Genomic DNA, 72,089 nt, shown 5'->3' on the forward strand with positions numbered 1-72,089 from the left:
GTTCTGAGTCCTTCAATGAATGCCTTCAAATCGGCGACAGGCTTTGCTAAGGTTTTATTTATTTATTTATTTATTTATTTGTCTCGACGTCGATCATTTTGTTTAATCGTCCAAAGATACGCTTGATTGCATTGCACGCCGATTGTCGAGTCTCTCCATAATGGCGGCACATCTGAGTTACTCCCCACAATGTGGCGTCAGTGAAAACCTTTTATTGGCAAAACGATAAAAAAAAAATATTCCTTAATGTCGATACACATATGTTCGAGCTATAATCAAATGAAACTAACGGCATTCTTGCCTGAAAATTCACCGAGGATGGGGTCAGATAGTAGCCTATTCTATTCGATTAGTGCGGCCGTCTGCAAACCCGAAAAGGGAAATGCGTTATCGGCAAAACCAGAAGTACTTCTTTACGACAAAAATGTACCTTAATATCAATACTCATATGTTTTAATATGATAAAATGAAACTTACGGTAGCGCGGCCGTCTGCAAATCCGAAAAACGGAAATGCATCATCGGAAAAGCCGAAAGTAGTTTTATCGGCCAAACGAGGAAATATACCTCAATATCGATACTCATATGTTTGAAAAAATAATGAAATTAAATTTACGGCATTCCTGCCTGATAATTCACCAAGAATGGCGTCAGATAAGAGTTCCGTTCGTCTGCGGACCCGTAAACGGAAATAAGTCATGGGCAAAACCAGAAGTACAGTACTTCATTAAAGCTTTCCATCTACAAACAAAACAATAATCATCAATCGAAACGCAAAAATCATTTAACAAAATCGAAACTATTTTCTTTGCATTATTTGAAACAAAAAACATCCAGTTGAATCAGCCTTAAAAGCAACACATTTACATGTATTTCTTAATATCCACCGGTCTGACTATTGAAAAAAAAAAGACGAATATGTACAGACGTATGTCAAATTTCCAAATATTGGCCCCAATAGTCGGCCCGGCCGATAACTGGTCGATCTATAGTCTCTATGAAAGAAAATATCTTGTGAGTGAATGTGAAATATGCATGCCGTGTACCATTATGATTATTTTTGAGGTGCAATAACAAATGGACAACTACTTGATTTGTCAAATCATTCAATAAATACTTTTGATAAGCGATTAATGGGTTTAAAAACATAAAATTGTCCGTATCTTCAGAATTTCAGCTTCACAACAGTAAATATTCAGATTTGTTTGTGTTCTATGAAAGCAGATTGACTATCACTGGGTTGAATTAGAAAAAGAAAAAGGCATTCAAAAATGTCTGCTTTTCCTTTGGAAAACTATGGTGAATATTTTAGCCAATGTTGTATCAAATAAGTATAACATTTTCAACACGGTCAATAAAAAATAAATGGTGTTTACGGAATGAAGCGATTGAAATTAAAACATTTTAAAAATTGGATTCATCTATTGTCAAAATAATTGACCGATTGATTCTCTTTATACGTATAGTTGAAAAACACGCATATTTTGCTAAGGTTCGTAAATGCCAGCAACAATAAACAGCATGTCTTGATAGTTTTCTAGCAAGGCATCTTACAAGGCCAGCTTTTAATTATAAATGTTTGAATCTCACTTGTGAATGGCTCTCAAACATGAAAGTCTTTGGAAAAAAAAAAAAAAAAGAGTGGTACACAACATTTCTGCACACGTTATTTTGAGTGTGTTATTGTGTGCACGGACATCTCACGCTCGTCTTAATGTTTTGATCTGGTGTGTGTGTGTGTTTGTGTGTGTGTGTGTTCACATTGGACATTAGGGCATCTCTCAAAGCAGTAATGGGCTTTGATTCCCCAGGGCTGCAGTGTGATGGCCACTTCTTACATTAGCCAGTCAGGTATGACAGTGCCACGGCTTGCCTTCCCCTTGGCCGGCCCAGATTAATAATAAATGAAAGTGGTATTTCAGTCCTCCAAATCATCCACAGGGTCAAGACTCTCTTCTCGCAATGAACTTTGTAAGATGCGCCGAAGCGCAGCGAGACGCTAAAGGTTAGCGTCTCGGACAAGACAATGGTGCATTCGGCCTGCAAGCACAAGTAGTTGATAAACATCCACTACAGCTTCTCCACCCCTCCCTGTTGCTGGTGAGCACCTTCTCTTTACTGCTTCTAGTTTGTGTGCGTGTGTGGGTGAGTGAGGGTGCGCTTGGGAGGGTCAGGCATGGCAAACGCACCAAAAGGGAAAAGTTAGCATTCCCACAGAGTACATATCGGCCGCTAAACTGGCATTTTTGATTGATGTTTCTCAAAGACTGTAATTTGGAGCGCTTGTAACAGGAGATGATAGGAAATATCATTTCATTTGCTCAAATGGCTTCGAATTAGATTGTACCCAGATGAAAATTGTGACAAAAGTAGCAATTTTGCTTGTATATATTGGAGCTCCTCCAAAACTTTAAAAACAAAAAGACTGATGTGAGTTATGCCTCAATACCTTTGAACAGTAATTCACTGCACAGTACTGCAACTGAACATACAGTATGTATTATTTGCTGCAGGCACTTTTTTATTTCAATGCTGAGCGTCAGGGAAGCAAATTGGATCCTTGTCAATACACCTCAGAACATCAAATCAGTTTGTGTCTTAAAGGAGTAAATAAAGTTATAAAGCACTTCACAAATCCATTGCATAAAATGTGTTCGTAATACCCCAAAATGTCTATTGATTTGTGTGGCTCTTTGTGTCTGTAAAAGTCACTTCAAAGCAGCAACCTCTTATAAATCTCCACGTGTGCGATCAAGTTGAGTTAATAACGACTGTTTATAGCCCCGTCCCAGACAGCCATTCCGCTTCATTCTTCTATTTACCCTGCAAGGTGAAGTTAACCTTCTTCAGCTCATTGTAGCCGGAGGAGAAAATCAGAGATTAGTGTATTGGTCATGGTGATGTGACTGTGCATAAAGTACACAAGCTCATGAAAAAAAAATTGCTCTTCCGCACAAGACAACCAAAGTTAAATCTGTATTAAATCTCTGAGCCTAGTGATATCACAAACAATTGATTTAGCTGCTGACTGACTATCTTGTGATCAAATGTATGTTTGCGGTTGATTTTATTTTGTTCTTTATTGACAATTAAAAATATCAACAATTTAAAGGTAGAATCTTTTCAAAATCGATAATAAAATTGATTATTTCAAGGAATTATCGAGTAATAGCCCTGCTGCACCCCCTATTTGTATTTTTTTCATGAATCTACCAAGGTTGAACGTAAGTTGAAGTGAATGGAGATAGCAACTCTTTATATAGTATGTTCTATTTTATTGCAACGTGTATTCTGAAATTTTATACACTAACACAATTTGCCTATCCTAACCAATGTGTAACTGTGTTTAGCATTAATCGCTAGTGATACGATTCAAGGTCAATAACCACTAACTACCATTTGGTCCACACATTTAGAATATTATATGTACTGTACTGCAGATACATCTAATAGTGTCCTTAAAGTTACTTGCAGACAATTTCAACAATATTTCATGTGTAAGCCTGAGAGTGGAACTGCTTGTTCAGGACTGAGGTCAATAACTTCCTGTTCTTCTTTTTGTCTTTTTGATGAGCAGATCTCCTGACTGCCCTCTACTAGTTAAATTTTCATAACCTAAAACCTTGCTACTATATTTTGTTTGTCATAACATATCAAATCGTCGAATAATACAGGCTGAATGCATTTAGCAATTTTTTTGTTTTGGGCCTTTTTCTTTTATTGCCTTTACTGAAAGCCCGCTTAAACAATTAAATATGTAAGGGTTTTTAGGCACACAGTTAGAATTGGCCAGATGGCCACTAGAGTAGATAGACAAGCAATGGAACTATGTCAAGACAGTCTTTGCGTACATGTTTTGTTTTATTTATTTTGTTTTGCTTTATAAAGTATCACTGTGGTCTACCTTAGTTAATTTGGCAGATATTTTTTCTCGACCAATTTTTAGACAGCTTACCCAAGGTGGTCGACTTTTTCCCCAGCCCCATTATTACATTGTATTATGGACGAAATCAATAAATGCTTCATGATAGTGACTGTTTGGAGTGGGATATGTGTGAGCAGTGTCACGGAATAGAATAGACTTGGCCCACTGTATATTTGATGACTAATATAGTGATAAGAGCTTTTGTGTGACACTCCACAATCTGCCTTCATCTATCCATCTTTTTGCTCATCTGTCCATCAATCAAGTGTGCTACTTAAGGCAGTATCTCATCAGAACAAAGCAATCAGCCTTGTGTGTCGACCCTCTTTTCATTAGAGGCCACAAACTGTAGAACATGCATGTGTGCACGTGTGTGTGTGCACGTGTGTGTGTGTGTGTGCGCGCACGCATGTATGTGTTTATGTGTGCAATGGGGAGTGCTTATTAGCCAAGGTCAACTAATTATTTGGCCGGCTTAACGAAGGTCAGTGCTTGTGTGTAGCCCCATGCTGATGACCTGGACCTGATTGAGATAAATACTCCTCTTCAATACTCCTGTCATCTGTCATCTTGATTAAAAGACCACGAGACATATTTTCTTTATGTTTCATTTTTTTTCCCCCTTTAACAATATCACTACAATCTGAACTCCTATTCGGGTATGAAAGATAAGTTCAAAATCATATGAGCACATTGTTGTTTTGCTAAAGAACAAAAAGCCAATACTGTGTAATAGTCTATAATGGAAAATGAACTCATTAACTCTATATATAGGCTTGTCATACTTGAATACAATACCTGCACAGAAAATGTCACCATTATCATAATGGATGAGCCAAGCTAAATGATTTGATTATAAGAGTTAAATTACATATCCACTTACCTGGATAGTTAATGAAGTGAAAGCGACAGCGTCTATTATTCTTATCAGATACATGATTAGCATGCTGTAGCAATACAGCATGTCAAAGGCCCGCTGAGCTACTCCCTACTGGAAAGAAAATGGATCCAGTATTGTATCCAGTGTGCACCAACACTTTAATCAAGCATTTAGAAAGAAGCCAATTAAGTTTGACTCTGTAATTAAATTTGTCTTTCTTGTGATGTTAAAACAACATCATCTGTCTTTATAAAGTATAATAATATAATTGTTATACTGTGCACACACCTGTTAATATGACTTACACTGAACACAAAACAAAGTGTGGCGTTCAATTGAAAACTAAGATTTAAATACTTTCTTTTACGCAAGGGAAAAAAAAACAAGTGCAATGGAACCTCTAACAATAAACAATTGCAAATAAACTCTCAACAGAACTGACATCCATCCATCAATCCATCCATCTATTTTCTAGAGCCACTTTTCCTCACGAGGATCGCAGGCTTGCTAGTGCCTATCCCAGCTGGCTATGGGCAGCATGTAGAGCTGTTACTTAAAACAAAAGGTCTTTTACCTTTTGAAACCAACCTGTCAAATGTAATTCCTAATTTAAAGAGTCCGTCCCCAAATTCTCCTCTCTGCTAATAAAGAAGGGGTCCAAAAATTCCTCCTCTCCATCGGCCTTAAAGTCCCTCTCTGGCTAGCTCTGCAAGCCTCAGCGTCTCTAACAAGCAGCGGATACAGCGCTGGATTACTGTAGGCGTTAAATCAATAGCTGCTGGTCTCCGAGGCACGACTATAGATTATGAATCAGTGTTGGTGAGCCGAGTGCCATAGTGGCGAAAGGGAAGAAGATGACTTGGGGAAAAGAAGGGAAGAGGAGAAAATAGGGATTGGCTCCATTAATGTGTCATATTATCAAGTTCACAATTGTAATGCTCATTTAGAACAATGTGAAGTGGAAAATGTGCATGTATTTCTCACGATCCCTTTTAGGATTCGGAAATGTCATCAAATATGTATGGTGTATGTACAGTAGATTTATTAATGCATTAACATATTTATCAGTTGTCAAAGCTAAGCTTTTTGTTTTGTTTTGTTTTTTTTTTAAATCAAATGTGCTCCAAGTCTGGCAAGTGCCATGGACATGAATTTTAGTTTTTTGTTTGAATGTTTATTTAAGAGCTCAGACATCCAATCCCATTATTAATAATTGACTTTACTACTTAATACATTTGTGACTTTATTAATGAACCAGCGAAAAAAACACTTTGGGGAAACTGGTGTCTTCTACTCGCTTATCTATTAGGGTCATCTAACCCTAACTGTACAACGTATATAAACTATATGAATTATATACTGTATTAGTTTTCTGTTTTCTGCTCAAAAGTTAATTGCGAACTCAATTTAAATTTTGGAGCTACCAGAAAGAACAGTATTTTTGCATTACTGATCACATGTTTCTTAAAAAAAAAAAGAAAAAAGATGCATGAGAAATATTTGTGCAGTTAGGGTAAAATAACCCTGACAGATTGGCGAGTTTAAGACACCGGTTGTGTGTTTGGTTTGCTGGTTCATTAAAAATAACGTCACAAATGTATTAAGTAGTATTAAGTTATTTATTAATTCAGGTATTTAGCTACTCAAGTTCCGTATTTTCCGCACTGTAAGGGGCACCTAAAAGCCTTATTGTTTTTAAAAAAGCTGATGGTGCGCCTTATAATCAGGTGTGCCTTATATATGGATCAATATTGAGATTGGGATACGTAGATGGGGAATGAACTGATAAAGTAAGCTTTACCTGTTTCTTTTGTGTGTTTACAGTTAAACAAGGTTGGTCTTATTGACATTGAGTTATTATGCTATTGAGAGTTTAGTGTTATTATTTGAGTTATTATTGTTATCAATTTGAGTATTACTATATTGTGATTGAAACAGTTTTAAAATATGTCATTAATTGAGGGTGCACCTTATACTCTGGTGCAGCTTATATATGGAAAAAGTTCTAAAATACGTCATTAATTGAGGGTGCTTCTTACAATCCAGTGCGTCTTTTAATGCGGAAAATACGGTACTCGATTACTTTAGGTGTATAAAGTACTAAACTGATTGATTACTTGAAAAATCAATTTTTAATGAGTTAAAGGTTGAGTATGTGCCTCGTGTAACAACAACAAAAGTTCATTGATATGGATATAAGTAGACTACTTTAAAAAAAATGAAACCAATAAATAATGTAATGTTATTCTGTATTCTGAATCCTTTTCATGTTTTGACAGATAACAGTACTGTCTTTTATGAATGTAAACTAAATTCCGGTGAGATACCACCAGCAATTAGCCATCCCTAATGAATTATACAGTAAAAACGTGTGATTTCCAACAGATCCCTGCCAATATACAAGTGATTCATTGCAGCGTGAAAAATAAAAGCCCATTAACCCGTATTGAACCTGTGTAATCTCTGCAGTGAGCCAGGCTCTTTGCAGCCCTCCGTTTAATTCAAAGCCCTCTGAGTCCTGTTTACAGATGCTATCTAAGTAGCTTGATTCAACTGCCAATGAATATTGGCATGTGTCTACACCCCATAGACCCTGCTATTAGGGGCGGAGACCACAGGGTTAGCCAAACACAAAGTGAACATGACATTTCCCCCGCCAATACAAGTGCGACGTAGAAACAGACACACACAGGATATGCACATGTATAGCAACATTTCCAAGTGTCTTCATCTGCAACAAAAATAACGTCTTAAATTGCATAGCTCTGTAGCACACAGATGATATAGTATCAGGACTATTCAAGTACACATTTAGCTTTTCAAAAAGTATGGACATGGAAGTAATCGTATGAAAACCTTTGCACACGGACACAAACCTACCTTGCTAAGGGCCGGGTAGCTAGACCCATACTGCCCCCTGGCTCGCTTCTACGCTCCTCTCCTCTGTTTGCTGAGCAGCACAAGACGCCTGAGGAACAACTCGCTCCCACCACAGATACAGGGTCAGATTACCATGGACCAACTCCCTAACCTTAACCATTAGAAGGATAAGAAAATATCTGTTTTAGGATCAGGGGTTGGGGGGAGGGTGTTCCAGATGATATTGAGGAGCTGTCAGAGGTGACCAAGTTCAGGGTCAGACCCCCAGGAGCACTGGTGAGAATACAGAGTATAGCTTCCATGCAGCAATGTAATGTTATTGTAAATACTGTCAAGAAAAAAATACATAAACAAGATGCTTCCTGGAAGGGGCTTGTAGTTTAGCTTTTAACCGACATTGCATTTCAGTTATTAAAAAAAAAAACAACAACTAAATATATATATTTGTAAATCCTTAACTAAAAATGACAACTTGTAGATGTAAATGATTTATGTAAAGTTTCAAAATAGAATATTGAATGTTCTCACTGTAGATAATTGCATAGCAGACAGTGTTAAGTGTTGGTAAGTTCGAGTTGCCACAACCTGCCAGCTGTGTCTCAGAAGTGGCTTTCACCCTACAATGGAGCTGTCAAGGTCACTGGGGACACACATACGCACACACACTCCATCAGCGAAATCCACCAAACACACACATGCACACATAGCACCAGCATGATTAATCTGTCAATCAATGCCCCCCATTTACTGCGTTGGCCCCTCCCCATGCACATTCACTGTGAATTGAAACAAGAGCTTGAAAGATCGGTGCGCTACTTTTTTTTTTATTGGATTTGGCCAATCAGTCTATTTACAACATTTTACACACCGCACATGCAGAGCATTATCCATGCTGGCACCTGATCCTATTTGACACCGCCAGTGTACAGCGGGTAGCTTTCATTTTACTGCATGTTGGGCCAGTGATGACAGCTGGCAAGGTGCAAGCTGTTGCAGCCTTGACATCCACCAAAAGACGGAAGGAAATCCCGGTCATATATGGTGGGTTTGATAAATAAGATCTTCAGTATTCAGTATTCACCATCATATTTTTTACTTCCAAGTGTTGTGCATTTAGTATCTCTTTACTTTTAAAGTTAGGCTTGATTGGTTATTGTAAGTCAAATAATTAGAAACGTCTGTTTCATTTAAATCTCAATTATTGCATTTGTACAAACAAAGGTCTTCCCAACAATGAACCCCATGTCTCAAGTAAAATGTGTAGCTGTATCTTAATTTTTCCATTATGTAACAAGAGCCCTCAGCTTGTTTCTCTCTTCAAACAGACGGGACGTCGGGGGCCTGAATATACATTTGAGGCTACCGCCATTTGTGTGCTCATCTGGTTCAGTAACTAAAAGTTAGAGAATCAATTTCTTGTCAGTTTGTAGATCATTTTTGGAAGAAGTAGCACTCAGAGTCATTATTTCTTTTGGTGTTGCCTGTTAAAAGCTTTCTTTTTCTTCGAAGTTGTAGGCTGGTCACCTGTCTCTTGGCAGGGCTTTTCCCCACTCTCGACGTCTGTTTCTAACTCATTTTATGTAGAGTGACATTTTGGCACTCAAGTGATCACAATTAATCCAAAATAATCCAACAGTTTTCAAAATAAAAGGCTTCTAAAAATAAAATAGCTTACAGACTCAGATAATGCATTAAATTGAAATACATTGAACCGTAAGTTCAACATTTCGGGTGCGGCCCATGCGGCCCAGTACCGATCCGTGGATCAACTTGTACTGGCCGCATGGGTAAAAAATATTATTCTTAATACTCTGTAAAATACAAGTACAGTGGGCCCCCGGGTTACAAACTTAATCCGTTCAGCGGCTACGCTCGTATCTCGAATTGCTCGTATAGCGGGCAATCCAAACACATGTTAATTCGTGAATGCGTGCAACGCGCGCAGAAGCCTTGGGTAATACATCACGCTGTATACATATAAAGTTTATTGAGTGACATTATCTAATGTACAGTTGCAATATATAACAACAGCAGAGGATAAATGACTTTTACCTTTGGAAAGACATGACTTAAGCTGAGATAAGCACAAGTCAACACTGTGTAGCAGATATGCTATTGGTCTTACAGTGTCACAGTAACTTTTTCAGTCAGGGTTTTCTCTACTTCCTTCCATCCCAACCAGCTGTGCCATCAAGCTAGATAAAGGCGTTCGGCCAATAGCATATCGGCACTTCTGTGATTGACGTGTGACGCCGGCCAATAGCATCTCCGTGAGTGAGACCGGGTGACCTTAATCGACCAATAGCATATTGGTGTCTCCTTGACTGACTGATACTTATTGGCACGTTTTTTTTAAACGGTTGGAATGTATTGACAATTAATTAAAAAAAAACACACACATTTAAACCAATGACAATTCTTTGCCCTGCAATCGGCACACTTAATTTCATGTCAGCTGTTTTTCCCAATGTCAAATGAGCTCGGTGGTGGCGGAGGGGAGGATTTCTGTGTGTTGTTTTAACAAGGCACCACACTTACAGCTTGTTCGAGCATTAATTTACTGGTAGGTTCAGCTCACAGTATTGCAACAGTGTCGCTGACTCAAAGCATGTTGGGAGGTTCTTCGACTAACACGACTTGCAGTTATGTCAGTCATCTAATATATGGTACCGTAATACCACCCGTAAAAGAGAGCGGACCATCGCTTGGACTCAACGCGGCGACGCAAATATGCTATTGCTCTTACAGTGTTACAGTAACTCTTATAGTCAGGGTGCAAATCACGGAGATACTAAAACATCATCCTCTTATTTCTTCCTTTACCGCTGCTAGTAATTTTAGAAGCTATGTCTAACAGATAAAGTTTGCAAAGTCTTCAAAACATTCCGTTTTTCACTCATTTTCTCTCGTTCCTTCCATCCTGTCCCATCAAGCTAGATAAAGGCGTTCGGCCAATAGCATATGGGCATTTCTGTGATTGACGTGTGACGCCGGCCAATAGCATCTCCGTGAGTGAGACCGGGTGACCTTAATCGACCAATAGCATATTGGCGTCTCCTTGACTGACTGATAATTATTCGCACTTTTTTTTAAACGGTTGGAATGTAGTGACAATTAATTTTAAAAAAACACACACATTTAAACCAATGACAATTCTTTGTCCTGCAATCGGCACATTTAATTTCATGTCAGCTGTTTTTCCCTTTAGCTGTACAAACACTACACTTAAATGGTAATTATATTTAGACACCGTGAGTGAGACAGTCAGTGTGACGTTGTAAGACCAATAGCGTTCACGTAACCGCCACAAGTATCTACTGATGATTTTAGATGACGCACCTGTTGAAATTGATGACGCAGTTTAGCGAGAACATTTCTACATACTCGATGGCTGGATTGTCGGAATGCTCGTAAGGCGAGAGGTTTGTTCGTAAGCGGAGGACTAAAATCCCCCTGATCCACGCTCGTAAGGCGAATTGTTCGTAAATCAGGGTGCTCGTAAGGCGGGGGCCGACTGTATATGGAATAAATGAGTGATTTAAATAGACATAGTGCTTCATCTTGTGATCAGTTATTAGTCTTTTGTAAACTTGCTGATCGGCGATCGTAAACGGCCCCAAAAAGCTACATTATGTAAAGACTAGTTCACAATGCTATCAGTGAGCTTCTTGATATGTACACAATGAAAAAAAAAACTTTGAATGATACCTGTAATTATTTTTAACATTCACAGAAAATTGCCTAATGTAAAAAATAAAATAAAATGAAGTCCATCAAGGATTTATGTTATGTTGCCCTTTGTGGTTGAAAATAAATGTAACCTTGGTAATTTGGTTCAGGAATCAAAGTATAATTGTACTTTTGTTGATTTGATCAGCTCTAACAGCAAATGCTCATAATTATTAAGCTATTTCTTGTATGTAGACACATGAACTCCACATTCTTACAATTGAAACATCACAAATATCTGTTGTGGTATCTTTATTGTTCTCCTCATTGCAATGCAAATGTACTCATGAGTTTTATACACAAGACAGCTTGTGATGTTGTTTACTGTACAAGAAATGTCTAATTATTACTTTCCATAAAATTTGAATGTGCACTTACTTCTCTTTATGGGGTTCATAATGAACTACCAGGGTTCTCATTTTCCAATTTAGATTCTGTCATTAAACCATCATAATAATATGCTAAATCAACATCATTATAAATGTGGCGCTCAGATTTAATGACAACTACGGAAGCGTATATATTAAATTTAGTGACGCGTTTGACTGTGTTTTCAATTTGATCATTTTCTATTCCTCGCAAATGGATGTTTAGACTTAATGAATGTTGCATGTGATGACGACCATTTCACAGTATTAACAGATCTATTTATGTTCAGGGGAATTAGTTACATTACAGTAGAAGCTTAGAGCTGATATGCTATATAGCAGAGACGTTCATCTCGAGCAGAGTTGCGGGTACAAAATATCAGGGACTTGGTTAATCAGTCACGTAAAATCTATTCTCGCATTATTTCAACATAGGTTCAATTGTGCCCATCCTATTCAATTTATCTCTTTAAAAAGGCGTTATAGGAACATGTCGTGACCAAGTGGTCTTATTTTTCTGACAACTGTAACTTGCTGCCTCATGCTCCCTCATTTACTCCTCCGCGCTCACATGTTCTCCCCATCACTTGAACTCCTTGATCGCCCACTGCCTTGCCAGCACTAATTACGTACAAGCAGTTCAGATAGAGAGCCAAAAGTTGGAAAATCAGGGACAAGGCCATTAACGCTTTATACGGAGGGGCTAAAAGAGCTGGTCGTATTCTACCAGATCCAATCCGCATCAATCACATTGGGAAAATTGGATTCCTGAATAAGGAAACCCCAGGAGAGAGGTTAGGCTGTCCGTCTGGATCAGCAGACCTTCTTCTTCTTCTCTTTTCCCATTGAGCCACTGTGTGCTGCTTGGTTCTGTTCTCACTTTAGTGAACCAATAGAGCCATAATAAGTATTGATTAAGCTATTAGCCAGCATTACCCAGGCACTGGTAGATACCTCGATTGGAATCAGCACCTCAGGACTCTGTCACAGTGTATCTCTCACACACACAAATAGACAAGCATGTGCCAGCACACACACAGACACTGTTTTAAAGAAGCTTATTGAAACCGGTTAGTTAGTGAAGTCGGTAAAGTACTGCTCTCTCATCCATTTCCCTCCTTCTCCTTTCGCCCGTCTTTTTGCACTCTATCTAGCTCTGTAACTGAACTCCAATCAAGTGAGGACACAGCGCGGAATACATGGTGTTCCAATAATATGGCTGGCAAACACAGGCACACACACACACGCACACACACACAAAGCGAGGGATCAGATAAAAGAGGCTTGATTGCAAAGGACAAGTTCATAGTGAAGAGCGACACCGGTTAGAGCTAAGCAATCAGAGTTAGGCATCACACACAGCTAGTGCAAACGCCAAACACAAATGCACATATTCAATGACAGTGTGTACAAAGAAGGCAGTCAGGGAACTTCTTAATGTTAACATTTGGGTCAAGTCACAAAGCGAACATGAGACAAACGTCCATCGCATGCATGTTTCTCAATCTTCATTGATTCAAAAAAATCTCACATCAAACCACCCACAAAAAAGAAAAGATGTAAAGTAGAAGATTTATTTATAAATTGACAAAGAGTAAAATCCGGGCCTTTTGAATTGAACACAATGCTGATTCAGTGCAGGAAACCATGATTACCATATGTTTTAGACTTTAAGGCACGCCGGATTAAGGCACGTTATATATATTAAGGGAACAGAACAGTATAGGAAAGAAATAAACTTTATTCAACTTTAATTTGACATTCATACAATTTACCCACTTGATTATAAGGCACACACATTCTTGAGATCATTTTAGAATTTTAAGCGTATCTCTGAAAACAGAATTTCCTTATGTTGGGAACAATTGTACATGACCTGCGCGAACATGCAAGTACGCTAACAAAATACAGTACATGTGTAATAACACAAATAACGCAATGCAAAAATATCTTGTCCAAAATGTATTTATTAAACGCACATGCACCTCAAAGTTCAAAGGTCCCAGTTCAAATCCATCTGGCTCCGGCCTACCTGTGTGGAGTTTGCATGGTCTCCCCGAGCCCGCATGGGTTCTCTACGGGCACGCCGGCTTCCTCCCACTCTCCATAAACATTCTTGGCAGGTGAATTAGACATACTAAATTGTCCTGAGGTGTGATTGGGTGCGTGATTGGTTGTTCGTCTCTGTGTGCCCTGAGATTGGCTGGCAACAAGTTCAGGGTGTCTCCCTTCTACTGTCCGAAACCAGCTGAGATAGGTGCCAGCAAGCATGCGACCCTTGTGAGGACAAGCTGTTCATGAAAAGGGATGGATGGGTGTTTATTAAACACAAACTGAAGTATTCAGAACATGTATGGTATATGAACACAATCCTGGAAAAAGCAAAAATATGAGCCAAATACTGTACTTTTTATAAAGTAATGCCAGTACTGTATTGTACTGTACTTAACTAGAATATTGTGTACTGTACTGTATTTCTATGGTTGAGTTTTGCCCGTCTTGGGAAAAAAAAATAGTCTATTTTGAGTTGTTGTGTTTGCTTCATTTTTTTGCTTTATGAAAATGTTCGCCTGCCTACCATACAGATGCATTGCTGACTGCAAGTAACTGTCCCACTGATCATTGCTGATGTCTGTTGATTCTTGTGCATACAGAGGGAATTTTCATGCCACCTCCATCGCTTCCTTGCTGGACGGTGGCTTTTGATCAGGAGTTAAACTGAGCGCATCATCTTCTTCATTCGTTCTTTTTCTTATGGATGCCATGATCTACAGGAGGTACATGAGTAACGGTAAAATCTTTCGTAATGACAGCCAAACTCATAACAATGAAGAGCCACTTACGTGTCGCCATTTTGGATCCGATGACAGAAGATTGAAAAAGGAAAAGGAGACACATTCCGTAGTATGGAGCAGGAACTTCCTGCGTTTGCGCTACTGCCGGTTTCCAGATGGCTTCCGGGTTCTGAAAGTTCCATTGCAAGGGATCGCTCATTAATGTAATATAGTTGGGGATAATTTAATGCATACATATTTTTTTACAGGTTCGGGGATTCCCATTTGACGGATTTCCGTAAGTGGGAATACTTAGTGTATAGAAATGACAACAGAGAGATCCACAGTTTGATTGGATATTCTGCCATCTAATGGAAGAGCTTTTAGTTGTGCTGCCTGTTACTATCCAATCACGGCACAGATTGTTCAATTACATTGAAGAATGGTGACCTTAGAAGACTGTCAGGAAAGGAAGCATATTCATCCAGCAGTTAGTCTTTTTGGATCATCTGTCACTAACATCCATTTGACCCGCATCTATCAATAATGGTTGCCAAGTCCAATTGCCTTGTGTTACTTGTTAGTTGTTTACTCTAAACAGCATAATCAAGATAATGCTTGTAATGACTGGCTATTTAATGAGGCGAAGACAAATCTCAATATCCACTCATGGCAGATTTGTCTTCACCGTTATAAGATACCATAGCAATGTGAACTGAACTGAAATACCATCTTTATCCAACACCTACTGCTTTGGATATCTTTAGCAAGAATTCATCTGATTTAGTGGTCGCCAATACATTGTCAGGACAAATTACCTCCACTTAATAAGATCCTCGGTGGATACAGAGGACAGCAGAGAGGAGAGAGAGGATATGACAAGTATTAATTTGGGATTTTTCACAAACTGACACTCGAGTCTCCATCCTCAGGCCCCGAGGCTGTGTCACTTCTTACTGATATGCACTCACACACAAACAAGTACACACACGTGCTAGGTCTTTCCATATCGCTCCCCACCTCCTGCAGATCATGGAGGAAATTCTGCAGCAATTACCAAAGTCTTTTATCAGTCATTTCAAAAGGAGGAAAATTAGAGCAATTGTGTCAGGATGGTCATATGGGCAGAAATTGCACACTTATTGGGTGCACTTATGCCTGTGACTCCACTGCCTGGCCTGATGGCGCCCATTGTTAGCGGGCGTTGCCACAGAGGCTGCTGATTGGGGCACGGAGCAGATGCATCACCCCTCTCAAAATTTCCACAACCCTCTCCATTTTCCAGAGTTGCAGTCCAACTTAACAACCCAAACCCATCAAGCCCTTCCCTCGATCATGGACCCTTTGACAAAATCTTATGATTTTGCAATCTTTTATTAGAATCCTTGCTTTCACTATGTTTTTGTGAGCAGTGAGTTTCTGCACTGTAGAGAGCTTCATGATTGGAAAATTAAATTTCAAGTGATGGAATTGGAAGCAATAGTAAAAGACAACCATATTACCTGACTTACAAAAATACATGTCTCCAAGATTTGTGAGAGTCATTGAAGCTTCTCCTGCATTCTTCTATTTGAAAAAATGGATCATAATAAGAGTCATTCGAAAGGCCAAAGTTTCCTCTATTGAGCACTCTAGGCCTTCGTTGGGTAGCTTGAATTAATCAAAAGATATGAACCAAAAACAGATGTCCACTATCGTGGACACAAATAAATAAAGCTGGGTCTCAGGAGGATTTTCTCTTTGACAACCATCCAAATATGTTTTTGTCACGTCTGATGAAAAGGTCGTGTGTGTCTGTGTGTGTACGTGTGTGTGTGTGATTGTGAGAAATATGTTTTTTCCAGGTGATAGCCTCATCCCAACTATATATTAGAGAGCTCATAAGTCAACATTTCAAGATGAAATGTCAACATTTGCCATATCAAAGCCATATTGGGAGATTCGGCATTTGCCTTTTACACATAATCCAGTTAGATTGATTTTCTGCACTAGTCACACAACCAACCTTTTTTTTTGGGGGGGGGGGTCTTCGAAATGGCACTGGCTGGGTGTTGTGGCACTGGCCGGGAATTAAAGCCATGCTAATCTGCATGAAAGGAAGGGTTAGGTAGTCCCACTAGCCTAGCAGTGCAAAATTGCAGATTCCACTGTAATATACAAACATAGTCTACTGTTTCAGCAACTGGAATGTGACTTGAATGATTCATCAACCTTGAGTCCACCGCTCATTAGATGGTGTTGAAATGTACCTTTAAATCTAAACATGACCCCCTACTTGGGCTCAGAGGATGATGGGCCACACCGCTGTCGAGTGAAGCCTCCATCTACGGGAAACACTGACTGCTCACAGGGATCTTTCCTTAAACGCTAACAAGATTCAGGCTGGGAATTCTAGCAGTAAATGCTAAGTCTATGGCTTAATCTTCGGCTCGAGCCCCTTCACACCGCAGGGAGCTGCCAGGCCTCTCTATTCCCACTCCACTGGCCACACATCTCCACCCAATCTGTCTTAGCATATTGATTTCCCAGCTGTCTCATTGGTTCCTAACATAATTATGGCTGGCTGGGCTCGAGGCACAGGCACAGGGGCTAATACATTTACACCAGGCCCCATCAGCGCAGGCTTATATTCATGTCATTGAAACAGGCAGATCTACGAAGAGTATTCGGGGGTCTTTGCTGTAATGAAAAAGGGAATTAGCTGGCTCGACCTCCACCGCATCGAGAGATCAATAGCAACGTCCATGAAAATATTCAGTGGGACATAAAATGAAGAGCGGTAAAAGGACACATCTGTTAATCAAGCCTTTGATTTTTTTTCCCATTAAAACTTGTAAATCATTTCTTTTTAATTCACACGTTAAGAAGCCAGAGACCAAAACGAAATAAAAAAAATCAGGTTGAGGGAGAAAATAAGGTCACAGTCCATCTATTTCACTTCGCCTAATAGTTGTCAGAAGCTGACCCTAAAACACCAAGACGGTATTTTTCTAAGTCAAGGATGAGGTAGAGGAAGGGTGGGCAATTCATCACGCTATCTCATCCCATCCCTTCACCCACACACCAACAGTATTTCAGCAACCGGCTACTTATTTAACTTAAAAACTACACCCCTATAGGTTAGACATGCATTCGATTAGCATACACACAGTTCTTGAAAGGTGCATGAAATGTTGTCCAGATATTATAATGTGTGAGGTTCACCTGTTAAGGCTTTGCAAGAAACTATTCACAAAAAAGGAGAAAAGGCATGCTTTTCGACTAGTACAATTCTACTCCGCTTTAAAGCAGCTTCTCCAAACCCTCTCTTTTTATTTGATGCAGAATTCTCTAATTTATATGAAGGTTGCAGCCCTAGAAAAAAAAGTAGTACATGTGTGTGGCAAAACATTCTGCAAGATATTTTGTAGATAACAAGTGACGCGATATCTCAAGCTTGAGCAGGCTGGTCAGAGCTGTCCTTCCTACGGCATAGTTTACGATATAAATACATTGTAAATGTATATAAATGTATATAACTACTGATTACTAGTTTTACATTTATTCTGACAAAATGCAATAATAATAATAATAATAATAATAATAATAATAATAATAATAATGTATCAGATGTTTATGGCAATGTTCTGTAACAAACTGAACTCATAGATCAAAGCGTTAACATGAATCTAACCATTGTATTAAATTGTGGCAAGGCCACATGAACAACAATACCATTTTCCAAACCTTGAAATTCGTTACTTTACATTGCTTTACATTACCTAATTTATATATTGTCATTACATTTAATTGTGATGTATGTGCAACTGTTTTTAACCTTTCAGCATTATTTATCTTAATCATTTAGAGTACTTAATTTACACTGCTTTGAATTATATATTTTTTGCATGCTGTAAATCAATTGAATTTTGATGTATGTGCAACTTTTTTTTAGCTTTGATAAAGAAAAATTGATAACAATTTATTGATGGGATCTATGTTATGTTGGCGTAGCATTGACCCTTAAAGATGCAAATTTAAGGGGATGCTTTACCAGTATTTTGCCATTTTAGGCAATAAAAAGTTAATATTTCATCTATATAGTGTTCTCTCACTCACTCCCTGCTTCATCTTTATCTTCATCTTTCGCCCTCAGTGCTTTGTGTTTTCTTTTTCACTAAAGAAAAAGCTCAGTTGTGGAATGACACGCTGTGAAGATTTCCTGCATGCTAAACTGCCAAGTTGACTATAAACCTACATGCCACAGGCACTCCTACAAGACACATGACTGGCTCCCTGTGCAACATCAACCAATGAGGGCAGGAGTGGATTACAATTCCTGCCCTCATTAGGCGATGTCACTCATGTGTCTTGTAGCAATGCCCGTGAGCTGATTGTCTCGCCAGTCTTGTCCAGGTTAATGTTGTACCTCCAGCAGCGGTATCCGGGTGAAGCTCACACGCGATTGAGAACATGCGGCTGAAGGGGTACGATGAGAATGAAAGAGAACATTAGGAAGATGTTACAAGGAGGTCTGGAATTGGAATTTCAAGTGTAAACTCTGCTTTCCTGTTATCATGTTTGGTCAGCTACGGGTTCCACACCTGCTTTTGGATTTCAGTTTTCGGGGGGGTTTGGATTCTGCCCCACTAATCTTAAAAAAAACAAGTGAAAACTGTAGTTTTTTACACCCAGGCAATACCTTTAAAAATACATTTTCAACGTCCTGTTGACTGAAAATTACATCAAAGGCTTGGGGCCTATGTTACAACCAATGACAACTCAGCTTGCAAATGTCACATGACCACACTCATAAAACAACTGAGCCGTGATTGGTCACTGGTCACCTGACACTTGAGCACAGGTAATGTCATTTTCAGTTGACAGCAAGAGGAAAAATTGTTTTTAAAGGTTGTAACATGCATAAAAAATGTGATTATACGGAAAGTTGAATTGAAAAATAATAAATACTTAAAGTGTTCCCTGATAACAAGAAAGGCAGATTCAAAGTAGACAACTGAGCTTTTCACTGGCGTGTTTTTCTTTGTTGTTTTTCCCAATTCCAAAAATTCCACTTATTTATTAATTTAATTGTCAATCTTTCATTTCTCTGTGGCATTTTGGACAGTCCCCGGCAGTTGCTGACACTTATTTTGGCTCCTGGCAGCGCAGACATAGACTGTCAACGGGACGTCTCCTTTCTTTTATTCATTCGCTCTTTGCTGAGAGATGCTGAATGCGAGTCAGCCTTTTCTCCCTGGAGGATGGGAGAGTAGAGCAGGGTGAGAGAAGAGAGGACAGTGGGTGACGGTGGGAGGGGAGGGGTTATTGTGGAAAAGGTCCGTGAGGAAGGGTAGGGTGCTGTGTGCTGGACTGTCTCTCAATCTATTTGCTGTGCATGCGTGCGTGTGTGTGTGTGGGTGTGTGTCAAGGGTTATTTAAGAGGACAATCTCCTGACCATCAGTCTGACATTCCAGCACATTTGTGGCATGAAAATATGATCAGGAGGTTAAAGAATGCCTGCACCTGCTCGCCTCTGTGCATTAAGTACAATTAAAAAGGAAAATAAGGCCAGGCAACATGTGTACATGTTCAGCTAAGGTCAAAGGTTTACTTGTAGTTGGAGACAAAAATGTTATATTTTTAGGGGCTTTTAATGATTTCTTTGAACTATTATTTTTCTTAATAAGGTGTAGAGCCGTATTGCTGAAAAATAAACAGAAATTATTGTCCTTATATAAGAGGGATGGAAAACTCTCCTCTTAAAACATGTCAAGATACTTTTCGGGATTATTATTCCAACCAACCAAAAAATGTCAAAATTTAGTTCCCCCATTCCATCAATTTACTAGCATCTTACATCTTCGTTAGAGTCATCCTATTACCGTATTTTCCGCACTCACTCTAAGGCACACCTTTTAAAAAAGCTGATGGTGCGTTTTATAATCAGGTGTGCCTTATATATGGATCAATATTGAGATTGGACTGATAAAGTAAGCTTTACCAGTTTCTTTTGTATGTTTACAGTTGAACAAGGTCATATTGACATTGAGTTATTATGCTATTGAGAGTTTAGAGTTATAATTGGAGTTATTATTGTTAGTACTTTGAGTATTACTATATTGTGATTGAAAAAAGTTTTAAAATATGTCATTAAGTGAGGGTGCGCCTTATGATCCGGTGTGCCTTATATACGGAAAAAGTTTTAAAATATGTCATTCATGGAGGGTGCGTCTTATAATCCGGTGCGCCTTATAGTGCAGAAAATACGGTATATACTTTTGAAGCTAAAGTACTTCATTTGTGGAGGACATGCATTGAGATATTTTTTTCATAACAATGGTCATCATGTGGAAGATATTGATTGATATGAATTAATATGGGCTCTTTTTAGACAATGAGAACTTATATGGGACTACTTGTGCATCATTGAACCGACATGTACAGTATACAGTAATTTTGGGACTGTAAAAAAATAAGGCACCTTCTGAGCGAGCAGGTGTATTTTTCAAACTTTCCATATAAAATGCACACTCTGTTGTATGGCACATTAATGCAGATTAAGGGAAACAAATCAGTACAGTAAAAGAGTGAAAGTTACATCAAATTATGTTTAACGATCATAGAAGACACACCTGACTATGAAATTCAGGTTCATTTGAAAAAAAAAAGGAATTTTAATAGATTTTAATTATTTTAATTGTATCTTATGGTTCGTAGTAAATTAATTTTAATCCTGTTGGATATGAGACATTAACATAAAATACAACTATGCACCCATTTTGTTTTGAAACTCACTGAACATATATTTTATGAAACTTGTCCAACAAATTACAATTACATTTTTGCTCATAATAGCTATACATTATTGGTTAGCTCTGACACTGACAAAGGGCAAGTTAGCCTTGAGTCAGTAGTGTGATGAAAATGTTTTCTTGATGAGGGCCTCAAAGAGGAGGTCCAGTGTGTGTTTTGATAGAGAGGAAGTCGGTGAGCGAACACTGCATTGATGCTGGGATATAACCCAGAATCAATAAAATAAACAGAACATCACCTCTATTAGTGACACGGCAAAAGAATGGAAACAAACCACTGTTGCTCTCAACAGCGGTTACACAATTAAGACAGAATGAGAAGCCAAAGCACAGCATGATGACTAAATACAATATATTAGAAGCTGACTGAAGAACAAATGTGATATATTTGTGTAACTAATTTTGCTTTACATTTACAGCACACTATTTTGACAGGGCACATGAATGGACAGGAGATAGAGATGTGTACATTTACCAAAACAGAAATAACAAAATCAAGTAATTGAAATTTTGTATGTCCAGTCGCTATGTGTATGTTTTAAATACAGTTTATTGATTTGATTTTTTGACAGCACAAGCAAACGGTATTTTTAGCTTAAAGGGATACTTTACTTATTTCACCATTTCACCAGTAGGAAAAAAAAAAAAAAAAAAAAAAATATATATATATATATATATATATATATATATATATATATATATATATATATATATATATATATATATATATATATATATATGCTTTGACTCACCTAATGAGTTTCAGTTTGTGGAAAGAATAAATAATGGCATGATAGAACTTGCTAATGTCATGTTTCATTCATTTGTTCAACCGTCAAAACAAAACGGAAAGTAAAAAACAAACAAACAAAAAAAAATCTTTTCTTAAAACATTTGTTTAGAAAAGGTCCTCCAGTGGTTGAGAGCTATAATCCAGCCTGTTTTTTGTGTTTCTTTTCGACTGGGGAAGGCTGGATTATGGCTCTAGCACATCCTTCCTTCGTGGAGTTTGCATATTCTCCTTGTGCTCGTGTGGGTTCTATCCAGGAATTCTGGCTTCCTCCCATATTCCAAAAACATGCATTGCAGGTGCATTGGACACACTTAATTCTCCTTCGGTGTGATTGGGTGCCTGAATGGTCATTTGTCTCTGTGTGCCATGCAATTGGCTGGCAACTAATTCAGGGTGACCTCCACTTAAGACGGCTCGGATAGGCACCAGTAGGCCAGCGACTGTTGTGAGGATAAGTGGCTCTAGAAAATGGATGGATGGATTGATGGATGTTATCAAGTGTGCTCATATAAGTCCCATGAATCAAATGAAATTTCCTCCCAGGCTGCACTTTGTTTTTTTTCAGGCACGAAACTTCTAAATCGCTCCTTATCTGGCTTTTCCATGTTCTATTTCCGCACGAAATCGGAAATCAAGGCGTCAACGGTTTTTTTCCATTTTGGGCTTTGAAACGAATATTGAGTTTTTTGTTTGTTTTCACTTTCCGTTCTGTTTTGAAAATGACTGAGTGATACATTGCTTGTGCTGTTTTTTTTAAAAAAATGCAATTATTATACCCTTTAAATATGTATGTGGAAGTCGTTCAAGATGCAATTGTGTAAAAAAAAAAAATGGACAAAAAATAAAATAAAATTCAAACCTTGATTATCAAGGAAAAACGAATAGTTCTCGTCGACTTGTAAAAGTGTCATTTGCCCAGCAATGTGTATGAACTGACAGAGATTAGTGATTCTGACTGTGGGGGTCCGTGAAATAATTTGAGTCATTAATTTAAAAAAATATATATCGGTATTAATTTCATTTTACATTAAATTGTGAATGTATTCTTGACGCTTCAATAAAACAACCAATTGAACCAGTTTAACACATTTTTTTTAAAAGGTAATAATTTTGAAAAGTGTCAAATAGACCCACGTAAGGTACGTAATCATGAAAGCTTGATTATATAGTCACTAAATACTTTATATGACCTAGTTTGCTATGAGGAAGCTTGCAATTTGCAATATATATTTTAGTATATCTGATAAGTAATATACTTTATGTCAAATAGAATATGTTGGTGAAAAAAAAAGGGCACTTATTATTGGCTTTTTTCTTTTTTTCCACGAATATTTGCAATGGGGTTTCTTGGAAAATTTGCTTGTCAAAAAGGAGTCCCTGACTCCAAAACGTTTGAGATCCGCTGACATAGGGAATTAGATATTATGCAAATCTATCCTGTCTGATTCATACGTACAATATGGCCTAAGTGTTAAGTAAGTCAATGGAAAGTAAGCTGCATAAATACATGCAATATTCAGTACAGTTTGTACAGTATGTATGTATGTATGTATATATAATATGTTTGTAACAAAGCTTTTTTTCTTTTAATTACAAAACTTGTCAGCCTTGATGGACAGCGCAAAAACATCGAAATAGCAAATGTCATAAATGTCTGTAAGACAGAGTGTGGAAAAGACAGTTGCGCATGCTTGATGCACAGGTCCCAATGACTAATGAGCCAAGCAAAGACGAGTGAGAAAGTAGAGCACACGTTTGCACTCTGTTTGCAAAGGCTAAACTTATTAGTGTCTTCTTAATGCCTCTAAGTGCAGATAACATTAAGAAATACAGGGTAATGATGATTTGTGTTCTCTTCATCCAGGCGGAGGGAGAGGAGTCCACTTATTCCACATAAGTGTTATAATTGGCACCTTATTGCATTAGGGGGAGAATGCATTGTGTGATTTCCTGGGTGTCATTTTTGACTAATGGATTCTTAAGAATAGTAATCTAATTGCTGTCATTACTTCATCCCCGCTGTTTTCAAGAAAAGCAAAACGTAGAAGCACTGAAGCACTTTATGCCACCGATGGAAATTAATCTGCACACCTAGTTTCAAGGGAGATTTTAATCAATTGTCAAGTGGATTCTTTTTTACTTTTATATTTTTGTAAAGCTCAATATGTAAGCACACTGGGTCATAATGCGCACGAAGCAAGAAGGTCACAAGGAAGGCAAACTTTATTCAACTTCATTTTGACATCCATACATAAGGCACACCTGAATATAAAGCGCACTGTCGATTTTTTTTTCAAGTTATAGCATTTTAAGTGTGCCTTATTGTCCAAAAATACATGTTATTCGTGGAAGTTAAGTGAACAGGTTTAAATTTATTAAGCCTCATTTTGAAGACAGTCAGGTGCCTTATTCTTATTTCATTCAAGAAATGTATTTGTGAAAGTTAAGTAAACAGGCTTAAATTTATTAAGCTTGATTTTGAAGACAGTCAGATGCTGTATTCTTATTTAATTGAAGAAATGCTTTACCAGTTTAGCATTTTTCAGCAGTAAAAGTACTTAATATTTGGTTCATAATTTTTTGGGCAACTAAATAATTTTTTTCATGAATAATTAATACTTTTAAAATCACACATCCACTAACCTTTAACCGTATAAATGATGAAATAGAATTAACCAATAAAATTGTAACTCATGTTGAATGGGAGTCACATTCATTTGCCACCATTTAAACTGTCGTTTTTTTGTGTCTGGATTTTATACTGTTCAAATAATACCAAAGTTGATTTTTGTTTTGTTTTTATTGTTATTTATTGTGTGCGTGTGTGTGTGTGTGTGTGTGTGTGTGTGTGTGTGTGTGTGTGTGTGTGTGGAGGGGGGGGGGGGTCAAAATGTGTGTTTTGGCGCAGTTATAACTAGATCAAAACACCTGTTGGTGTCAGCAAACCCTCCAGACTTTAGAATGAAAATAAGGTAACCAAAATATTTTAAAGGTATGAAGAAACATTGTACATTAACTATTATGGTATTTATGTGACATATTGTGCCTCAAAACAATGAAATTCTAAATGTTATGGTATGATGTGAATTCAACTTAAGAGAGGTTCAATTGTATTTTTTTTTAACATAGATTGATAACTAACTGAGCCACAAAACTACTTCTAGCTCCCCCCCAAAATAAACAAACCTAAAAATAAAGCTAAAACTGCTAGCCATGGCCCAAAAGTAGCTTGCCAGCTTAAAGGATTAACTGCCACAAAAATAATAAATAAATAAATGAGAAAGATTCCATGGGGCTACAGCAACTTTTCTATAACTTCCTCTCATTGGATAAAAAGACAAAGAGAAGGAAAGAGAATTTGATGGCAGTAAGGCAAAGCCATGGGGAACGGCAGACAATGATGAAAGCAAACTTGGGAAGAGCCACAAAACACCACACACACCCTCTGTGACATCAAGGGGAAGGAAAAGGGAATTATAATACCGCTGCCTTTTCTTTTTTAATTAATGACGGCAGCTATTTGGTAGAAGGCAGGGCAAGCTGTGAGGGATCTCGGATGATTGGCAAACTTCAAACAAAAGTGTTGAGGGATGAGAGTATCTACACATGCTTGTGCACGTATGCCACGTGTGCTTGTTGTTGCCCCGAGTAAATAAGACTTGCCCATCAGTGGCCTCAAGTGGACTTTAGTCTTTTTTTGTGAGTGGCATTTGGGTTTTCTGCATTACCAATTGCGCAGAAGGGAAATGAGGAGGAAAAACATTATTCATACAACACATTATACAAGTTATTGAGACTTTGAGAACTTCCCTCATTTCCACTGAAGTTGCTTTTAATAAGGTTCCATGGGAGTTGATGCTTCAGGGTGTTGACGAACGGTGTACGTGTGTGTGTCTGGTGTGTACGTCTCATGTGTGAATGAGCGTGTTCTGCGCTAGGGTGGCACGTGGTGTGTATTACACATGAAAGAAAGGTCATGCTCAAACACAGAGTGGGGCTAAAGGTTAGCGGCGAGCTGTAGATAGAACAAAGAGAGAGATGGGGCTTATCAAAGCTATCACTTGGAGGTAGACTGCTAGAGGTCACCAAACCCTTGACATGACGTACACATCTAATGTCTCAGCCAAGGATCAATACAACTACACTCAGACAAACCAGATAGGCTTAAAACCTGTGTAGCCCCACCAGCACACAAACCAAGCACTCACTCAAATCAGATGGGCTGGGGGAAAAAAAAAAAAAAAAAAACGGTGCGAAAAGAAGAAAGGAATGTGAATTGAAAAGAGAATCAGCCAAATGATCAATTAAACAAGAGTTGTACTATGAATAAAACAGCCGTTTCTTTGGATGCAAATAAGCGCAGGGCAAGAATGTTGCCAATGTGATTATGATTTTCTTGGTATAGTCGTAGCATCAGATGGAATAATTTGATGAATCATGCAAAGGAGAGGTCTTGAAACATGTTTAATATGTATCAACTTCTGCCCTTAAACTCCAGAACCAGACCAAGTTTATTCAATTCACTTTCGTCATATTATGTCTAGAAGATCTATACTTTGTGAAGGCTCGTAAGTAGAAGGCGCTAGGGTGAATCACATTCACAGGGGCAAAAATGTAATCAAGAAAACAAAATATTACAATAACATACTTTAAACATATGGCATCCTTTTTATTGATGGGCAGAATCAATATAGACCTATTTATTCCGAAAAAAAAATGCTTGGTTGCATCTTCATCAGTGAGAAAGAGAGCTTGGACCCATAATCTGAAAAGGCATAACCACCACTTGGAAGACCAGGCTCAGAAACTAGACTTGGAAGAGTCTCTGGCTCTGGATCCCAAATTATGTCATTGAGAACAGATAATGTATATAATAGGGGTGCCCGTTACATTGGCCGCGGTTGAGGGCACAGCTATTTTTGGTCAATCAAATTAAATCAAGAAAAAAAGAATATCCATTGAAAAACAATATGTCAGTTGTTGCCTGATTTTGTTTGCACTCTGAATTGACAGTTTGAACTTCAATTCGGCTATAGAAAATGGATGGATGAACTACAAATGGTAGATTTCACTAGACTAACTACACAATGAGATCACAAATTTGTACCACGATTGTCATGGTTGACTAGAAATTCCTTATTTTTTCAATAATAATAATATTGGGCAACCTAATACCACTGTCGTGACAAGTGTTCATTTTACAATAAAAACAACCCCCCCCCCCCCCCCCCCCCCCCAAATGGTTCAATTTGACCAAACGCAGTGGCAGTATCTGTCCTAACCCTAACCCTTTTTTAAAACAACAAATCATGAAGTCGTGTTTTAACCAAGTTGTATTGGTGATAAGGCTAAACAATCTAAATTGGTAAATGATAAATTGCATACATTGTTCAGGCTGTTGTTTTTGACATGGGGTACAAAGGATAATAATGCATTTGCCTGTTAATGCGCCGCATATGACTAAAATACCGGCACACATGATGAGAACTTCATAATAAATAAATCTTTATTAATCTAAATAATAAATCTTACAATACCAAATAATATCATGATACGAGCACCTTGGTATGTTGTAATTTTCAAGTTGTTCCCGAAAGCGCGCAGCAGTAAAGATTAACAACTCACAGAATCTTGAACTTGGTTTATGCTTGACCAAACTGACTCAAAGGTGTTCTGTTGTCACCACTTTGTTTTACTATGTTTTTACATGTTTTGCTTTCGGTTTGCCAACGACGTTATTAACAATTCACACGCCAGAGTTCAAGGAAGTGGATCCCGCAGCCTTGGGTGGCCTGGATACATTGTAGCCTTTTGTTAAAGTCTCAAGCAGTACAATGACCAAAATCTGTTTTCTTTCTTTAGTTTGTTTTATGCCATTATCTATGGTGAAAGCATTGTCTAAAATCTCTTATATTTATGTAAAATACAGAAATGTTGACTGTCCAAAAAAAAAAAAAAGTACAGTCTTCTGTATTTATTTTTTTCACTAAACCAATAAAAAAATTATTTTTCTTTTAATTTTATTTAAATAACAAAATACTCAATAGGTACAGCTCTACAGGAGGAATACAGGTCTGTAATCAAAATTACCCCAACAACTTGAATTATTATTGTTTTTAATCAATCCATTTTTAGGGTGTATACACTGTTATAGGCAACAGACAATAATTAAAATACTTACAGAAAAGTAGAAAAGTTAAAGTAGTGACAGTCCTTTTTTTTACTTGGATATATAATATAACCATAACTATATGGTAGTGGATTATGGTGCTATCTATACATTATGATGTTCCGGATTTGAAAGACATTTTCTTCAATTGAACCTCTTAACTTTTTATTGAGAGCCTCTGTGCCAGAAGGTCTAAAGGCTAACCATTAGTCATGGAGGTTGTGACGGACAGGCATTGACAATATGGAAGTAGAAAGATTAGAATTCATAAAAAGTATCCTTTGGTATGTGCCAGATTTGCATTAAGAGAGGTGTTTATGAATGTTTAAGCATGTGTGTGTGTCACTTAAAGCAGACAAATTTATCAGGGACAAAAGGGTCCCAAAGTGTCAGCGACTAATGGAAATGTCACAGGCCTCACCCTCCACCCCCACGGTGATCACCCAGAGAAATTCATTAGAAATATTGTATAAAAAGTCGTCTCTCATTTACAGCAGTGGTAATTGCTCTTCCCTTATTGTAGGTTAAGTCTTTTAAACACTGTCTTACATCAGGACGAGCTCATCCATGCCATCTATAATTCATGATATACTCTGCACCAAGCAAAGCTGTTAAATATTTAGTGAGTCATTGCCTTAAACTTAATCACTCTCTGATAAACGGATGTGTTTTCCCTCCGCCTCTTTTGCTTTGAGCTCTTCAGTCAAGAGGATACACACTTGAACAACTTGTATAATCTATTTTTAATTTCTCATTTTGCAAATTAACATAATACCACTTAGCGCCATGTATTAATTGCAGAACATTGTTAAGTGCACCATTATGTCTATGTGAAACAAGCTATTATCATTGTACTTCATAAAGTATTAAATGTAATCCATTTTTAAAGAATGCTTAAACATTAATTTGCTACACTTGCTGCTAATGTCTTTGCTCATCAAACTAATTCCCTCCATAGCCGCAAAGTAGAGCAAATGGAGCACTGCTTTAAACTGACTTGCAGTTTGGCCTCAGAGAATTTTACATGACGTCTGCATCAATTGTTGGAAAATAAAACAATTCTAAGCCATCGCCGCATAAAGTATGACAAAAAAAAGTCTAAGCAATTATTTATTAACAACTCTTCTATTTGTCTGTTGTGCAACTGGCACTGATTAATGTCACATACATAAATTCATTTTAAAAAGTCCAACATTTTATGCTATTCAAAATGAAAAACAAAAATAAGAATCTGAATGATCCTCATTACCTCTACGTTTTGATCACCAAACCGCAGATCAGAGTCCAGATGCAGTGGACACTGGAATGAAGTTGGAATTACTGGAGAATGTGCGCAGACTGATAGCTAGTTGCAGCAAGTTCATTGAATTTGTAAGTACAAAAAAAAAAAAAAAAAAAGTCACACAATCCTCATCCTTTTAACGGAATCTGCCAGTTGGTAATGATGTCTGTCATTTGTGTATTGTAGGTGTTTTGTGAGTGTGTGTGTGTTTTCCCATCCAGTTCATCCATCCATTTTCTAGAACCGCTTACCCTCACATGGGTCGCAGGCTTGCTGGTGCCTATCCCAGCAGACTTCGGGCAGTAGGCGCAGGACACCCTGAACTGGTTGCAAGCCAATTGCAGGGCACAGAGAGACGAACAACCATTCACACATCCAATCACACCTAAGGACAATTTAGCATGTCCAATTTGCCTGCAATTTGCCTACATGTTTTTCGGAGTGTGGGAAGAAGCTGCAGTGCTGGAAGAGAACTCGCCATGCTCGTCGAGAATATGCAAACTCCACATAGGAAGGCTGGACCGAGGTGGATTTGAACGCGGGTCCCTTTAACTGTGAGGCGAACGTGTTATTCACTGTGCCACCGCGCACCGTGGCTCCCATATCTTATTGTAAGGATAGACTTATACATTTTTTGGGCATGTTTTATTTTAAAACTCCAACTTGTGGACATGCTACTTGTTTATTTAAATTGAATGTTTAAGGTCTGCTCATAGATGTGTGGCTTCTGAAAAAGGATAAATAGAACTTGTCTATTCCAATAATTTCCTTCTGTTTTTTGCAGGCGTTAATATATACGCCATAGATTTTTTGGCATATCTATCGCAATACCCCTTTGGTGTATCAAAATACACTATCAAGACACAATACCCAGCACTAAGACTGTAATTTTACAGAGACACTTGTTTGAATCCCAACTTGTACAGCTTTTGGGGTATTTGACTTGAATGTTTCACTATCTGCAGTTTTGTCATGCATGTCATGTATTTTTCGACACTCAGATTCTTGACTTTCTACCAGTGCCGGCGAAGATAATAGCACGGGCACTCGTAACAGTCATTCATGTTATCATAAACTGGCTCATGTAAATACACGCACATTCTTTCAACGTAAACCACCTTTCCCTCAGTAGACAAAAAGTATCTTTAGAGATTCTAAACAAGCCATTTGAATGCACATGCCTCTCATCGTTTTTCTCTCCTACTGCATCTCCCCTGCTCGCGCCAAGGCACTCCGTCTCCCTGATGTTTAATTCATTGCGTCTTTCCATCATCCTTCCACCTATCTCCACGTCTGTGTCAGGTAACAAACAATGAGTTTTTGATGTGAATAATTTAACGCGTGTACGGCAAATGGCGGCGCTCCGCATCGCTCGCGCCGCACGTCTGCCTGTCATTAAGACACCTGATTTCCCCCAAGATTCCTTGCAGCCTGCCTGCTAGATGAAAAGGCAGCGCATGTGTCGACATTTCTCCCCTCTAATATCTTGGGAGGACGACTATATTTTTAGACAAGCTAAATGAGACAAAGACAGTGGTAAGCAGTGAAAAAACAAGGGGAGAGCAAAACACAGGGAGGGTCGAAAGAAACAGAGCGAATGTTGGTCGTACATATTTTCGTTTTCTCTCAATCTCATCTGATGTCACAACATCAAACGCTAACCCTGCTTTCAAAAGCCGGCGGAAGCACTGATTCAATATTTTCTCCCACCCCGCGCCGCTGTGATTCTAAAACTGCTCTGTGGCTAGATGTTGACGCACGGAGAGAAAATGATGGTGGCGACATCAAACATAAACGTGCCGTGGATAATAAGAGGCGCATACTCGTGCTCCCCCAGTTTTCCCCTCTTCTTTTACTCCAAGATGACGCACATCGCACTGTTCGGCATGCCTAAATTGAATGGGTAAACAACGTCAGGGCTTTTTTGGTAATGATGCTTTATTCACATATGTAGAACAGGGGTGTCAAATGTATGGCGCACAGGCCGGATCCGGTTCCAGGAGAGGTTTGATCCGGCCCGCAAGATGATTTCCTGAAGCATTAAAAACAAAAATAGATAGGACCGAACACATTCTTTTGCTGTCTGTCATTCTGTAATGCCCTTATATGTGTTAAAGGTCTCAACCGTCGTGGTTCTGTCTGATCACTATTTTTCTTAGAAAAATAGTAGACCGTTAGCAAGAACGTCGTTCTGAGCTGCTGACTGCCGCAACTCACATTCGTGCTTGAGGACTTCTGACTCAGTCTTCCAGCACAGGCTTCCTTGCGCATGGCAACAGCCAATGTTAACATACACAAACATTATTACCTTTATAAGCAATGCACAGATAAGCCTTGCCATTGCAAAAAGTGACATACCAAATACAAGGTAAAGAATTTTAAAAATTAGGCAAATTTTCTTGTTAAAAAAAAACTGCCAATGGGGTAAGATGTATTTTCTAGCAAAGAAAACCTAATTTAAGACTTTTCTTCTTCATGTTTTTAAAAAAACAATTTGAGTAAAAAAATAAAACAATAAATTCTTCATTTAAGCAAGTTGCAAAGTAAAATTAATATAAGGTCAAACTTAAAGACATTTTTTTCTTTTTTTTTTTTTTTGCCATACAAGATAAAAAAAAGAATATATTTTTTTTATTACAAGTCTTTTACTTTCTTAGATTTGACTTTTTCCATGGCAATTTACAACCAAAAATGATCAGTTGCCATGCTTGTGCAAAATACCTTGCTGATCACTTCAGTGACACAAAGTGGAACATTCACGTTAGCATGTTTGCACAAGTGATGCGCACGAAGGAGCGGACGTCCAGGAATTAAATGGGAGGAGCTATTTGGTATGTCAGAGAGGTATGATAACTTTGAGGTCTTTTAGATTAATTTACATTCAACCGTGTCAAAAATAAAAACATTCAAATTTCAAATCATTTTATTATTGAAACGTTAGTTTCAGCATTTGCGTCTACATGCGTGCATACATTGACTTGCTCATCTAGTTTCCGCCCCACCCCTACCCATAACCGTAACAGTATGTTATTTCATGTACGATGAAGAAATGTGTCGAAAACTACAGTAATTTTGTCATTTTAATCACACACCATGTCATAATTGGACACACTTATACTTGCGTTTTTGTAAAATTCACTCAGATTTGAGTAAAAAAAAAAAATATGAGTTGACTTTTGCTCGAGATATACGTATACGGAGAAATACGGTAGTCACCGATACTTACAAATACATATAAACTGTATATTTATAATTTATTGTTGCTAAATTGTCTTATAGAGACTATTGCACAATGTTGTTTGCCTTTATTTTGTGAAAATTCATATAGACGTATATTATTGTTAGTGACACAATATTCCAGCAAATAAAGCCAGAAATAAAATTTATTATATTACACAACCTATCTTCTCGAGTTGCTGATAAATATTTGCCACTTTATACCACAAATTCCAAGGTTTAATAAATCACACATCCAAAAATGTACCTTACCTGAAAAAATGTTTCACAGGTGGTACATCATTGAAAAAAGGCTGAGAACCAATAATCTAGAAGATCGTGTCCATGTTTGAATATATTTGTATTTGGAATAGAAGTAAGGGTGATACAATAAGGATAATTTCCATCGGAAGCAGGTTCCAAAAATTCAGTGCAAGCAACGGCGGCATGGTACAGTAACAGAAGATGAGGCTGCATGAGGTGGTTGACAGTGAGGGATTTGGACAGATAGAGAAAGGACAGTAGGTTTTAAAAGATACAATACATGAAGGACAAGGATGGAACACAAAGACAGATTCTAGTCCAATATAAAACTATACTGCCATGTGAAGCGAGAAAAGGAAACGAAAAGAAAAAAGGGTGCAATGTACTGAAGGTGGGTATGGTTTTAATAAGCCATTGTGGGGATAATTGAGGCATGGGGGTGGCTCTGAAAGCCTTTTTAAGACTCCCTTCAATCTTTGATTCACTTTCATCACCTCCAGTATGGCCATGTTGATTGTGCAAAATCGGCAGGAGGCCCTTCAATTATTGCATCTCATCTGTGCACACACACACGCGCTAATAACATGCTTGAAACATACATACTCTTGGACAATAGAAGAATATGTTCTTTTGGTCTTACACACACAGTAACACACATAAAGTATACACAGAGCCAAATTATGACATTCTCTTGATTTCATCCAAATGATCGGGCAGAAGAGGAGCGTATACACAATAGGCACATGGAAGAAAGCAGCGGAGATGGAGCAGGGTGTTGATTATTCTCTTTGTCTATTTTGTTATTAGCAGATGGCAGCTCGATAATGAAGTGGGTACTTAATGGCTGTCGCACAATAACAAAATGAGAGGGAATCCTATAGATAATGACTTTGTGACTGGATTGGATACGTTGCAACTGTGTGAACGTGCGAGTGCATGTGTATGTCTATATATTTGCATGTGCAAACTGTTGGTAAAATACACATACATGCATCCAGGAAGCAACAGAATCAGTATAGGACGATGAAACTAGAGCTTGCTCAAAAACAAAACAAAAATAAAAAAAAAACTCAATTTTCTTCAATTATCAGGACAATTACACCTTGAATCAATTTTAATGAAAGAAATCAACCCAACACTTTAAATCCTGTGGAAATTATTTATAACAAAAAAATGAAAAGAAATGTAAAATCAGTATCAATCTAAACTTAAACCATGTGCAGGATTTTGACCATTTTTAGGTAATTTTCTTCCTCATCATTCTTGCAGTAATTTAGCAAAGAATTGGCACACTCCTGGTAGTGTGATAACTAAGTGGTTGTGTCATATTGAACTTTAACATGTCAAGATCTGAGTGAAATTTCAGCCCACTAGTGTCTTCTTTATGTTCTTTCCCTATGATATGAAAATTCTTAGGTGTAAAGATCAAAGAATTGGACACAATTCCGCCAAGGTTAATGTTCATAGCTGGTGAATAACATACCTGGTGAATAACTTGCTTAAAGTCATAGACTGTTTATTTAGCACCTATAGTATTAAAATGTCAATATTTTGTCTATAATTAATTTGATATCTAAATTATTTTTCAAGTACAGGTAATATCTCTAATTGACAATAGCTCCTTTGACTAAAAATGACATCACCAGTCTAGGTTAATCTGTTGGTCATGTGATTTTCATGGGCTGAAACGTGATTGGTCGTTACCTGAGCACTAAACAATTGTTTTGTCACTTTTAGTTGAAGGCAAGAGATTTTTTTTTTTTAAGTACCGTATTTTCCGCATTATAAGGCGCACCGGATTATAAGGTGCACCCTCAATTAATGACATATTTTAAAACTTTTTCAATCACAATGTAGTAATACTCAAAGTAATAACAACAACAACTCTAAACTCTCAATAGCATAATAACTCAATGTCAATATGACCAACCTTGTTCAACTGTAAACACACAAAAAAAACAGGTAAACCTTACTTTATCAGTTCATTCCCCATCTATGAATCCCAATCTCAATATTGATCCATATATAAGGCGCACCTGATTATAAGGCGCACCATCAGCTTTTAAAAAAAAAAAAAATAAGGCTTTTAGGTGTGCCTTATAGTGTGGAAAATACGGTATTTGTACCTGAAAAAGAATATTGTTAAATTGGCTTTTTCTATCCCAAAAACATGATCCAGGCATTTTTTCCTAGTGAGTTATTTATATAATATTTTAAATTATTTTAAATTGTTAAAAACTATCCAACATAAACTATACTGTCCTAATGAAAATGGCTGGTCCTAAAAAGTTCATAGACAAATCTAAACTTTTTTACATCTAAAAATTCCTAAATAAGTGGTCTACTTCATTAAACGGCACAAATAAATAGTTTGTACCAACTGTAAACATGTCTTTTAAACCACCCATCCAGCATTACACCTTTTTTCACAAAAGCTTGCTTTTACAATCAAGCTCATTTTCAAATCAATTTTTTAAATGGTTAATTTAAATCATTTTGGCCCAGCCCTAACTGAACGTCTCAAAACACCGTCAAATGCCACCCACCCTAAAAGAAAAGCTCCAAAACCCAATTAATATCCCCATTTTAAAAATAAACGCATCCCCTCAAATGCACATTTTCAAGAAGAAAACACAAAATCTGACTCAGATGTAGCTGGAGCTGCCATCTTTTGATGGAGAGGGCACAATTTGGTTTACAAGTTAACGCCAGAATTCAACTACTGAAAACTGCATGAACTCCACAAAAAGCCTTAAATTATAGAAGCAGGATATGTGTAAATTGACCAAAAAAGAAAAATCTGAATAAACACAGTCCTGAGTTTGAACATTATCAGAAACAAGTCTTCATCATAACTCACGACAATTTTTCCAAACATTGCTTTTATAACAAAAATGTCAAGTGTCTCTAAAACGTAGCATACAAATTCAGAACGCAATCAAAAAATGAGTACTAGGTTAGAAAGAAAGAAATGGAAAGGTTTTGTTGTTTTGGTTTCAATCTGATTTAATTTTCTTAAATGTTGTCATGTATTCTTTGAGTTCATTTTGTTATATCTTGTTATGTAGTTCTCGCCTGATTTTCTCATTTACCAATCACTCCGACAGCTACTCATGTTTTTCCAGGTACTGTATTCCTCATTGTCTTATCAGAGTGCTTGGTTTTAGTTCTGTTTACATTGTCTTTTTCTGTCCGTTACTGTTGTTGATACTGGTACATAAAAAATAAGGCAAATACGTTTTTTGTCTTTTTTTTATGTTTTTTTTTTTTTTAAACATGCTGACTTCCTGTTCTTGCCTTCCTGCTTTCCCGTAATTGAGTCCATTTTCTACCTTAAAGGGACAATGTTTAAGATTTAGACCGTTAACGGACAGCAGTAGGTACTGCATTTACCATTGTTCGTAGCTAAAACAGACATGGCCGCCTACGTGCCACCCCCCATGTAATATAATTTAATGATAACTAGACCTACAATTATTTTTAAAACAAACTGTTGGTTGTTAAGAACACATTTATTTGCAAGTTTTTGAAATATATAATCATTTATTTTATTTGTTTTTCATGAAAACCGGTCTAAATCTTACACATTGTCCCTTTAACATAAAAAAGATCCCAACTGTAACACAAAATGCTTAAAACGTAGTACATGACAAACAGCAAATTAGCATGGTCTTGGCAGCAAACGTAAATACTGTAGCTCTAACCATGGTTAGAGGGCTTCTTCTGTGGCGAAAATGGCAAAAACCTCAGAGCAACAGTAGTTCCTTTTACTCAAACTGCACTTCAGAACTGATACAAAGTTGGAAACTAAAAATAAAACACACACCCAAATACAAGCACCTATCCAACCACACCCATTTTAAAAGTTAACAATTATCTGTTACAAGCATTTGATCAAATAAAGGTCTAGTCTCAAATAAATACCAGATACTGTTGTGCACTTAAGTAAACAAACGCCTTTAGCTACTGTTAAAATAAAATAAAAAACATATTACCTTGTAATGTGCGGTTATTAGTGCACAGTTATACATAATGCCAAATGCGTGAATATTAAGTGACATTGGCGTTATGAGCATTACATGAGTGCCTGTTTGTGTCTCTATTTCTTTTTCTACCTTGCCTTCACGCCTCTTCCACTCTTCCCTTGCTTACGATCAAATAAATTTGTCATGAAAGACCTCGAATGCATCATTCATGCCTGTTCATGCACACACGCGCTGACACACACTCACAGCTTTCAGTGAATATAGACTCATACGAGGATATGGACGGCTCTAAGTCCTCTTTAAACCAAGCCTTTATTTCCCCTGTCGCTCAATAGGTTGTGGGTGTGTGTTAGCGGGCGCAGGTATGAGCACAAGCCTGTGTATACTTAGGGGACAGCAAAAAAAAAAAAAAAAAAATGCACAACTTGAATGTTTGTGTGTGCCTTCACGGGCGTTGGTGTGTCTTTTTCCTCATCTTAATTAAAAGTGAGGCTCCAGTCACCAAAGCAGCCGCTGGGAATATTTTTAATTATTTGCCACCTCTCGCGTTTGCCGTTCTTTATGTGATTACTGACAGCGAGCGGAGATTAAGCGACAGTGGGGTTGTGTTTGCACGCGGCTACTGTTTGTCAAAGGTGACAGAAATAATGACTGCTGTAAAGCATGCATGACTGTACGTGTGTGTCCTCAGTGTGTGTGCGTGTGTGTATGTGATACTAAAGGAGGAAAGGAAGTATACTTTTTATAAAGTTATGTCAACCAAAACAGCTAAAGCAATGCTGGAACTCAACAAATTGACCTGCCATGCTAGGTTATGATGGGTGAAGATCTTTGGAACAATGCTTCAAGTATATACTGTATACTCATGTTTAAATTTGCTACCTTTTATTATTTAAAAAAAAAAAAAAGCAGCAAAATTAAAAAGGCATGAATAATCTGTGATTTATTGAACAGCATATTGAAAAGGATGCCATTCATTATTATGGAAACTAGTTTGTGCCTATGGATTGGTCTGGGTTAGGAGAGCAGAGTGCATGGGGGAATAAGGCAGGGGTGTTGTGAGGGCAAGCGAGTCAGGGCCGCCAAGCCAGGGGTTGATTGAGTTCAACAGTGCTGATTGATAAATGTGTGCGCATGTGTGTAAGTGTACAGTAGGTGGATGGGTATTGCTAATGTTATAGGGACTTACTATACGTCAGTGCCAGCTGCCTTGTCCAATGGTGAAATCGATTTATTGAAAATAGTCTATATTAGGGGTGTCCAAACATTGTCTTCTGTGAACTTCATAACAATAAATCAAAAGATGTAAGGGCCAAACTTTTTTTATAACTATAACTTATTAAACATGATAAAAAGAATCACACAAGAAATTACATGTGGTCTACATGGGTGCGGGCCAAGAGTGTGGGATTACAGTGATTTTTCAAAATTTTGCTTTTTGTGCATTTTTTGTTAGGGTCGAAATCTTGTTTAGTTTTTAGTATTTAGTTGTTGTTGTTTTTTTTTTTTTTAACTACCGTAATTCCCCACATATAAGACACACTTTTTCCCCAAAAATGAAAGCCAAAAGTATGGGTGCGTCCTATAAATGATAACTTAATAATTAGAATATTTTTTTTTATTCAACAGCAATTGGGGAAAAATGATCAGTCAGCCACATAAGCTAAGTTTTTAGTTAGATTTTATTTTCAGATTGGCCGTATTTTTGCTGACAATAATTACCATAACAGGATGAGCTACAGAAGAGGTCTCCAAACTCGGTCCTCGAGGGCCGCTGCCCTGAATGTTTTCCTGGTTTCTTTCCTCGACACACCTGATTCAAATGATCAGGATCATCATCAGGCTTCTGCTGAGCTTGCTGATGACCTGATAATTTGAATCAGCTGTGTCGGGGAAGAAACCTGGAAAACATTCAGGACAGCCGGCCTCGAGGACCAAGTTTGGAGACGCCTGAGCTACAGGGTGGACATCAGGTGGCTGTTAGCAACAAGTGAAGCTAACTGCAGCTCGTGTTAGCTGAGTTGTTTTGGCATTATTTTGATTAAATAAGGCTAAAGCCCAGTCTGACTCCATCTGTGTTCACACACAGGAATAGTACTAAAACGGTGAGGATCATGTAAAAGTAAAGATGTCTCCAGCTGATTCAATTAAGAGGGGCAAGGTAAGCAGCCGAGTGCTACGGTTAGACAATATGGAAAGGTATTCCATTTCACTCATTTATTAATTGCGGTCTTTTGGCATATACACACACAATCATAAACTTGGTGAAACACGTACGCTGCGCAGCTTCAGGTATTTATGGTAAAACAGGAAAATCAAATCAAGAAACTGCCGCTGTGTTGTCTGCTCCCAATGTCTAAACATAAAAAATCTAAACATACTTAACTTTACAAGCAACAAATATTTAATTTTCAAATATGAACACAGGGAAATATGAGGAGTGTTAAGGATTATGAGAATTATTCAGTTTTGCTATAGTTTTTACATTGTTGCGAAAGTGTTGGTGTGTCTTATACACATTAACAAAATTACCAAATTTAAGGGTGCGTCTTATACACACGTGTGTCTTGTAGTTGGGGAATTATGTTACATAGATATTTTGAGAAAAAAGCAAAACAACATTATGCAACGTAATATTTTCTTGTAATAGTTTTACCCACTTCACAGCAGCGAATTTTGTTAGAAAAGTTTTTAGTGCGTGTTCCCCGACTACAGCCAACAGATGAAAACAAGAAGGGAGAACAGTACAGTTACTCTGTAAGGTTTAATCATTTAAAATTTAAGTAAATATGTGTACAGCAGTAGGTCGACTTTCTGAGGAATGCCCGTGGCATGTCCATTTACAGTTAACTCGTCTGTTTTGGATGCAGGGAACCCTCACAGCACGTCTTCCCACAATATGTCTTTTCTTTTTTTAATGGAAAAGAAAAAAGCATTGAGAGTGCGAAAGATGAAGCGCAAAGTAGCGAGCGAATGCTGTCTTTACTAATATTGATATTTGTACTGATGAGGTCAAACCACTCTGTAAGCTACATGGTGGCCGAACACAATACCAAACTCCACTCTGAACCAAGTTTTTTTTTTTTTTTTTTTTTTTTTTTTTTAGCTTTGTTTTGTGTACGTTTGTGTGTGTTTTCATCTTTTTAGTTCACAATCTGGCATCTTGAGATGCAAGCATATGGACGACAAGTTCTGTTCATGAGCAGACATGTTTGACTGAGGATTTTAAATGGGATGCTGTGCATGTACGCTAGTGCGTGTGCATGTGCGTTCCAAGCTTTCTTAGTCCCCAGGGTGATTAAAGAGAATAAATATTCTTGATTACAAATGTCCTACCTACCCATCACCCCCCTTAATGTATGCAGTTTAATTGGGCGTCAAAAGCAAAGTATGAGTTATGGCATGAGCAGACAGGGCAATATCTCAAAGAGGCTGAGAAGGGGAGAGATTATTTGTCAAACACAAGAAAGAAAAAGCAATATCAATCAGGTGCATAAAAAAGTGGCCATTTGAAACAAAATAGGAAAACCTCATTAGCTGCTTACCATTTGACAGGTTGGAATTTAAGACTTTTTAACCTCAAACTGGGCAGACAGTAACACATTGCTTAATTTATAAAACACACAAGCAACTGGAGAAATGTGCATAGTCATCCAGCCATGCAGCAGATGCAAACTAGAATAGCCAGAGGGTTTCTCTGTTTTAGCCACAAATGTAGAATTGCTCATGGCTGTGGTATTGCTCGTGGCACCGGAAAAGGTTTAATGGCTGATCACCACACAATCTGTGCTGTATGTTTCCCAAGAAAATAAAGTTTGTGCTAAAAAAAAACAAACAAACAAAAAAAAACAAACAAGAAAAAGACACATACTTCAACATCTGTACTATGGTTAGGAGATGACTGGGCATGACAAAGAAATGTAAGCAAGGTTTTTTTTAAACACATTTTATCCTCTTTATTGATGTACACATATCCTACTTTCCGAATTCACTTATCGCAGGGTTTTCTGGACCCCATTAACCGCGAGGGAAGATTGGAAAAAAAAAAAAAAATCAATTAAATGAATTGAAGAATGTTTTCTTTTACACAAAAAGTATATTAAACTGCATTTCACAAATAGAAAACTAACTATAATATAATATCTATGTCAAATTGTTTTAAGATTTTTGTCTTTATTTTGTCAAAAAATGTTAAATGATGTCAGTCCTTCTCTGTTTCTTTCCTTACCTGTCGAAATCTTGTTCACGCAACGGGTTGAAATAGACAAGTCGTCTTTTCCTTTTCAGAATACATCAAAGTCTGAAGTAAAAATTATCCATGCGGCGTCCTCGTTGACAACAAAAAGGCAATACGGTGGCACTTGACAAAAGTGCATTGGAAAGTTCAAACACGCTAAAATGGATGAATACTATAACAAATTAGAGGTATGTATTCTCATTTTAAGCCTTGTAAATGACATGATAATCTTATTTCATATTCATGTTAATGATATTCAAGCAAAATATGTGTGGAACGATTTGGTCTGTTTTGATATATGCGGGGTATAAGTCGAACGCCTAACATGGGGGTTGAAAATGAGAAAAAAAAACACAACACTACAGGGAGAAATACAGTACGTTTGTATTCTTGGTCAGCGGTCACAGCTAGCTAAACACATAGTTCCCCCTTTGAGAAAAAATTAACATTACACATAACATAACACAGATTTGGAACTGTGTTACTGTGATTAGAGTACATTTATTTATTTATGAAATAATGTAATAACCACACTCCAAATACATGCATGGCAGGTGTATTGGACATAATAAATTGTCCTTAGGTGTGTTTAGGTGCATTAATCATTTTTTCTCTCTGTGTAAAAATGGCTGGCAACCGGTTCAGGGTGTCCTCTGCCTACTGTCCATAGTCAACTGAGATAAGCACCAGCAAGCCTGCAAACATTGTGAGGGTAAGCATATCTTGAAAATGGATGATGAATGGATGGATGTAATAAAACGTGTTGCAATGATCTGTAAGCTGTAGTAATAGAGACTATGATGGTTAGTTACCTATTATTGCTGAATATGTCGCAGAAAAAATCGAAAAGTGACTTTACTTTTGGAGAACTTTGAAACCGCAATCAATGCTCCATTTCGTTGGGTTCTTGCATCCAAGATGTATAATTTTTGACAGAAGACGCGTTCTTTCAAATCAACGTGCATCCCTCAAACGCAGCATTTTTTGACTCAAAATGAATCATGATCCATCTACTCTTTTATGAAACAAAACTTACGAACATTTATGGCAACTTCATCCGTCATGTTTGTTTTGATCTTGCGGGAAATAGAACGTTACTCGAGAAAAAAAAATAACACAGATGTGTTAAAAAAAATGCTGCTCATGCCTGAGCCTCACGGCGTAAGCTAATGATTATATTATTGTCACAACCATGCATCCGGGAGTAATTTCAAAATAAATTTGTTCCAGTGCCGTTCATTTCACACGTTACTGGATACCCTATGTTTTATTGAAGCATTTTCTGGCTTCCTTTCCCACATTTCAACAAAAAATAAAACAAATTCCTTTCAGAGTGCACATCCCGCATACCACTTAGTACAATAATTCATTGCTTATGTATTCATTTGACATAAAAAATGGCTACTCAATATGATAATTTCTTCGTGTTTAGCTTTAGTGAGAAGAAGAAGTCGGTGAGTTTATTATTTTGATGACTTAAAGTGTGACTTCGAGATGGATATCAGATAGTTATTTGCCCGCAGCAGGCAACATTAGTCTGTTCATGCTAAGTTAGCTAATGTTATTTCTCGTGTCAAGACAACCATATTTATTTGCTGTACGACCTGTTGGGGGAAATTGAACTGGTATAATAATTCACATGGCTAATTAATATTGGATTTTTATTTTTTCATCTGTAGCTGCATGAAACATAATGCTGCTCATCGTCTGTTGGTTCTGTGTGGATAATTTTGAGTACTCAGCATCGAGCGTGTGTTAGTTGACAGAGATATCAGCTGAATAAGCGGTGGTCAAATGGTTTTAAACTGGCCCACGTGACAATTTTGTGAAGTACAAAAATAAAGTTTTTTCATGAATGAAAAACTTGAAATTGTTTATGATTGTAATGTTAATATTTTGTGATTAATAGTGATGTTGGACTTTATTTTGGACAGTTTTAAAAATGAATAATACAGTTGTAATCTTTGTTTTGCGCCATGATTTTATTGGTCCAACGCACTTGGGAATAGGTTTTCCTCTATGCGGCTCACAAGCACAGAAGACAACTCCTGCTCTGGATGGTGCAGTAGTTTCTTAAAAAGTCTACCTTCAGGAGGAAAATCATTTTTCCTTATCATTAAGTTGTGGGGCACATACATACTGTATATTTAGTTTTTGACATTTGTTAATGTCTGTTGTTGGTTTTTGCTCACGTCTTGGATTTAATTTGTCCTTTTTACTGCGCAATTTTTGGGACTGTCAGGACCCATAGCTTTTTAATATTGAGAGTCCCGGGGACCCAACACTTTTCAGAGGTAAAATAGCACTGCACAACGTCCTCCATTTAGAATCGAGCCATATAGCAACTGGTTTAGCATATGGTGACTTTTCAACCCTTTATTAGCTGAGTTCATCTATGCAAGGTCATTCTTATTCTACCACTGCAGAGGTGAAAGCAAATGCATCACCTTTTCAAATACAGATCACATAGACAGTGGGCTGCAAGACAGCGTAGCCAAGTGGAAATATATTAATGTGGCGTTTTCCACAAACTATTACCTGAAAATCATCTCTATCCTAGCAGCAAGGAATGCATGCAGAGGAAGTCTGTAAAACCATCCTCGTGTCTGTCTCACCTTTAGCCTACACACTTACACCAAGCACATACACACTCAGGCCGTGGTCTTCGTATGGGTTTCTTCTAATTGGCTTATTGTCTTGAGGAGTCAGTGACAGAGGCATACTTTCATACGGGGCTATGGAAAAGGATAGCTAATTTCCACCGGTTTCCCTGTCCGGGCTTCGACGCTGCACACAGCAAGGACTCTCTGGAGGGATCATTAAGAGTCTGGCATTCTGACTCTCCACTCTCTACACAACCATACATCCCAAACCCACACTCACACCCCCTTACACACTAGTGGTCAACAACTAAACACACAGCTAACCTTTAGAGGAAAGTGAAACGAGGATGTTATGGGCTAGGCAAAAAGAAAGGGCCGTAGTCAAAATGCACTCTATGTCAGACTATTCAGACACGCGCACACACATACGCAAGTATAATGCAAGGAACACTCAAAATTTTACTCTTTGACATGAACAACCTTTATCTTTGTTTCAAATTGATGGGAGAAAAGTAAGGGCAAATTTGCATAGCATGCATTAATAGGTGAAAAAAAAAAAAAAAAATATATATATATATATATATATATATATATACAAAATAATGTTGCAGTTTGAAGGTTGCCAAGTTCAAACAGTTTTGAGAAAAAGACGTTCAAAAATTTTGCACATTTATCTTTTAAATGTCCATAGCAACCAGTACCTTATGAAAAAGATATTGACCCAAAAAGGAAGTGTTAAATGATCACTGGAAAGTAAATTGGATTGACTCATTATCTAATGACACCCCAGAATCGAATGATTTGCCCATATTTGGATGACATAATTTGCTTGTATGTTTGTACAATATGCGTTGTTGTTTTGCATTGTGTTAGAACAGTGTTTGAGCCTCTGTTCATTCATCCAGTTTCTGTTAGATGTCATGCTAAAGGGTTTGTTAGTGTTTTCGACTTTCATTGGTTGCTTTGTCAAATTATGTCACTTGTTCAAGAAATGGAAACGAAAAGTGGTAGGTTGAGGTCATAAGTGCAAAGAAGCAGGGAGGTGAGGCTGAAGTGCACTCAAAAACAATTTTAGGTACTTTGGTGTTCAAAATACCAAAATAACAAAAGTTCAAAATAGCAAAAACCAACAAAAAGAACACAAGTTGACTTCGAAAGTGCAAACAAAGAGCAAAAAGAAGTGCCAAAGACAATGGCATTGACAATGAACCAACAATAACCGAGACAAAGCAGGGACGATAAAACGATGAATAATTGAACAAGACAGACAGATTTGGAGGATGGAGATTGCATGAATCACGGGACCAGTTTTGCCAGCACAGGAACAGGAGGACAATCAAACTAAACAAGAGACAAATGATAAATAGTGACTCAAAAAATTGTGACAAAACCAAAAACTAAACTAATCCAACACAAAGCAAGATCATGACCGTTCTAGCTGTTAAAATATTTTTTTTCTTTTTAAATTATGGTCATTTATAGTTTATTTTAAAAAAAACCTTTTAACTGGACATTAATTATAACATTGGCATTTGGGCAAATAAAAGCATCCTAGGAAGCAAGATATGGTTTGATTGATGAATGTACTACATAGACAAATGGAAGATCGAAACAATATTGTCATTTTCAATGCGGTAAAACTAAGGATTCTATGCTATGTTAAACCTGCCAGTACTACTGGCATACTCTAATATTTTGCCCTAAAAAGGTGACTAAAATTTGAATATGACTGACAGATTTTACAATCAGAATGAATTATGGAGGCCTATTGGACACATTTTGTTATCTATAGCTAAGGGCAATGCACTGTTTCTTATATGCAGTGAACAATATATAAAGTACTGTACCTGCCAACTAAGAGTGATGCAAGTCTTTCTCCGGAATTGCGAAAGTGTCTGCCAGTTCACGTGACAATTTCAAATTGAGAGAAGGAATTGGGGGAAGCTGAATTGGACAGTAGCAGGGACGTGCCGTCAACCAGTAGTGAGGGAGGGGGTGGTGGTGGTGACAGTGACTTCACGGGCCATAAAAAGCAGACACCTCCTTCCCTTGGGAGCGCCGAGCAGGAATACGCCCCGCTAGAGAAGGGTTACTGCTAATTTACGAGCCCCTCTGCACCTTGGTCAACAAAAATAAAACTGCTGTGGTAATTACTTATTCATTATTAATAGGGAGCATTATTTATGAGTGGCAGAAAAGAGGTGCTACACGCCTGTGGTTTCTTTTGTATCCCAACTGGACTGATGCCGGGATGATGCGGTGAAGACCCTGCCTGAGGCACTCCTACCACTTCTCCTGCCCAGGCCTGATGTACAATCCCCTGGGCGAAGAGTAAAGGGCTAAGGCGCCGATGTCAAGAGATGGAGAATGTAGACCACAGAAAAACCCATCCAAATGCTTATGGCATACTGTATGCGAGAAGTGACCCCACATGCATTCATTCATAAATCCGAAGGCAACCCATCTAGTGATGACTACAGGCTGAAAATTTGGTCTATATTAGAATAAGATGTCTGGCATCGGTCAATAATCGAATGTCCCACGATGGCACATTTCCCAAGGATGCAATGTTAATTGGAGAATCAATCAATACTCCAGTTTCCCTTAAACACCGCCACATAACATCCCATTCGACAGAATAACAGCAGGAATTCTAATAGCTCTCAATATGATGGGAATTCTGGTATTTTTAGGCATTTGATCCTTCCCGAGTTTCATGGATTTAAAAGCTTTTGTGTTATGACCGTGAAATGATACATTTGCAGGCCTGCTTAAAACTCAATTTAACCATAGCTGCAGCATTGCCATAATGGCTACCCTCTATTTCCAGAGCTCTCCCCAATCAATAACAAATTGCTGAAAGCACAAATGATTCCATTTTCTGCTAGGGGGAAACGAGAATGATGAGAAAATAGGTGAAATTGATATGTGAGGGAATATTATCAATGCTCTAAATGTCAGCGGGATGAGGTACTATGACCTTTTGGGCCAGAGAGGGGAAAAAAGAATGCACACAAAGATAAACCCAAAATGCAGACAAACAATCAGTCTAAAGCAGCAAATGTGAAGCTTGTTAGGGATTATTTCTTTTTCAGAAATGGATGCCTATCAAACAATGCTTTCCAATAGGAATAATGGGGGAAAACCTCGTTTTCTCAACTGCAGCACTCATTTTACCTCTGAAAACTGATGGGTCCCCAGGACTCTGAATACTAAAAAACTATGGGTCCCGACAGCCCCAAAAATTGGGCAATATTGGGCAAAATTTGGCAATAAAAAAGGCAATAAAATTAGTCCAAGGTTCAAACTGCATTTACAAGACGTGAGCAAAAACCAACAACAGACATTAGCAAATATCAAAGTAAATATACGGTATGTAAATGGCCCACAAATTGATGATTGGGAAAAATGTCTTTCTTTCTGAAGGTAGACCTTTTTAGAACTATAACTAGCAAGATGTTTCATGCAGCCACAGATGAAACAATCTAATATTAATTATGTATGTGTGCATTGTTTATGTGGAGTTAATGCAGCAGCAATTAATTACTAAAGCAATGCAAAGTCCCCCGACAGTTCTTAGAGTAAATGAATATGGTTGTCTTAATAGAAGGAATGGCGTTAGCTAATTTTGCATGAACTTCAGACAGACTAATGTTTCCTGCTGCAAAATAATAAACTCACCGACTTCTTCTTGTGATTCTCATCTCCTGCAATCCCCCTTTACATTCGCTAAACATGAATAAATTACCAAATGAATTAAACATGTGCACGTTTTGTATTTCGAGCGAATACAGTAGCAATGAATTACTGTAATATGTAGTATGCGGCATGTGCCCTCTGAAAGTAAATTGTTTTTAATTGGTGAAATTTGGTAAAGGAAGTCAAAAAATACTTCAAATAAAAATGTAGGCTATCAAGTAAAGTATGAATGAAAAGACATTGTGTCTATTTTTTTTTAAGTTACTCCTGGAAGCATGGTTATGACTGCGATCTAGTTGCTGTCAACTTGATCACCATTAGTTTACACCGTGAAGCTCATTCCATGAGCAGCATATTTCTCGCAAAGCCGTGTTCTTTTTTTCTGGATTACCGTTCTTTTTCTGCGAGATCAAAACAAACATCCAAAGTTGTCAAAAATGTTTGCAAGTCGTCAAGTTTTGTTGAGTAAAAGAGTAGAAGGATGATGATGATAAATTTGATTTAAAAAAAAAAAAAAAAAGAAAAAGATGCGTCTGAGGGACACACGCTGATTTGAAAGCATGCGTCCCTTGTCAAAATTTATACATCTGGGACGCCTGCACAATGGAGCCCTGCACCTGCTTTGGATTGTGTCCTGTGTACAACATCTACAGCTAGGGATTGTTTTTTGATGAACTGACAAACTTTCATATTCAAAGACTTTCTGATTTACTTTTACAGTAAATTTGAATATTGACAAACATACTGTATATAGCAAGGTATGGCCCACAAATTGGTTTAAAAATGAGCTGTATTTTTTAATAAATAAAAAACTGGAAATGTGTTATGAATAATCGTAATGGTAATTTTTTTATGATTAATAGTGGGAATAGATTTTCCTCCAATTTTTGCCCAAACATTTCTGTCAGGACCCTTTTTTTTTTTTTTTTTTTTTTTTTTTTTTTTTTTTTTTTTTTAGTATTGCAAGTCCCGAGGACCCGAACATGTTTTCAGAGGTAAAATGAGCTATGAAAGTATATGAATAGGACTCTAAATTGCCTCGTTAATGCAATGAAGCGACAAGAATATGAAACATATGAACCTCCACATATGCTATACACTTAAAGTGATAATAGAAAAGAATGTTGTGGAGTACTGACATAAATTTGACCTTATACACATTAAAGGCCTTCAACCTTTTGACAGAAATCTTTTCTTTCCTGTATGGCTTGTCTTAACATCTTGCTTGAGGGTCATGCATACAGTTGATTTGGTATGTGTGTGTGTGTGTGTGTTTTTTTTTGTTTGTTTTTTTGCAAGGGCATGTATATGTGGGGAGGAGCACTTCATTCCAAAGAATAGCCTGCATGTTTCTTTGGAGCAGTAAACAACTATTGTGAAGGTATACAGGAAAGCAAGATAGAATGGAAAGAAGGTACAGTAAATAATGAATATAACCTAACCCTGCCCTCGCTAAATTCTGGAACATCTAAACAATATTGTCTTTTTTTTTTTTTTCTTATGTTGTTTATACAAGATCTCAGCAAGCTGTAAACTTGGACATAGACGAAACCGCCATTTGCAGGAATTGCATTGAATTTTTTTTCTACGCTTTGGAAGATGTCCAATTCCAATCTGAGAATAGATGATCATGATTATTATTATTATTTGTAATGTAGAGTATAGCAAGCCTGTTGGAACAATTTTGTGTTTTCAGCTACTTGCACACACGCTTATTTTGTTTTGTTTTGTGTCATTTACGTTTAGTGCTTCGCTCACGAGGATCACCCCCCACACAGATATTGGCCATGATGTACTAATTTCACATAAGCAATGAAGTGGAGAGTATTGTCTTTACCATGGCCAACGCTCAGTAAAATCAATGACAGGGCACATAAAGCTCAGCCAAGGCCCTCTGAAACCTCGTTAGTTTAAATGCCTGCAGGAGATATGTGCTAATAAATGAGAACACAATTAACATTGCACACTCTGGCTCCCCTGGACTCTGATCTGACCACTGCAAGGACATACCCTGTAGTGGTTTTAAACAATTCTGGTTAATTATATTTTCTTATGTATGGCATAGACACATTTTAAAAGAATGCTCAAGTTAACAAGGCAAAGCTGACCCAATGTGTTTGCCTTCCTTGTCTTGCCAACCGGGATATAAAAAAAATGTGCTCTTTGAACTTCACAATACATTCTGAAAGGATTACAATTATTGGAGGAGGTGAATTGCGGGGTTGGAATTTGTACACTAAACTTTAAGTTTATGATGTATGAAATCGGTATATGATGTTTAATTTGGCATTAGTTTACCTTGAAGGTAAAGATTAAAAGCGAGTGTTTTTGGATTTAATTATGTGTCTATATATATATATATATATATATATATATATATATATATATATATATATATATATATATTTTTTTTTTTAAATCAATTTCACACCTGACTGGCTTCCGTATCATCATTCTTGATATATTATAAATTCTGTTTTACATGTAAATCATTTCAAGAGCTTTAATTGAAATGAGGATTTTGAGATTTTCAAGTTTATTTATATTCTTTCTTTTATATGCTAAGTTATATGCTAAGTAAAAACCTTTACAGAAGCAACCGTATTTTGAGGTTTCATTGTATTTGCTAAACTATAGCTTTATATTTCTCTATGGTATTTGTCGCATTTTTTTCACCAATGCGAGTGATGGCACACATCTGTTTCGTTTACAGTTGAAGAGCACGGTCACCAGTATTTTATGCTGGCACGTGTGCAAATTGCTACTTCTTTATATTTGCCACATCAGTGCCATTTTAAAGCGTATTCTCAACTGCTGGGGACATATTAACACAGTCAAGGGCGTGCTTAAAAAATGTGGACATGCTACTTTTTTTTTCTTTTTTAACTAATGTTTAATGTGTGCTCACAGATGTAAATGATATGTGGCTTCTGTAAAAGAATAAATAGAATTTGTCTATCATAATAATTTTCTTGTGTTTTTTTTTGGTCATTGTTAGTATGTATGCCATAGATTTTTTTTTTTTTTTTTTTTTTTTTTTTATAAACATTGCCCAATATATCACAATACCTATTGCAATATGCCCTTGCTGTATTGCAATATATCACAATACACTTTTAAGACACAATACCCAACACTAGTATGTATTAGTATGTAGTAGTGTCTTTAATGTCACTTACAGACTATGCTTGAACTATATGGCATGAGTAAACTTCAAAAACTTCCTGTTGGTCTTCTTCTGCTGCTTCTTTGTCAAGCTATTTGTAAAGTTGACTTACCCATCTTGGTCGACTTTTTTCCTGTCTGTATTCTTAAGCTACTATTGTAATGTTTGTGCATTTTAAATTGCCGGTGCTTGTTTTAAAAAGCCATCCTATTATCAAGACTCCACAAAACTCCCTTGATTATACACTATATGGCTGTTTGTGTGCAGAATTTATCACTATTTAACATTCCCCAGTATGGGTCACATGGCAGTTGCGGCACATATGACTGTGAACTTGTGCATGATTGCGTACTTGCACAAATGTGGGCCTGGCAAGTGTGTTGACCACGGAGGTGCACCATGGGCCATTTGTAGCGGCCCAGTGCGCTTACGAAATTGCTTCTGGGTGTGAGGGTGCTCACAATGTTCTGGACCATTAGCTCAAATAAGTCACAGCCAAAACTCTCAGTATCTGTCTCACTGGCCAAATGACAAACTGCATCCTCCCAAATCCCAAACAGGTAGGAAAAGACATGGAAAGACAGAGGTGCGACAAAGAAGAATGCCCAGTATTGCTTCTTCCTGTTACTGTGTATTTTAATTGCACAGTGCATTGCTGTGAGAGCCAATGTGTAATTTTTATTACTCGATAAAACATACATTGTGTCAACATTACACAGTCATTGTAAACATTTTTATGCACATTTCTCAGACATTTGATTTTATCATTTCGGTTGTAAATGAATAAAGAATTCCCTTCTAACGTATTAGCAAATTATTAATACCTACTGACAACTTTGACTGACTAGTCTATTACCACTCTTTAAACCTTCTAAAGTTAACTGTGGATATGTTTATGATTATATATATCACCTTTGGCATGATGGCCAATCAATTTCTTATGAAATTAGAATTTTTTGGTGGCTATTTTTCTAACCTGGGAGAAAGATAACTAGCTTCTTTAAACGCTGTCTTTTACCATGGAGCTTTCATTACAGCATTTCAATTGCACCGCTGACTGCTAGGAGATTTTTGAGCATGTGTTAAGACAGAACAGGCAATGAGAGGGCTGTACTCAATGGTTGACGTACTTATGTGATGACCCTGTCAGTTTCTCTGATCAGGCAAGGCTGGTACTGAGAGTGCAACAATGAGCAGGAATGCTCAAAGATACGTGAATGAAGAAAAACACCACTTTGGGGATGTTTTGGTTGAGGGGATATCATTCTGACATTGTTAAAAGTGCCAAGAAGCTCAATTTGTAAGACACAGGGCATTTAATGATGATTGCATGAGGTCGATCGTTTGTCAGTCACATGTATTTTCATCAAGTTTGTAGTCTTTCTAAAATTAAGATAAGCCCAGTTGTCTATCAGCGATTTCTCATGAAATGTAAGAAATGTTAATTTTAAAAACATGCTTTATAGCTTAGTAAAATATTGTTGTATGAATAGCCAAGAAATGTGAACTTGTATTTAAAAAATATGAATTTATATCTGTAGAAATAGTAACTTGTACCCATAAAAAATCCTTTTGAAGTTGTAGCAAAACTGACATTGGAAAAAAAATGGTACTGTAGTTGAAGCAAAAACAACTTTACCGTAATTGTGGGGAGAAGCACAATTTTGTAGGAGTGGAAATGACGACATGTAGTCAAACAAGTTGTCAAACAGGAGTCACAAAGTGTGCTTTCTCTGTGTGTACACGCACATGATTTTATCACCATTCATCTCATTCATCAGTTTGTACCTGGAAACTTGTCAAAATCCGTATTTGTAAACTTCAGACTTGTAAACTGGCCCTCAATTGCATTATGTTGCAATAGAGCAGTGCTTCTCAACTATCACAAAAAACAAAGCCTTTTCCCTGGGGTCATCCGCGAATCTAAATGAACCAGTGAGGTTGAGCTGCACATCCATATCCTTGATTGGTCAAAATGGCTCTATATTTCAACCTAGTACAATATAATACATACAAACATAATACAAACAAAATAAAATATTTTCCTCTGCTTCAATTTATTTTTTACAATTACAAATTTATTACATTTCCATTGTGCAAGTTACTTTTGCACCAAACTTAGCGGTATAGTCTTTTCTTAAATACAACAAAAGCACTTTGCACGGCCATCTGAAATGGCTTCACTAATACAAGCTGACGAGCAGCCTTGAATGTCCACGTCAGCTGACAGCATATTTGCAAATAATCCTCATGTCATAGTGAATTGAGATATACAATTCTAGCCACATGTTGGAATAATTGTAAATATAGCGATTATACATTTGCTACACTAAATATAACTGCTTGCAATGAAGAAATGCTTTGCTGTGAGAAGGTTGTTGCGACAAGTTTGGTCAAGCTCAAACCACAGACAGATGTCACTCCACTTGTGATTGAAAATATCTTGCAGAAAGTTTTGCTCCATGAAATGTTGTGCCATACATGTATTCATCTTCTACCTACACATGTAGACACATAGATAAACAAATACTCTGGGCTCCGGCCGTCTCCAGCTTCACTTTTGCCACTTTTGGAACCTTCATTTAACTTAGGGACCTGTGAACCAAACAAAAAGAGAAGGTATGGAGAGACTATTTCAGAATGCAGCAGAATTGTAATATGCATGAGCAGTAATTAATACCTTTTCTCCTTCTTTGTTTATAATTTTTTACAAATGTCTATTTGGTTAACCTGACACCCCACAAAGTGAAGACGGGCAGTGTTTGATAAATAACCTTTACTATAACTGAATGGTTGATGTTCCCATGGAAAACATATAACAGAGATGGACGGACACAGGATCGCAACCCTCTTCCACAAAACTTAAAAAAAAAAAAAAAAACATGACACTACCTGGTAAGTTGCAAATGCGCAGCCAGTTTGGGCAATTTGGTCATATTTTGTCCAAAATTAAACTAATGGCAACTGATATTTTTAAATAATATGTCTGACAATCTGTTAAATTCTGTATTTAACCCAAATTATCTCATTACCTTTATTAGTCTTTTCCTCACTGAACAAATTGGTAAGGGGAGTATTTTAGCTTCTTAATCATTTTCTTTGTTGGGCGAAGCAATATGTTTGCATTTGTGCTGGCATTTTTATGGAAATTAACATCACTTCTGTAAATAAAAAGAGAACCGTTTTTATGTGCTCCCCACAAGTTCATAATTCTAACTGTCATAAAAAAAGAAAGGAAAAAAAACCTGCACACAAGTACGACCCCAATTTAATAAGCTCAGCGGGAACATAAAAGAAGTTGCGTTTAAGATGCTTTGCAGTGTGACAGTAGGGATCTGTGTGGGGGAGATAGCACCTGTGCCTAACCTCTGCCGGCGTGTAAATGACGAGTAGATGACATCAGCCTTGACCAAAGCTAGCTAAAACCTTTTCAAAGAGAAAACAATTTAAAGCAAGCAGCGAGGTGCAGAGACACAATTTGTTTTATTTGTGTTCTCCGGTCTTGGGATTCACTACCGCTCTCAGTTGGGGACCTCAAATCTGTTTAAAAAGAAATATTTCCTAAAAGTACCATCAGAAAACAAACAGACAAAATGTTGAGTACATAACTGGCACAATTAGAAAAAAGATCCATTGAATGAGACTAAAAAGTGTAATGCTTTTAAATTGTGAAAAACTCAATGACCATGAAAATACTCTGGGAAAATAATAAACCATTAAATAACGGCAGTATGGCAGAGTTCAGGACTTATAAGTAAATGATTTACTGTAGAATGTGAGGCATCGTGAAGTGTGGCCTCTTTCACAATGCCTCTAATTTGTGTAATATTCTGTTACCAAGATAGAATGAGAAGGCAGAGCCGCCTCTTTGTGTTTCCTTCCTGTATGTGAGCAGTAAGTTGCAGTTTGAAGCACATTTTAGACAATATATGCTGTTGATGGTATCAATACGGCCAATTTCAAATGTGTCTATATGGACCTAGAGGACTTGGTAAGACTACATTTCTTCATGGTGTATTTAGGCATGGCCTGATAGCCATATTGGCAATAACAGGGGTCCTTCTACTTACGAAATCGATTCATTCTGGAAGGAATTTCTTAACGTGAATCTTAAGTAGAGCTGCTTTTTACATGTATCTGGCCTAATCTGTTCCAAGCCTCCCAAAATGCTCCTAACCCCTTTAAATGAATTACATCAAAATTATAAAAATGCATCACAAACTGTAAAAAATACATATTAGAATTATATTAGTGCATGATGATTAAAATATATCATGTAAAGCATAAAAAAAATACGCTGCTAAATCCTTTGAATTAATCATTCTTTGAAGCAGTTTGACAGAATGAATGCAGTTCACTTGTTTGCCTTGAGATGGTGCTGGTGTGTTGGTGATGAATGCAGAGAGAGAAGCCTTTTTAGGACGTTTAATTTGCACATTTTTATTTTATATTGCCAGTGATCAGGAGTCGTTTACAAATCCACAGGAGCAGTAATATTTATTTTTTGGATTATTTTGAGCATGTAAGTTTTCCTGACTTTGGGGTCAAGCAAAGTGCTTCCTGTGTGATGTCATTGCTAAAGTGCTAACAATGCTAACATCAGATGCGACAGCCCAACGTGGTAAGGAACATACAGTATATGTTTTTATGTAAATATGTACAATGTTAGCTATAGCTAATGTCAACTCTAAGTTTGTTAGCTCTATGGTGTAACTTGTGGGGAGTGTGGATGAAAAGAGTAAAGATGGAAAGTGGAAGACCACGGTAAATGTCAATGCAAAAAACTATTGTCTCGTTTGTGAGCAAGCCGGCAAATTAATGAATTATAAAAATGTGTCACAAACTGTATCGAATGCCATAGAAATCACGAGTTGTGATAATGTATTAAACTACAGTCATGTTGGCGCGAGCGCCAGTCACATGCCTAATGTTATATGCGGACAATGTCACCTTTCATATATTGAATTTTCTATCATTACCAGAGACAATATTTTTTGGCATAAGCTGATTTTTTTTTTTTTTTGTAGCACAAGGCGTTTGTTTGTAAGTAGAGGTACCTGTGAATTCCGATTTAGAAAGTCACGGTTATTTAAAACCTTTCAAATCTGTCAAAACCAGTAATGTTTTTGTTTTTGTTTGTTTTGTTCCTCTCCCACTCCTGCCTCCTCTCGTTGTGGATCCTATGTTAGCCCTCTTTGGCAGCAGCAGCCAAGCACATTGTCCTCTTCCTAGTTTGTTGGCTTCAGTACCACTGTAAGTTTGCAACTGCAGCTAACTATCACGGGTAATGTGGCATTTTATGTTATATCGCTCGAAGATGCGCGCAGTCCATTAATCTAAAGCGAGGAGAAAGAAGGCAAACCAATCGAACTTTACCCCCTTCATAACAAACGAGGTCGGCTCCGGGACGTTTTTGGCTTTTGAAAACAAGCGGGCAACATTGCGAGTAATCTACAAGCTTGCTGTGAGTGTGCTAGAGAGAGAGAGAGAGATAGAGGGTGAGCAAGCGAGATGGACAAACAGAGCGAGCCTGCTAGTGTGCCTCACCATGGCCATTTATCGAAGTGCAGTGCAGTTCGGTGATATGCTATCACTAGTGTTTGCAGAGTTGACTCAACAAGCCACCTAATAGGAATCACTGTTCTTTGTTTTTTTGTTTTCTACCTTTTTGCCATGACTAGATTATATAAAGGAGGTACTGTAATTGAATAGCACGTCCGCCTCACAATTCAAAGGTCTCGGTTCAAATCCACCTGGCTCCGGCCTTCCTGTGTGGAGTTAACATGTTCTCCCGAGCCCGCGTGGGTTCTCTCCGAGCACTCCAGCTTCCTCCCACTCCCCAAAAACATACATGGCAGGTGAATTGGACATACTAAATTGTCCATAGGCGTGATTGGGCGCATGATTGATCGTTTGTCTCTGTGTGCCCTGCGATTGGCTGGCAACCAGTTCAGGGTGTGTCCCGCCTACTTACCGGAGCCAGCTGAGATGGGCGTCAGCAAGCCTGCGACCCCTGTGGGGATAAGCGGCTATAGAAAATGGGTGGATGGGTACTGTAATTGTTTTGTTTTGTTTTAAAAAAAAAAAAAACGCTTATCAGTAATGGGGCACTGTGATTTGCTAGAACCGTTAAAAAATTAAGAAGAATGTTGATGTGTTTATTTATTTTTTCATTCATTCATTTATTCATTTGTACTAAAGATGGTACACATTTCTGAATGTACCAAATATACAATATTTTGTTAAAAATTAAATAGTGTTCTATGGTAAATAAAATAGAGCTATACCGTAACATCCAGGTAATTTTGCTCAAGATTATCATATCATTGGAATTTGATATCAGCTCATGTCTAATCGGGGGTGTTGCAAATCTATGTGTGTTGAAATGGTCAGAAAAGCACAGCACTGCATATTCTATTCTATTCTATTCTATTCTATTCTATTCTATTCTTTACTTGTTTCCTCCCTACTTCATCTCCAAATGACCTGGCTCATCCATCAATAATAGAAATTAAATCTGCTCCTCAAGCGTAAAGGTTACAACATACATACATACAACATAAAAAATAAAAAAATTGACACCACAAAACCCTAACTCAAGTCTCGATTTCAGTGATGCAGTGTGTGCTTCTTAAAATAGGAATGACTCAGATAAAAACACCGTGCAAGGCCATCACGTTTAGATGGAGATTTAACAGTTAAAAGCTGGAACCTGAAGGAAAAACAGCATCGGGTTTGAGGCATGAGTAAAAGTGTCTGTCGAACTCTAACATAACCACCTCATTTGTCTTCGTCTCGCTGCCGACGGAACAATGACTTTTGTTTAACCCCGTTTGATTTCCCTTTTACGGCTGATCCCTTGACGAAGGGGGCCCATTATCGGAGAGGCATGTTTCGCTAACGAGCAATCACTAATGAAAGCTTTGATGTAGGATTAATTACACTCTAAATTGAATGTCTAATTGCTTTTATTCCCTCCCCATGAAATATGCACCGGCTGCCACTTCAATGCCATCTGCTGTAATTAGAAAAAGGGAAACAGCGATAGGAGGAGCAGGGCTGGGATGGTGGGTGGAGGGTATCAGGGTCTCAGATGAATAGGTCGGTGCATGATATGAGACCTGTTTCACTTAGCAAACTTAACCCTTTTATCCTTTTCGCATTTTATCTGCCTTTGATTTGCCTTCCTTCCGTTTCTTGCCTGCGTTGATTGCGCCTTCCTGATATATGATGAGCTTTTCCGATTGAACCCTTGCTAATTGCAACTACTGATGAGTTTAGGCAAATGCATTAGCTAATTACATGTGCGCTCTTAAGACACGGTGAGATTGATCAAGTGTGTATAATAGTGGATCATTACAGTGGCTATTCATCTGAATGGCTTCAGGGACAAACATGGCATAGGATAATTGTTATCATTCATCAATTTTTCCAGATTTGATTGATATTATTGCTGTTATGATTGATATGACTGACATTATTGTTCTCTTCAAATTCTCAATCAGCTTTTCAAAGTGATATCACCTGAAGATCATAGTGATAAACATGACTCTCTTCATGGTTACAGTATTCACTGAAAAACAGTTTAAACAGTGTCAATGCATGGTAACAGTATATATCGTATTATAAACTTGTCAAGTTTCTTTTGTGACTCTTTTAACTTTCCCAGGACACCTGAATTACTACAGCTTCTGATTCACATAACAGTAAAAGTACTTAAGTCAGTGACTGAATGCGCGTGCACTTTGTCAATGAAGGAGCAGATTTTAAGAGTTGGGCTACACAGAGTCCTTATCTGGTATGATGATGCAGCAATATGACAGGTGTAATTCTCTTGTAGTTTCCTCAACATTATATCACTTAACATGTGAGCCTTCATGACTACCATCATGATAGGAAGATGATCTGGTTTCATCAGAAATAATTCCACCAACGCTGAATATTGTCTACAGTGTAATTAGTCATTAGTCAATACAAAACAAGTCACGTGTGAGACATTTTTGTACTGTTAAAATGTACCAAAGTATCCAACCATTTTCTTAAGCCGATTATCCTCACTAGAGTGACTGTGTAAAAATATATGTGACTGTATAACATGTTCTGGATTTAAGTTCCTGATAATGATTGCCCAAACTCTATACTGTATTATATTATTTTAGATCATATTTCAATTTCAAAGCTTTCACTGTGGTTTGAATACACACATCAAGTGGGTTATTCTATTCTATAGGAAGGAACATTACCATAATTCTATATTTGTAATGGTCCTTCTTTTGGATCTACTTTTTGATCTCATTATACATTGTGCAGTTCAATCTACCATATTTTGGGGTACCTAAAATCCTTTTTAAAAAAAAAAAAAAAAAAAGAAAATCAACAGTGTGCCTTACAATCCAGAGCACCCTACATATCGGTGGAAGTCTGATTTTAAGTCCATAGTCTTTAAGCCAAATTCCATCCTAATACATTAACATTCTCAACTAGTCAGCTACATCTAATTGTAAGCAACCATCCATGTTTTCATCATACCATGAACTACTTCCTCCTTCTGTATCTAAGGCTAGGTTCTGATGTCGCTGGCTCCGCACAAAGTTGTTATGATTTGGTGCGCGAATGGTTGCTCAACTATGTGTGCCCTGCGATTTGCTGGCAACCAGTTCAGAATGTCAGCTGGGATAGGCACCAGCAAGCCTGTGAACCTTGTGATGATAAGCTGCTATAGAGGATGGATGGATGTATGATTCATAAAGATAAAGTGCCTTATCTCCTGGTACATCTGATGAATGAAAATGTTTTAAAAGAGATCCAGTCCTAATATGTTTTGCCTAATATTCTAAAAATAGGGTACCATTTTGGCCGATTTGTTATTGCTTGGCAACATGTTGACACTTCACCCCACAGCATACAAACATCTGGCATATGCCATCATTGTGGCCATACAGTATGGCATGTACAAGGCCAATAGGTGCACCATAAGGCTATTCTATTCAATAATAGTATTATGTTCTTGAGCTCACATTAGCATATGTGTGAATAGGCGTGTGGCAGGTGTGCTTAATGGTGGCACACTGCCTGTGTCGGATAAGACAATGACACACTTTGACAAGAAACAGCGCCGATTGCCAGCAATTGTCCTCGCAGAAAAGATGACAGTGTTCAATAGCCACGCTGTGTGCGTATGTGTGTGAGATGGACTCCCCAAGGAGCAAATGGCTTTAAGCAACACAAGCGTCTGATCAATACATCAATATTCAGCTTAGAAGGTCTGACGACACACACTTTCATTCACACGCACACACAAACAAACTCACGCACACTTGGAAACATTCACGATCGCACACGTTTTGGCTCGGCAGCGTGTAACCCCTAGCAAATCGATTCTACGCCACATGATAGTGACGCCACGCGTCGCCATCATCGGAGCTGTGTCTTAGACTGACACACATTCACGCACACACACACATTTTTAAAAGTCTTGAATCCACAAAGACAGCTTTGATTAACATCTTGTCCATTCTTTACCCGAGACAAATCCTCTAGCGTGTGTGTATGAACGTCATGCACTTGTATCTCCTGACCTCACGCCTGCAGCTATAGCATATTGGATGGATGTCAGCTTATGGTGGCATCTGTATTGTGTTTATTGTTATTCTAATGAGAGGCTGAAACAACGGTATGGAAACCACAGGAGATAAAGCTTGTGTCTTCATGATAATCCCACTGTCCACGCTCCACAAATACCGATTGGTCACAGTTCGACGTCTGGCCTGTCAGATAGCAAGCCACGGATGTGTGCGTCAAGTTGTGTTATTATTTGAAGGACAGTAAGCGGGCTGACCTGACATCTATGAATCTTCTAGTAGAAAATCCATTGCAGTTGTTTGCACATGTATTTGTTTACATTATCATAATCAAAAGGGTTGTTTATTCAAAGGAATGGCAAAAGTCGAATGGATTAAGGCTAAGATTTTTCTGGAAGAAAAAGAAACAATAACTTGAAAATATCATAATATGTGGCTAGCCTTTTACCATCAGTACACCTCACTAGACCTCATTTCAGCCCGCAAAATATGAATGTGTACGCATGTACAGGCGCACTTAGTAGTTTACGTACCCTTAGGGAAAAAGAAAGCACTGAAATTATGAGCCACTAGATGGTAGACATACAGTTGTGCTCATAAGTTTACATAACCTACGACAGAAACCACTGAATGAAAGATCACACCTGACTATATTACCATTCACCACTTGTTGGCAGTCATATAGTTGTGCTCATACATTTACTGTACATACTCCAGGGTTAGACAAAAATACTTAACCTATGAGCACAACTATCGTATGTACTGTATATCACAATTCGCCAGTTTGCAAACATTCAGTTGTGCTCATAAGTTTACCTACGCTTGGGTTAAAGAGTAAAACCTAACCATTGAAATTATGAACCACTAGATGATAGACATATAGTTGTGCTCATACATTTACATACCCCAGGGTTAGACAAAAAACACTAAACCTATGAACACGACTACAGTATGTTCTCTTTACCACAATTCACCACTCGTTTGCAAACACACAGTTATGCTCTTAGGTTTTCATACCCTGGATTAAACTTAAACCACTAAATTTATGAGCAGAACTGTGTATCTCACCATTGCCCACTAGCTTGCAGACTTACAGTTGTGCTCATAAGTTTATATAATGTTTCCTAGAACAGAAACTACTGAACTTATGAACACAATTTGGAGCCACCATCACCAACCATTTGCTGACTGACTTACTTTACATACCCTGGCCTTTAAACGGATAGTGTGTAAGATTTAGACCGTTTTTCATTACAGGTGCTGCAGGTGCTACTTTTACCATTGTCTGTAGTTATAACAACCTTCCACCCTGCCACCCTCCAAGTGATATAATTTAATGATAATGAGACCTATGATTATATTTAAAACATACTGTTGGTCATTAAGAATGGTTTCATTTGCACGTTCTTAAAATTTCCAAATATGAAATGTATTTCTTTTTAATGAAAAACAGTCTAAATCTTACACACTGTTCCTTAAAAAAGAAAAAAAAAAATCACTGATTTCTGCGTGTGTGCATGTGTGGCAATGTTATAACATTGCACATAACTATATTTTCCATTCATATTAGATTATAAAATGTTAGTTTATTGAAAAGAACATATGAAATCTTCTTTTTTTTGTCCTTCACTTTCTCATTATGAAAATATGTCAATTGATGCCTGCTTAATTGTTGATAAACAGAAGCCACTAGAGGGGTTGCATGTGCTGTTTGATGCCGTACACAAAATGTTCTTCTCTTAACGCTCGCTTACTCTCTCTCGCTCTGGAAGAGACAAACACACAGAACATTCTGTACACAAGAACATTCAGTGAAGTATGCATAATTTGATTGCCAATCGAGATGATGTGATTGAATTACACAGAGGCATTTAAAGCAATCACTCTTGTAGTCTTCATTCATACTGTATCTGTGACATCATTTTATCATTTTCGGATCCACTTAGCCTTTAATGAGCCAAATGAAAATGAAAATGGAAATGGACCCTGAGAGCATCACAATAGACCTACAGACATTTCAACAGTTAAACTAGTGCTGTTTACATTGCTTGAATTAACTGTCTTGTGCGCCACTGGAAAACACACGAGAGATGAATTATAGTGGCTTTCTGCACTCAACTTATTGTTCGTAGCCTATGCAAAACCATGCGAGCATATGTCTTCAAATTGAGGCCTCCACTTAATAGACACCAAGCCCAGTGGATTTATTCCATGCAGAATAAACAACTTTTACAATTTAACAATCTTCACAATGATGGAGTAAATGTATATTTAAAGCAGAATCACATCTGTTTGAAGTATTTCATATCATTATAGAATTGCACATCATCACTTTCCAAATTTGGGAGACGACACTTTTTTTTTCACGAATCCGTACTATTGATGTTTGTTATTTTAAAAATTTGAAAGAAATCTTAAATGTTAGAAATGGCTTGCGTGTTTTGATTATGCATTATTAATCCTCATTTACTATGATTCAGAAGCAAATAAAAATGTTCCACAATTGACCCACTTCTTATTGTTGTTGGAGTTTGGTAGTCACAGATCTGATGACTCTTTTTGTCGTAATGCACTTTTTTTTTTCGTGTGCGTGGTCAAACGTGACTCAAACGTATTACTCACATACATATGATTGAATGAACATACTGTCCACACCAAATAATATAAACGTATCATAAACAATATAACAATATCAATAACAATATCATAAACGTACTGAGAAATATAAACCTTTTCTTTTGTGCAACAGTGTTTCAGATATTCACATATATATATATATATATTCACAGTGAATAGCACGTCCGCCTCACAGTTCAAAGGTCCCCGTTCAAACCCACCTGGCCTTCCTGTATGGAATTTGCATGTTCTACTCAAGCCCACATGGGTTCTCTCCGGGTACTCCGGCTTCCTCCCACACTCCAAAAACATGCATGGCAAGTGAATTGGACATACTAAATTGTCCATAGGAGTGATGGGTGCGTGAATGGTTGTTCGTCTCTGTGTGCCCTGCGATTGGCTGGCAACCAGTTCAGGGTGTGTCCCGCCTCCTGCCCGAAGCCAGCTGAGATAGGCGCCAGGAAGCCTGCAACCCCTGTGGGGATAAGCGGCTCTAGAAAATGGATGGATGGATGTTTCGGATATTATTTTGGCCCTGCAATTTCCTGTGAAATGACAATGTGCCTAGGTGTACCCTTTTTACCCAATTCACTTGCCATGCATGTTTTTGTAGTGTGGGAGTAAAGCCGGAGTACCCAGAGAGAACCCATGCGGGCTTGAGTAGAACATGCAAATTCCATACAGCTGTACTTATTTTATACCAGCAAAGCCATAAAATGTATTGCTAGCTTCAACGAGTAACAGTTGTCCACATGCTATTTTGCGTAAAAAGGCATGTTCGGTCAATTCAAAACTTAGTAAATGTAGAAATAAAATACACTTGATCTCCTTTTGTCATTTTACTATTGTCTTGCAAATCAGATTGAAGTACTATGATTATCTAAGATTGAAGCAGTTTGAATTGAAAATCATTATGAATAGAAAATTGATTATGAATCATAACGGACACCTAAATGTTGGAATCTAATCAAATCGTGAGACAGTCAAAGATTCACACCCCTACTCAATCCTATTAGACACTTGGTACTTTGTCAATACCATTGTTTGGGGAAATATGGGATGTGAGAAAAGTGTCTGTTATGAATGGTTGACTGCTTCCACTCGCACTTTTTATTTTCCATATTATGGTCTGCCTTGCTGTACTTCGTATATGCATTGTCAAATTTGATCGTTCACCGCTTGAACATGAATGTTTGCAATTAAAACTTTTTTTTCTTAAGCCCAAAACATTTTCAGATGGATGATTTTGCCCTCTAATTGCACACAGTTTCGTGTTTAACTTCGTCTTGTCAGCAATTTTTGTTTCTAAACCAAAAGCTGAACATGACAGGTCTGAGAAGTCACTTGCGTTGGTGAGAAACAAAAGATGACAAAAACCAAGAGGGAATTGATAGTTATAACATATAACTGAACATTGTTTTGCGATATGTACACTTGTCTTCAGAATTATTCACACCCTTGTGAATTTTAAGTTGTTTTTTTTAAATGTTTGTGACAAAACTAAATACTTTTTCTTAGATTCTTTGTTAGTCATATGTAACCCTAACCCTAACCCTAACCCAACAAACAAATGAATGAAAACAATACATTATTCAAAAGAGTCTTTCAATATGATATTATTTTTTATTATTATTTTTTTCAAAATTATGATTAATTTGGAAAAAACCCTTGTCAATATCTCAACAATAATGTCTCAAATGTGTAAATGTTGATTCTAAATGCTATTCTAGATGTCACCAGGTGAATAAACAAAAAAAAAAAAATGTCTCCCAGTCATATTCAGCTTCAAGAAGAAAGATCTGTGGGAGGACCTGAGTTAGAATCTTGTGTGTGCCCACAGCAAGGGAAAGGGTTACTAGGCTATTTCCAAGTGGTTTGGTTTCCCTGTGGCAACACTCCAGAGCATCACAAACAACCATATGAGCTTCAACACTGTTAAATTCCTTGCTGGGCGTGGCAAGAATTGTAAGGTGTCACTCAATCTTGCCAGGAAAGTATGCGGAGAGGTTAGCATCAACCCTCGGACCCCAACTAAGGCCCTTATAGAAACACTTGAGCAGGCAGGGACGACTGACTCAAGGTCTAGCATTGAGTGGCCCAGAAAGACAACCCTGCTCAAGAAAAAACATGTGGCTGGCTTTTGCCAGAGGTCACCTCCAGCGTGACTCGAGATTTTGGTCATCCATCCTGTGGTTTGAGGAGACAAAGTTATTTGGGCCTATGAATGCTTAGTAAGTGTGGAGAAAAAGGAGAGGCTTATGAGAAGAAAAAAATCAGGCATTGTAGTGAAAACATAGTTTTATGGGAATGCTTCTCCTCCACTGTCACAGGAAACCTTGTCAAGGTTGTTGAAATTATAAAGGAAGAAGGATTACATCAGAATCATTCACGAAACCTGAAGGAGCCTGCTGAGAAACTTCAGCTCAGCCACAACTGAATGGTCCAGAAGGACAATTATCTGAAACAAACTGACAAGGTAGTGAAGAAATGGACAAGGAAAATGATGTGAATGTCTTAAAATGGTCAAAGTCAGAGTCCTGAACTGAATCCGATCAAAAACCTGTGGTAAGCATGAAGACGATAAAGGTGGCTCGGAAACTCACCAACTTGACCCAGCTTGAGGCCTTTGCCTGTGAACAATGGGCCAATGTTCTACAGGAGGAATGCAGAATGCTGGTTGACACATACAGGAATGGTCTGGGGGTAGTTTTAAAAAACAAAAGCCATGGTATTATTTTTAATTAAAACATTGTACTAGGGTATGAATCATTTTTAACAAAGCATTTTTTTGGTTTTCACTCAGTAAATACCTGTTAGATTTTGCGGTTCTTCAATTGTGTGTTGTTTTGATTCTTTTTATTTGATTCTTTCGTTTGTTACATATAACTCATCAAGAAACTTGCATAAAGGAAAAGGTTTTGTCACAAAAATGAAAAAATAAATAACATTTCTAGAGTATAAATAATTTTGAGGAAGGGACACCTAAGGACAATTTATTTTGTCCAATACACCTACCATGCATGTTTTTGGGTTATGTGGGAGGAAGCTGGAGAGAACCCACGCTGGCTCGGGGAGAACATGCAAACTCCGCACAGAAAGGCCGGAGCGAGCTAGAATTGAACTCGGGACTCTGAACTGTGAGGCAGACGTGCTAAACATTATTCCACTGTGCCGCCCTTAATTTTACCATGATTTCTTAAATTTCAGCTCTGTTGTAACAATATTTGATATTGTTCAAAAAAAAAAAAATTAAAACGAAATTTTAAAAAATTAGAGAATGTTGAGTTAACCTCATGGAAGATGTAATGACAAAATAGAGTGGGTAAAACGCTGCAATTTAGTGAGAAGAAAGTAGAAGTGACACTATATCACACCATCACTTACTTCTCTTCACTCTGCGGGTGCAGCCTGGCCGTCCGATCCTCCTCTGATACAGCTTCGGAATGGGAGCGAGACTTACTGAGTCGGAACTTAGCAAAGCAGAAAGGAGTGGACTTTATCATCCGTTTTGCAAAGTACAGTGGGTCCCCGGTTTACGAGATTAATCCGTTCCGTGGTTGGGATCGTAACGCGAATTTGCCGTATGGCGTGCAATCCAAACCTATGTTAATTAGCGAATGCGTATAAAACACCAGCTAAAAACATCAACATTATGTATACCTATTAAAGAGTGGTAACAAATTAGTATAGTAAGTGCCACTTGTATATAATATACATGTATATAATTAAATAACATCATAAATAAAAACTATAGAAAGAATAATTTACCTTTGAGTGACGTCACTTGAGCTTGTTATGGCCATATTCCTTAGTGAGGGAAGCCTAGCATAGCCTAGCCTAGCCTTCTTCGTTTTTCTGGCCTGTCTCCAGCTTCGTTTCCAGTGGACATGCACAATAAATACCGTATTGTTAGCACTTACACACAAACAAATCTTTAACATGCCGCCATTTTGACACTGTGACGCCGACCAATAGCAGACCAGCATTGTCGAGAACATAAGCAGTGACACGTGTTGTTTTATTTTTTATGTCGTAAGGCGAAAAAAATGGCGTAAAGATGGGACAAAAACGTTTCGGTCCATATCATAAGGTGAAAAAAACGTAAGACAGGGACTTCATAAACCGGGTTCTACTGTATAAGTTGCACCTTTATTCAGCTACACACATTCAGCTAAGAATGTGTTTTTATTTCCAAACAACTAACATGATTCCTCCCCGTAAAATACAGATGTCAGGGCGGTTATGTCGTATCGATGATGTGGGTATTGAACTCTTTCTTTGAGTACTCTGTGGTTTCATTTCTGAACAAGTATACTTTTTGTGAGAGGTGCTTACACGTTGTGTCTTTTCTAAAGGGTTTTTTTTTCTTCTTTTTTTGCTGCTGGTCTGAAAACAGAAATATCTTTCAAATGAGCATGAGTTGATTTTGGAGCAATAAGAGAAGCATAGCATACAACCTAAGGACTAATCCACTGATTCCCATAAGGGGAGAGGGCGACTGAAAGGTCTGAAAAGTAATGAAAATAATTCTTTCAAGGTTTAACCTTTTTACAGGGTTTAACCTTTAAGAGGTCACCAGACGCGAGCTCTATCCCTGAGAGAGCTGCTGGATGTTTTATTTACGGTTTGAGATGAAGAACAGTCTAGCTGTCTTCTCACCTTCTCATACATTCAGCCTTGATAGGCTGCTTAGTCTACCTACTGTATTGAAATTACCATATTTCTCAGAGTACAAGGGCTTGTAGTAAATGAATTAACGTCAACTACCTAAAGTAATTGATTCATAAATTAATTTTAAAAAATAAATAGGAACCTGGGATTGAATGTTTGGACTTGAAAAATGTAAAAAAATATGTCTTTGGAATATTTTAGCTATTTAACCCTTTCACTGCCAATGACGGCTGTAGACGTCAATGATCAGTTTTTACCAGCCTGGCAGTAAATGCGTAAATAACCCAAATTCTTTCATGGACCCAGGGTTCGGGGTCTCCACCTTGAGAACCACTCACAAAGATCATGTCTTTCCAATTAAAACAATGGTGTGTGTCATTAAAATGATGAAATTACGGTACTTTTAGAGGCAAATGCTGAAAATGATGCCACAACAATAATATGATTTGAAGTTTCAATGCATTATTTTTTTTTCCACACAGCTGAATATTAATTTTTATAAAAGTCATCATCACGATCTGACGACCCAAATAGCTCCTCCCATTTCAATGGATATAACTGGCAGACATTCTCTTCTTCGTCCGCGTCATTTTTTAAAACTCCCCTTGCACTTCCACGGGTAGTCATCTTATGACCACATCCAACATGTTTGAAATGGAGGTCTCCAGAAATGCTTAGCTGAAGCCTTCTTTACCCAAGTGACGACTGTTGCGAGATCCGAGCGTGGATCGGTTGCTTTTCGCTATGTTTCTCCCCCCACCAAGCATGCCATGCCACCGCTTTCGCATTTTTGTCTTGAACGGACAAGTCAAGCCGCCTTTTGGGTTTCATCATGCATCAAAGTCTGACGAAAAAAATGAGCCACGCAGCCTCGTTGTTGACAACAAAGAGGCAATAAGGCGCATTTTTGCAATGTTCTGTGCAAACACTCTAAAACACTCTAAAGCATTTTATATTGAATTCGATTTTCTTGGCATCAAGAAACAATATTTCTTAGATTCAATGCTTCCTTACTCGAAGCCACTGCACCCTCTCACGATTAAAATTTTATCAAAAGAGACTGTCTTTGATACTGTATATTCTGATGTTCCGTATGGGTCAGCCAGCATCAGATCTTTCAGGATGGAAAAAAAACAGTAAAATGAAGTTTTCCTAACGACACATCACGAACTCCTTTCCCATCTCCACACATACGTAAACCTAGATTATATAAATATAAATATATTTTTTTTAAATTCTGGATTACAAACAAAATCAGTAGTTGTCAGATATCTGGATTATAAAAATATTCAGCAGCAGGGCTATCACTAGGTTTTATGAACAAGCATGGGAGGCTTATGATAATGGACAGGATGTGATTGAATGCAGGGCTTGAGCGCAACAATTTACAAGCAGATCTCAAAGATTGAAAATACTGTTTAAAAGTATACATGTTAGATTTGTTGTCTTATGTCACTCTTTTTTCAATACATTATGCAAACTAAATATAATTGTAGCATCAATGATTCAAAAAAGAAAGAAAATACACAGTTTATGTGGAACTGTATGCAATAAAGGTCACAAAGTTAGGCAAGCCCATCATTTTTAATTAAAAACAACACGGGGAAAAGCAAAAAAAATGCTGTTTGTTTTTGACAGTGGCAAATTGGTTGATTGTGTTGTTGTAATTCCGTACAGGGTAAGTCTAATTACAATGACACTCAGGCTCACCTCACAACAAGTTTGCACTGAATTTTTTTTGAAGCTGCAGGGAATATAGTTTGATGCATTCGTATCAAAATATAAATACTGTATTCCTGAATGATAATATGAATAAACAATAAAAATTAAATGAATAGATATGAAAGTGGCTGTGTTCACAGGCTAATTTGGTTTTATCTCTTGGCTCGCTTCTCTTTTTAGTAATTACACTCCTAAGTAAATGTTCAAGTATCACAGGTCTTCCATACAAATATGTTGCTCCTTGCTTGAAATATTTCATATTCATATCCATACTAAATGATCCTAGACAGTTTGCATCACAAATGACTTTATTCGACAAATTTTTTTAGACTTAGATTCTGACCTTCTGCTGTTAGGCAAGAGCTAACTAATTCTTACTGTTGATTTTACCTTAAAAAACGCCCATCCTTCATCTTCCTTTTCTCTTTTTACCTGCTTTCAGTCGCTGTTTTATAATAGGTAAACACGAGTTAATCATTCTGTATTTACTCGCAGTAGGGACAAGTAAGAATAAAGCCACCAACAGCCTTACATTGCCATATGCCAGTGCTTCTCAAATAGTGGGGCGGGCCCCCCTGGGGGGACGCAAGGTGATGCCAGGGGGCGCGCGAATGAAAGGAAAAAGGAAAAAGGCTTTGTTTTTGTCATGAGGAATGTAATTGCAATAAAGTAATAATTTTCATCATTTTCTTTTAGTTTCAGGCACATACCAATGTGCACTTGCTTCTTTTTTTTTCTGTTTTAGACTAAGCTAACACGATAAAAATAATTAACAGTTGTTGAAAGTTGAGTTATATCGTGTTTTTCTGTTGTTAATGTAAAAAAGGATACATGTGTAGGTATACTTAAATAATTGTAATCAATAATAATCTTATTTATATTCAGTGCATTGACTGGGGGGGCGAAAAGTTTCCTTTTTTCCAGGGGGGGCCTGGCAAAATATAGTTGAGAAACACTGCCATATGCCGGTGCAAATCAGGTCACAAAAAACAAAATGACATGGACAGGATTTTCGTTAAATAAGGACGTTTTCCAGGTTATCAAATAGAAAGGAATGACTCTCGGCACATGGATAGGGACATTGTGAAATCACGGATGGGTTCTCAGCAAATACTATTTGATTGAGTGGAACAGCTTTGATAACGATGCGTGGCAAAGGTGCGCCCTAAAGAAAAAGGAATACCGTGTGATCATATTTAAGAGAAAAATGATGAATTAGTTGTATAAGTTAAAGAATTTTCTGGCCATTCCACATTGAACATTTTGCTTTATAAAAGTGAAAATACAGTAAAAATGCAACCAAATTATATTTGAGGCATGTAAACATTTAACAATAGAGCCGTAGAACAATAGGGCTAAATTACATCATTGTTCAGTTGCCATTGGTTGTTTTGACCCATGACTGTTGATGTGTTTTTCTAGGAAACTTCATAGTAATATAGAATAAAATAGAATAGAATAGAATAGAATAGAATAGAACACCTTTATTGCCATTGTTGCACAGCTGGTACACAGTGCTGCTTCTGCTGAAGCATATTTAAAAAAAAAAGAACAGTAAATAGAATAAATATTAGAGAATACAAATGGTAGTTGACTGCTATTTTGAGTGTGTTCTTTTTTTGTTGTTGTTATTCAGAACATTAATAGCTCTGGGGGAAGTGCTGTCTCTGAGTCTGTCTCTGAGTCTTTTTTTGAGCCTTGTAGCAGTAGTTTGCAGACACCAAAATAAATAACAATGGGCAAAGTACCTGTACAATATATAAAACTTGCAGTGGGATTTCCACTTATGAAATTGATGTTCTGAAAATAATCTCAAAATGTGAAGCTTTCATAAATAGATCCTCTTTTTACATGTAAATAGCCAAATCAATTCCAGGCCCCCCAAAATGCACCTAAACCCTTTAAAGGAATATTATTAAATTATAAAAATCATAAACAACAATTGTAACAAACACATATTTAGAAATACATTACTGCATAGTAATCAAAAAATATCATGGAAAGAATAATTAAAAAAATGCTCCTAAACCATTAAAATTATTCATAACATCTGTAGCAGTTGCCTGTATGAATGCAGTTCACTTGTTTGCCTTGAGTGCAAAGACATTTAATGTGTACATAATTATTTTACATTTCCAGTGATCCACGAAACACAGGAGCAATAATATTTATTCTTTTCGATTATTTTGAGCTTGTAAATTTACTTAAGCTTAGTTTGGCATCATGCTTAGTGCTTCCTGTGTGATGTTATTTCTAAAGTGCTAATGACGGGCTAACAACGTGAACGTCAGACACGACAGCCCAAAGTGGTATTTCTCACATATGTGTTTTTACATGAAAATGTACAATGTTAGTCGCAGCTAATGTCTATTTTATGTTTGTTAGCCCTACAGTTTAAATTCTTGGTGGGAAGTGTGGACAAAACGAGTAAAGATTAAAAGTGCAAGACTTCAGTAAATAACAACGCAAATAACTATCGTCTCATTTGTGCGCAAGCCGGCATAATTCTAAAAATGCATCAGAAACTGGATTAAATACTGGTTGTGATAATGTATTACATGACAGTCATGTTGCTGTTTTACCCAATTTCCCATATGTAGGGCACACTGGGTTAAATTAGGTCACATTATAAGGTGCCCTGTCGATTTTTTTTTTTTTAAATGAAAAGATTTCCAGTTTGCCTTGTTAAAAAAAAAATAAAGTGCTATAATAATCAAACAGATATGTAGACAAC

The 72,089-nt window shown here is 37.4% G+C and overlaps 2 long non-coding RNA genes across 3 annotated transcripts; both read left to right on the forward strand.

Annotated features, from left to right (window-relative positions):
- Nucleotides 1-1,712: 1,712 nt before the first annotated feature.
- LOC148407664 (uncharacterized) lies at nt 1,713-36,372 on the forward strand. 2 transcript variants are annotated; one of them, XR_015868682.1, is made up of 4 exons: nt 1,713-1,850; nt 1,941-2,099; nt 29,589-29,683; nt 29,781-36,372. It is a non-coding gene; the product is annotated as an uncharacterized LOC148407664 (long non-coding RNA). The 2 variants fall into 2 exon arrangements; XR_015868681.1 differs by having other exon boundaries at nt 1,778-2,099.
- Nucleotides 36,373-41,924: 5,552 nt separating this feature from the next.
- On the forward strand, nt 41,925-49,916 carry LOC148407665 (uncharacterized). Its single transcript, XR_015868683.1, has 3 exons — nt 41,925-42,009; nt 48,899-49,013; nt 49,116-49,916. It is a non-coding gene; the product is annotated as an uncharacterized LOC148407665 (long non-coding RNA).
- Nucleotides 49,917-72,089: the final 22,173 nt, after the last annotated feature.

Source organism: Hippichthys cyanospilos, chromosome 19, assembly GCF_059441005.1.
Source record: "Hippichthys cyanospilos isolate Australia breed blue-spotted pipefish chromosome 19, RoL_Hcya_1.0, whole genome shotgun sequence".
Classification (NCBI taxonomy): Eukaryota; Metazoa; Chordata; class Actinopteri; order Syngnathiformes; family Syngnathidae; genus Hippichthys; species Hippichthys cyanospilos.